General features: G+C 42.8%; 1 protein-coding gene across 1 annotated transcript; it reads left to right on the top strand.

Moving 5' to 3' along the window:
* Positions 1-14,226: 14,226 nt before the first annotated feature.
* EDAR (ectodysplasin A receptor) lies at positions 14,227-53,369 on the top strand. The gene is made up of 11 exons (XM_004604041.3): positions 14,227-14,350; positions 17,197-17,319; positions 18,614-18,795; positions 24,162-24,247; positions 35,688-35,774; positions 37,306-37,431; positions 37,541-37,615; positions 37,858-37,930; positions 41,966-42,122; positions 42,998-43,058; positions 53,047-53,369. Exons 1-11 carry the CDS (start codon positions 14,264-14,266, stop codon positions 53,367-53,369), a joined length of 1,380 nt encoding a protein of 459 aa, XP_004604098.2. The 5' UTR covers positions 14,227-14,263.
* The last annotated feature ends 18,720 nt before the right edge of the window (positions 53,370-72,089 follow it).

Genomic DNA, 72,089 nt, shown 5'->3' with positions numbered 1-72,089 from the left:
GCACGTTACACGCATTGTGACAAGCCACTCTAAAGAGACCATTTATTTCATGTTAACAGGTTCAAAGTGCAAAACATTTGTTCTGATGAATATATTATGGTAATTTCTGACTTCCCAATTGAAACAAGAAAAAAGATTTTATTTTAATCTCTGGTGTTATTATCTAAGATGCAGACCATTCAAGGTGTGGTGTGTGAAAAGGAAAAGGACAAGACAAGGGCAAAGGATGAGAGTTGTGATAAGACGGACACTTGACTCCCCATTGGTACTTGCCGGACCCCGGTGGTCCAGTCTCCCGTCAGCAGCGAGGTACTGATGAGCCAGAATCTGGGGGTGTCCTTGTAAGAACCTCTGAGAGTCGACCCTCTCTGTGCCAGGGTTTCTCTCACAAATGAGAAAATGAGAGACACCATGCAGAGAACAAAGTGAGACCACCAGCACCCGCGAAATGTCCCACAAAGACAGAAACTTTATTCTCCCTTTGAATAAATAAATTTGTTAAATGATTATCTCATGCTAGAAGGCCTAGAATCATTCACTTACCCAGAGGCAGCAGCAAGCAGTGAGAGCAAGTTCTGAAGCCCAACTATAAGCTCAAATCCAGGCTCTGAGCCCCTGCTGGGCTACTCTGGCAAACTGCATGAACTTACCACGCCTTGGCTTCTCTGTGAGTGAACAGAGTCCAAGAGCCCCGACTCACCTACTCACACATCAGTGCTGGGACTCCAGCCAGAGGACCCCAGCCTAAGTGCCTGGGACGTGAATGATGCACTTGCTGACTAGAGGATGCCAGAGGCCCCCAGGTGCCTGTGGGCTTGCGCTGCCTACCTCAGACAGGGCTGAAAGAGAGGCTGCATCTCCCATTTTCTCCAGAAGAGACGTTGGAGAACAGTTACTTTTCAAGAAAGATCGGCAGTATCTCGTGATGGATTGCAGTAAGCACAGCTTAACTGCATGTTGAAATGTGTATTCTTGTTTTCACTTTCTGTCTGGAAGTAGTCCAGATTCATGGAGAAGTACTGGGAATTTATCCTTATTAACTGGATGTCTCTCGCGCAGTGACTTATGGGTGAACCTCTTGTCTGCTTAGAGCCTGTTCTATTCTGGATTCGGGGCTCTCTCCACTGAGCAAAATGTCCAGGGCAGTCTAAGCTGAGCTTTTCCAGAGGGAGGGGAGATGGCCCCTGAGGGGAAGGGCTGTCTTCCCTGCCCACCGCTGCTGAGCCTTGCCTGGGCCATTGCCTGGGCCATTGCAGAGATGCAGATGCAGGTGTGTGTGATATGAAAGTGAGGACATGCTTCTCAACAACTCAAGGGTGCATCCCCGAGGTTGCATTCAATGGAAGACACCCTTCAATCCCCCCCAGATCTTCCCAATTCTCCACACACACACACTTTTTAAACACTGTAGTTTACAAAGTTGTCATGATGATTTTTTGAGGCTTTCAATACCCAACACCAATCCCACCACTGTCCCTTCCTTCCTGCCACCATTGTCTCCATTTTCCTAACTATTCCAAAAGCCTGCCCCCAATAGCAGGCCCACAATCATTTACTTTATATTGTTTATTCCCGTAAATGGCTAACAAAATGACCAAAAAATTTTTGGTAGAACAAAATTCATAAAAACTGTTGTATCTCCAGTGACCAGAATACAAAGACTATCCACAGAATGGGAAAGGATATTTACACAATACCCATCAGATAAAGGGTTGATATCAATGGTATATAAAGCACTGGTTGATCTCTACAAGAAGAAAACATCCAACCCCATCAAAAAATGGGGCGAATAAATGAGCAGAAACTTTACCAAGGAAGAAATACAAATGGCCAAAAGGCACATGAAAAACTGCTCTACATCACTAATCATCAGAGAGATGCAGATCAAAACAACCACGAGATACCACCTCACACCACAGAGACTAGCACACATCCAAAAGAACAAAAGCAACCACTGTTGGAGAGGGTGTGGGGAGAAAGGGACCCTTCTACACTGCTGGTGGGAATGCCGACTGGTTCAGCCCTTTTGGAAAACAATATGGACGATTCTCAAAAAATTAGATATTGAGCTCCCATTTGACCCAGCAATACCACTGCTGAGAATATATCCCAGAGAGAGGCAAAAAAGTATAGTCGAAATGGCATCTGCACTTATATGTTCATTGCAGCACTGTTTACAATAGCCAGAATTTGGAAAAAACCCGAATGCCCTAGAACGGATGACTGGTTGAGGAATCTTTGGTACATCTATACAATGGAATACTATGCAGCTGTTAGAAAAAAGGAGATCATGAATTTTGTATATAAGTGGATCGGCATGGAAAGTTTCATGCTGAGTGAAATGAGTCAGAAAGAGAGAGACAGACATAGAAAGATTGCACTCATCTGTGGTATATAGAATAACAGAGTGGGAGACTAACATCCAAGAATTGTAGAAATAAGTACCAGGAGGTTGACTCCATGGTTTGGAGGCTGGCCTCACATTCTGGGGAAAGGGCAACTCAGAGAAGGGATCACCAACTATAATAATGCAATCAAAGGCCATGCGGGGGAAGGGAGTTGCGGGCTGAATGAGGGCTAGAGACAGACCACAGTGGCCACTCAACACCTTTATTGCAAACCACAACAGCTAATTAGAGAGAGAGAACAGAAGGGACTGCCCTGACACAGTGGCAGGGTGGGGTGGGGGGAGATGGGTTTGGGGAGGGTGGGAGGGATTCTGGGTTTACTGGTGGTGGAGAATGGGCACTCGTGAAGGGATGGGTTCTCGAACTTTGTGTGAGGGAAGCATGAGCACAAAAGTGTATAAATCTGTAACTGTACCCTCACAGTGATTCACTAATTAAAAATTTAAAAAATAAATAAATAAATAAAAATAATTTTAAAAAACCTGTTGTATCTCACCATGGAGACATTCTGTCTGACGGTTCACTAAGCTGCTGTTGCAAGTCAAGCTTTTGTGTTAATGTTTTGTTTCCTAAGACTGAGTGGCTCTGTGTTACATTCCCATCCAATCTGGTGTGCTTCTACTAGGGTGTCAGTGGTGTAGAGTTCGGAGGTGTCCAGAAAATTCAGGATACTTCTCTGGAAAGTCTGACCAGAGGCTTGGCGACTTCTCTGGGGTGTGGGAGCAGCTGCCAGGGCTTTGTCACTCTGGAGGTCTCAGTCAGGAATGGGTGTCTGAGACATTTCTGCACTTACTGATCTCTTTCAATATGTATTAGTCTCTGGAAGAAGGCCTGTAAATGAGCTTCCTTGGCAGCATGGTGGGGCACGGACATGGCTGCCGAGTCTTCTCAAAGTCTGAGGAGCTGGGGAGCTCTCCAACCTCTGCTCAGGGGCAGCTAGCACACCCACCAGGCAGGGAGCAGAGAGCTGGACCAGTCCCACCTGAGGACGCTCTAGCACATGCTGGCCCTCCACCTCCACCGCCCTCTCCCGACAGGTGTGCCGCCCCAGCTTTGCCTCTCCATCTCAGTCAGTATTTCCAAGTGACCTGGAAGTCTGTTTTGTGACCTGCCTTCTTATTTTTTTTATAATTTATTTATTTTTAATTAGTGAATCACCGTGAGGGTACAGTTACAGATTTATACATTTTTGTGCTCATGTTTCCCTCATACAAAGTTCGAGAACCCATCCCTTCACCAGTGCCCATTTTCCACCACAAATAAACCCAGCATCCCTCCCACCCTCCCCAGTCCCATTGCCCCGCCCCCCACCCTGCCACTGTGGCAGGGTATTCCCTTTTGTTCTCTCTCTCTAATTAGCTGTTGTGGTTTGCAATAAAGGTGTTGAGTGGCCATTGTGTTCAGTCTCTAGTCTACATTCTGCACGCATCACCCTTCCCCCGCGTGGCCTCCGACCACATTTTACTTGGTGTTCCCTTCTCTATCTGAGTTTCCCTCTCCCCAGAATGTGAGGCCAGCTTCCAAGCCATGGGGTCAACCTCCTGGTACTTATTTCTACTATTCTTGGGTGTTAGTCTCCTACTCTGTTATTCTATATTCCACAGATGAGTGCAATCTTTCTATGTCTGTCTCTCTCTTTCTGACTCATTTCACTTAGCATGATACTTTCCATGCTGATCCATTTATATGCAAAATTTATGACCTCATTTTTTCTAACAGCTGCATAGTATTCCATTGTATAGATGTACCAGAGTTTCTTCAACCAGTCATCTGTTCTAAGGCACTGGGGTTTATTCCAGATTCTGGCTATTGTAAACAGTGCTGCGATGAACATATAAGTGCAAATGTCATTTCGACTATACTTTTTTGCTTCTCTGGGACATATTCCCAGCAGTGGTATTGCTGGGTCAAATGGGAGCTCAATTTCTAATGTTTTGAGAATCATCCATATTGTTTTCCAAAAGGGCTGAACCAGTCGGCATTCTCACCAGCAGTGTAGAAGGGTCCCTTTCTCCCCACTGGTGTGAGGTGGTATCTCGTGGTTGTTTTGATATGCATCTCTCTGATGATTCGTGATGTAGAGCACTTTTTCATGTGCCTTTTGGTCATTCATATCTCTTCCTTGGGAAAGTTTCTGTTCAGTTCTTCGGCCCATTTTCTGATGGGGTTGGATGTTTTTTTCTTGTAGAGTTCAGCCAGTTCTTAATATACCATTGATATCAACCCCTTATCTGATGGGTATTGTGTAAATATCCTTTCCCATTCCATAGATTGTCTTTGTATTCTGGTCACTGTATCTTTTGTGGTGCAGAAGCTTTTTAGTTTAATGTAGTCCCATTTGTTGATCTCTGTTTCCACTTGGTTGGCCAGTTGCATGTCATCTTTGAAGATACCTTTATCTTCAATATCGTGGAGGGTTTTGCCGACCTTGTCTTCAATGTACCTTATGGTTTATGGTCTGATGTTGAGGTCTTTAATCCATTTTGATCTGACTTTTGTGCATGGTGTCAGGTCGAGGTCTAAACCCATTCTTTTGCATGTGGTTGTCCAGTTGTGCCAGCACCATTTGATAAAGAGGCTTTCCTTGCTCCACTTCACATCTCTTGCTCCCTTATCAAAGATTAGATGATCATACATTTGGGGTTGTGTGTAGGGATATTCCACCCTATTCCATTGATCTGCGGCTCTGCCTTTGTTCCAGTACCACACTGTTTTAATTGTTACCACTTTGTAGTAAAGTTTGAGGTTGGGGAGGGTGATGCCTCCCATCATCTTTTTCCCAAGAATTGTTTTAGCTATCCATGGCTGTTTGTTGTTCCATATGAATTTTAGGATTGCTTGATCCATTTCTTTGAAGAATGTCATGGGTATCCTTATAGGGATCGCATTGAATCTGTATAATGCTTTGGGGAGTATTGCCATTTTGACAATATTGATTCTCCCTATCCATGAGCAGGGGATACATTTCCATTTCCTCATGTCCTCTTTTATTTCATTGAGTAGAGTTTTATAGTTTTCTTTGTAGATGTCTTTTACTTCCTTGATTAAGCTGATTCCGAGATACTTGATTTTCTGGGGCACGATTGTGAATGGGATTGCTTTTTTCATGTCCCTTTCCTCTGTCTCATTGTTTGTATATAGGAAGGCCATGGATTTTTGGGTATTGATTTTGTAGCCTGCAACTTTACTGTACAAGTCTATTATTTCTAAGAGTTTCTTAATAGAGGCTTTAGGTTTCTCTAGATATAGTATCATATCGTCTGCAAATAGTGAGAGTTTGATTTCTTCCTTTCCTATCTGGATGCCCTTAATCTCTTTTTCTTGTCTAATAGCTATCGCAAGTATTTCCAGTACTATAGTGAAGAGAAGGGGTGAGAGTGGACATCCTTGTCTTGTGCCTGATCTTAGAGGAAAGGCCCTTAGTTTTTCCCCATTGAGGATAATGCTTGCCGTAGGCTTGTGGTAGATGGCTTCGACTATCTTGAGGAAAGTTCCTCCAAAACCCATTTTGGTGAGGGTTTTCATCATGAACGGATGTTGGATCTTGTCAAATGCTTTCTCTGCATCTATTGATATGATCATATGGTTTTTATCTTTACTTTTGTTGATATGATGGATTATGTTGATTGATTTCCGAATGTTAATCCATCCTTGCATCCCCGAGATGAATCCCACTTGGTCATGATGTATGATCTTTTTGATGATTTGTTGGATCCTATTTGCTAATGTTTTGTTGAGGATCTTTGCATCGGTGTTCATCAGGGATATTGGTCTATAATTTTCTTTCTTAGTGGTGTCTTTGTTTGCTTTTGGTATTAGGGAGATGTATGCTTCATAGAAACTGTTTGGGAGAGTTCCTATTTTTTCAATTTCCTGGGAAAGCTTGAGGAGAACTGGCAACAGGTCTTCTTTAAATGTTTGGAAGAGTTCGCCAGTGAATCCATCTGGGCCTGGGATTTTGTTTTTGGGGAGATTTTTGATTACAGTTTCAATTTCCTTAATACTAATGGGTCTATTCAGGTATTCCAAGTCTTCTTTGTTCAGTCATGGGAGATTGTAGGAATCAAGGAATTCATCCATTTTTTTAGGTTCTCTTGTTTTGTGGCGTATAGACCTTCAAAGTAGTCTCTAATGATCTTTTGAATCTCACTGGTTTCTGTTATGATGTCCCCCTTTTCATTTCTGATTCGATTTATTAGGTTCTCTTTCTTTCTTTGTGAGTCTTGCTAGTGGTTTATCAATCTTATTTATTTTCTCAAAGAACCAGCTCTTTGTTTCGTTGATCTTTCGGATTGTTTTTTTGGTTTCCATGTCATTAATTTCTGCTCTAACTTTTATCATTTCTTTCCTTCGATCTGGTTTGGTTTCCTTTTCTTGGTACTTTTCTAAGGTCTTGAGCCGTGAAGTCAAGCTATCTATGTGGGCGCTTTCTTCCTTCCTGAGGAATGCTTGGAGAGCTATAAATTTTCCCCTTACCACGGCTTTAGCTGCGTCCCATATGTTTTGGTAGCTCGTGTCTTCATTCTCCTTTGTTTCTAAGTATCTTTTGATTTCTTCCTTGATTTCCTTCCTGACCCACTCATTATTCAACATTGAGTTGTTTAATTTCCAGGTGTTTGATTTTGTTCTCCGTGTTGGTGTGTGGTTAGCTTCTATCTTCAGCGCATCGTGGTCTGAAAAGATGGTTGATACAGTTTCTATTTTTCTGATTCTATTGAGGTATGTTCTGGGGCCCAGTACATGGTCTATTTTGGAAAATGTTCCGTGTGCACTGGAAAAGAATGTGTATTCTTTCTTTTGGGGGTGTAAAGCCCTGTATAGGTCTATTCAACCTCTCTCTTCAATTTCTTCTTTCAGAGTCAGTGTTTCCTTGCTGAGTTTTGTTCTTGTTGATCTATCCAGAGGTGATAAGGCGATATTGAAGTCTCCGACTACTATTGTGCTGTAAGTGATGTCCTCTTTAAAGTCTGTTAGGAGATGTTTTAAATATTTAGCCGGTTGTTCATTAGGTACGTATACATTTAAGGGTGTGATTTCCTCCTGTTGTACATATCCCTTGATAAATAGAAAATGACCTTCGCTTTCCCTTTTAATCCTTTTCAACCTGAAATCTACGTTGTCGGATACTAGGATGGCCACTCCAGCTTTTTTAAGGGAATTGTTTGCTTGCAGGATTGTTTTCCATCCTTTGACTTTGGGTCTTTGTTTACTGTTTGTTCAGGTGTGTTTCTTGCAGGCAGCAGAATGTTGGGTTTAATTTCCAGATCCATTTTGCCACTCTGTGTCTCTTGATAGGTGCATTTAGGCCGTTGACATTGAGAGAGATTATTGTGATGGGGTTTTGTGTCATCTTTCTTTGGGGTTTGTTGTTCCTATGGGGCTCCTCCTTGTCTTACAGTAGCCCTTTAGACCTTCTTTTAAGTTTGGTTTTGAGTCTATGAAGTTCCTGAGCTGTTGTTTATCCGAGAAATAGTATATGGTTCCTTCGAGTTTGAGTGAGAGTTTAGCCGAATAAAGTATTCTTGGTGAGGCATTCATTTCGTTGAGTTTTTTCACTATGTCCCACCATTGTCTTCGGGCTCGGAGGGTGTCCTCTGACAGGTCTGCTGTAAATCTGAGGAGTGCTCCTTTGTATGTGATTTCCTTCTTTGACCTTGCTACTTGCAGAATTGTGTCTCTATCCACAGCATCCGTCATTCTGACTATGCCTTAGAGTTTTTTATTTGGGTCTCTTTTTGCTGGTACTCTTCGGACTCCTTGGATCTGGATGCCTGCCTTCTCCAGCTCTGAGAATTTCTTAGCAATGGTGTCTTTGACTGTGTTTTTTTCACTGGGGTTACTTCCCTGTGCTTCTGGTACTCCAATGATTCTTATGTTGTTCCTCTTGAAGTCATCCCCAAGGACTCTGATTCACTCTACAGCCATTTTGAGGTCTTTCGCCATTTTTTGTTGTTGTCTGTGAGCTTTCTGCAGCTCATCTTCAAAGTCGCTGATTATGTCTTTGGCTGTAGTCATTCTACTGTTGAGGACATCTACTGAGATTTTAAATTCATCTACCGATTCCTTTATTTGTGTGACTTCTGTTTGTAGCTTTGAAATTTCTGCTCTCATTTCTTCCTGCATTTTTTTGGTAGACTGTTCCAGTGCTTCATTCATATCCTCCCTTAATTTATTGGATGTCTGTTCCATGGTTGCTTGGAGTACATCGACTCTCCTCCAGATTTCCTCTCTGAATTGTTTATCTGAGAGGTTGTAGATGTGAGTAGCCCCTGTTGAGGTTTCTGGAATCTTTTCTTCTCCCTCTCTTCATGGAGGGGATTTTCGCTGCTTTTTCATATTATTATGGAAGTGTAGAGTTGGAACTTTGTAGTTGTTTATTCCTGTTCCCTCTTGCTGTGGGAAGGGAGGGGCTCTGGTTGTGCTATTGCTGATGGCAGCCTTGTTCCTATTCTAGAGTTCTTCCTTATACTCAGGAGCTCTTCCTGATTGATGTGGGGCCTCTAAATGAAGGCTCAAGGCTATGTTCTCCTTAGGGAGGTTTTGCTAAGCTTCTCTTATTCACTGATATCTTTTATAAAGTTAAACTAAGCTAATGGGCTATTTTGCATAAGTGATTGATATGGCTAACGTGATTTTCAAAGAAATAGACAGTACCTTGTGTTCCAAGGTAAAAAATAATAATAACTGTTGCCGCAGCTCCAGCAGGAGGCCATGCCTATTTTGAGACCACGACCCCTGAGATACAGGCCACGCCCCCAGTATCTTCATGGCGGGGCACAGGATGCAGGGCAGGGCGGCTGCAGGACGTCCAAAGCCCCGGCGGCCATGGGAACCAGGGACGCGGCGGGGGGGGAGGGGGGCAGCGTAGCCGAGGGGTGTGACCTGCTTTCTTTCTTTTTTTAAATTTTTTTTATCATTATAACCAAGGTAATAAGCATCACAACATATATTTGGTTTTTTTTAAAAAACTGGGTATATATATATATTTTTTCTTTTCTTTTATTATTTTTTAAATTCTTTTATTTATTCACCATGTGGAAAGTTACAAATCGTTCAGGTTAAAGTCTCAGTTATACAATGCTCAAACACTCATCCCTTCACCAGTGCACATATTCCACCACCAAGAATGACGATATACCTCCACCCTTCCCCCCACCTCCCCAGCCCCCCACCCCGCATGTATAACTGGTAAATTTCACTTTACTTTCACTTTACTTTGATTACATTCAATATTTAAACAAAAAAAAATTCACTATTATTGATTTGGAGTTTCTCCCCCCTAAAGTCGATCTGCTGAAAAGAAAGCATTTGGTAATTTGTTTTCCATTGCTGAGAATGAAGAGATATGAAGTCAGGAGGCCGCACTAGCACCAGCATAGTTTTGGATTTCTGTATTTTAGTATCTAGTAATTAAGTCCAGAGAAATGTCTGCCAGGAATCCAACGCTTTCTTTTTTAAATGGATTTTTAATGTAGTAGCCACAGCTTATCTGCTGGGAATATGGTCCAAATACCCAGTGGATGCCTGAAACTGTGAGTGGTATTCAACCTTACATCTACTGTTTTTCCTCACATACCTTTGATAAAGTTTAATTTCTAAAATAGAAATCATAAATATTAATAAAAATGACAATAAAATAGAATTATTTTAACAATGTTTTGTAATAAAGCCTATACAAATGTGTATTCATTCTCATATCACACTCTAGGCACTATTTTCAGATTTCAGTTTCCCTGGAGTAACCAAAAAAAGCACACAAAAGAGTCTCTCATGATGGTGGGCCAGAGTCCTGATGTTGCTCCATGCAGTTGCTGTCTGGATGTGTGGTGGAGTGTGTGTTACATTGTGACAGAGACTTCCTGTAAGGGGACCCCCTTCTAGTGCCACAGAAAGTCGCTCGTGTGCACAGTCTCTCTGCAAGGCCGCTGTCCCCTCTCAGCTCCCTGCCCTGGCCGCGCATCACACACCAGCCCAGCCCGCTTTGCTTCTCTCTTTCCGGAGGACCCCCTGTTCTCCTTCTGGAGACCCTGCACACCTTTTCTCAGAGGGGGCCCTGCTCTAAGTCGCCGTGAGCTGGACTCCCCTAGCGTGCATAGCCCTCATTGAAGTTTTCATTACCACAGTGATCCCAGACAGAGCCACACCTGGATCAGACCTGCCCACTGGCACACCATGGTGTCTGCTCGAATCCTCAGTCCCCAAACGTGGGCGACTCTCTGACCCTCTGACTCTCCAGGCACAGGAGGAGATCTGGGTCTCGGGCTATGAGCCTTTCCTCCAGCTCAGAGCTGCATGAGGCTGGAGATGTTTCATAAATGTTTCTGATTGCTTTTAATAAAAATGGTCCAGAGTTCATATATCTCAACTTTACACCCCACCCCACCCCCCGTTGACAGACATGCCCTTCCTGAGACTGTGTGCTTCCAGTCGTGCCAAGTACTAAACTCACTCCAGTCCAGGCTTTAGTACGTTCTTGGCTGTTGACCTGAGGCTTCAGGAGGGAGGGTTACTGGCTGCATGCCCAGCTTCACACACTGGGTCTTAGTGTTTGAAACTGTTTCCCAGTTGACTCTGGTTCTCTACAGTTTATGAGCAAAGCTTTATGCATTCGGAAGTGGTGCGCTGGCTGGATTCAGAAGACAAATCTCTCTTTTCTTTCTCAGTCCGAGGCTTACAAAGAGCTGTTAGAGGAGCGCCCAGCCCACTCAGTGGAGAATGAGCTGCCCGACCTGCAGTTCAGGTCTGCAGAGCTCAGACTGCCTCAGGTTCAACGGAGATTTGCAGTAAGAGGAGGATGTGACAGGGAACCCTCTTGCCAGAAGTGACCAGCTGGTCAGGAGAAGCTGAGTTTGGGGGATACTTGGGTCTCCCTGACGTCAGGCCTTTTTATGACTCTGTTATAAGAAACCAAACTTGGGCCCTGGGAGGCCAGATAACTTGCCCGGGTGCGCTTCAGCCCTTGCCTCATCATTGCCCTTTCTCTCCCTTTGGTTTGGGAAACAGACTGAAGTCTTGCATGGCACAGGAACAAATTGCCCAAGAATTACTGAAGAATCCCTCGCTCCCTCCAGAGGGGCCAAACCTTTGACTCGGGGTTCCTGAAATCGACACAGGCCTGAGTGTGGGGGGAGCAGTTTTCAGGGGCACAGCTGGTATTCTCATTGTTATGATCTCAGGAAGCAGGGCTGAGAAGTGATGCCAAAAGGCAGAACATTTCCTCTGGCGGGAGGAGAGTGGAGGAAAGGGGGTACCACTTACTGGCCTTGCTTTGGTGCAGGGTCCCTTGGTGTCACGGAACAGCCTAGGCATCAGGTGACAGGCCCAGCTGGGGCTGGCTTCACATGTAGACTGATCTGCAAGCCCTGGACCGCATTCATCAGGCTCAGGGAAGCAGGCGTCTGGGCGATGGGCAGAGGCACTCTGGGCTCACCCAGCCCTGCCAAGGCTAACTCTCTGTGGCGTCTCAGAGACAAAGGGCAGGGAAGGGTGTTGCCCATGTGGTAGGTAGCTCTCCAGCTTCAACCCAACCAGCCAACCTACAGGGTCACAGCCAAGCATAGGGAACACCGCTCCCAGCAGGCTCAAGGCTGGGCTCACCTGGGCCAGTTAGAACGCAGAGTTGGGACCTGGCCCAGCCCCCAGGGCTCCCTGCTCTCCCTCCCCACCCACCTCTCCTTCTCATAGAACTTCAGTCACAGGGGAACATCACCCAAAGCCACAGCCTTCTGGTTTTGCTGTGTCTTTTTTTTTCTTTCCTGTCTCCCTGGGACCCTTTTCTAATGAGCCTTTTCCATACTGGTTGCCAGTAAGCGTGAAGGTGCTAGGTGAGGCGGCCCAGTCCTCCTTGGGTTTGCAGGGATGCCCTCCCAAGGAGCCAGTGAACTTAGAAGGCCCTGGCACTTTTCTGAAGGCCTCCAGTCTGCAGCTCTGCTCGGAGAACCTCTGGGCCAGTGTGCAAGGCCCGTGCTGCCCCCCACTGCTGCCCACCACCGCACAAAGCCAGGGGGGCTCCTCTGCTTTCGCTTGCCAGCTTTGCATTTCCCCTCCCCACCCCTGCCTGCCCCGGCCTGCCTGACTGCTAGAAGGAAAATACCCGGGAGTTCACTGCCGGGTGGCCGGTGCTTTCATCTTGCCTCATCCATTTAATGTTACTCAAATGTAAATCTGTTCCTGAACTGCAAGGCAGTGTGGGGCAAAGGAGGGAAAGGCGCTTGGGGCAGCTTTAGAGATCCTGGAAACCTGGCCTTTGCACCTCAGCTACCTGAGACAACTGACCGGGGAAGAGAGGCTCCTGGGGTAACTGTGTCAAGTGGGAAGGTCCTTATTGCTTGTTTTTCTCATCATAAAGTTCATAAGTAATCTAAAACAGTCATGTAATAGAAACTGTAGGAAAAGGGAGAGTTCCCCCATAACCCATGTAGCAACCTCTACCTTCTTTCATTCCCTGACAAAATGATCTTTGTTGAAAGTTTGGTGGATGTCACATGAGACCCACTCTGTGTATGGAGAAATTCTTCCTAAGCCACAGGGGCCTTCCGAGACCACCGAAAGGCCGTCCTCATACACATCACATACAGTGATGCCTGTGTACATAAACACAACTATAATGAAGTTTCACTCATTAATTATGTGCCATAAGATAGTGATAAGGACAATAATGAAATAAAACATCCATGATAAACTTCCGTAAAAGCCATGTGAATGGGATAGTGCAAGACGATCCTTTCCCATTATGTACTCGGGATGGTACAAAGAGGTATGGCCATTGCACAGGTCGACCCTGGCGCTATCCTAGGCATTGCATAGTGTACCCCAAGCACTACTAGGAGTGACACTGCCAGATATGGCCCTAAGCATTACCAGATATGGCCCCAAAACAAACAAAGAAATGTTGTGTGACTATGGCCTCTCTCTCAAAACGTTTCAGTCTATTATTTGTTCAGACTATGGTTCTCTGAAGGAGGATGAAAGTTGTAGCAAGTAAGAGGGAAACTTCCTGTCTACCAAGCCTCCTGTACAGAAGCAGAGACAAACACAACCCGAGTGTGTGATGCCTTGGCTCAGAGCTGTATTCTGTGCAGCTGATATGCTGTTAGGTTTGACTTTTTCCTCGTAACAATACAAGTAATAGTGATAGTGTCTCTTCAGAGAAGCGTGAGTGCCAGCACCCTGTGCTGGAGTGGGACAGCCACCCTTTCAAGGGCAGCAGGGTGCCCTACAAGAAGGCACACAGGGGCCGCAAGGCAGCAACTCCATGCCCTGCATCCACTGTAGATGGAATGCGTCTCTGGAAGGCCTTCCTCCAAAGCACTCACTTATGAAGGCGCCCGTCTACAGGAAAGACTTGTCTGTGTTCTCCAGGAGCTCCTTCCCCAGCTCTGTGGAAGCACCCTGGCCTCCCACGCAGGCCCAGGTTTTTCCCTCGAGGCCCTTCCTGACTTTTGACTTACATAGCCTCCCTCTTCCTCAAACTTCACTTCTCTCCAATCAATAGTCTTTTGAGTTTCTTCCTAATGCCTGTAGGATATTGTATTGTAGAGTGGATGGGCAAGGAAGGAGGGAAAATGGAAGAAAAGGGAAGATGGGAGGGAGGATGGGAGGGAGGAAGGGAGGGAGGGAGGGAGGGAGGGAGGGAGGGAGGGAGGGAGGGAGGGAGGGAGGGAGGGAGGGAGGGAGGAAGGGAGGGAGAACCGTTGAGCAATGGTGAGCAATGGTTATGCTCACCATTGTCCTTTTCTTTTCAGCATTGCTCTAATTTGGAGACGTGCCTCACATCCAGGAAGACTGAATCAGGCTGTTGGCCCAAAGGGTCTTGGCTGGGGCCAGTGCCACCTGAGGTGGCCTCAGCTGTGCAGATGCCGTGTGTCTTTCCACAGGAACCACAGGAGAGGATGGCCCACCCAGGGGACTGCAAGCACATGCCCTGGCTCCCTGTCCTGGTGGTAAGTGTACAGAGGCCCCGCCCACTACCTTACCTGGAGTCCTCTCAAGGATGCCTCCAAAGTGGGTTCTCCTGGGACCCAGGCAGAGGGGCCTGGACAAGCCTCCTGGACCACCTGAGTCTGTTTCCCCAGCTATGAAGCAAGAATAACTCTATGAGCAGTAGGTACCTCTGAGGGAACAATCACCCAAAGAACTCAGCTGCACTGTGAATGCAAATCAGACTTCTTTGTGTGGTAGCTGCCTTTACAGGGGGTTGTAAATGAAAAGTAAGTTTAAAAAAAGTTCTATTTCAGAATAACTCATCAAATTCATTATCTGTATTGCAAACCATAATGTTCAAAAGCAGAGAGAAAGAGAGAGAGAGAGAGAGAGAGAGAGAGAGAGAGAAGAAAAGTACCTGCCACAGAGTGGGGAGTGGGCGAGGGGCGGGAGGAATACTGGGGACACTGGTGGTGGGTAATGTGCACTGTGAAGGGACAGATGTTGGAACACTGTATGGCTAAAACCCAATCATGAACAACCTTATAACTGTGTATCTCATGGTGATTCAATTAAAAAACATTTTTTAATTCATTATCACATAGGACAGATGATCAATGAGCTATGATTATATAAGTAAGTAGTCTTAAACTTAAAGTTTTAGTTACCTAGTTACACTATCACGTCTTCAACACTTTATTTCCTTCCAGTTGTACTTTAGTAATTTTAATTGTTGCTATTATTGTTGATTGGGGTTCTGTGATTTACAATACTGTTATTGATGGTCTCTTATGCACATAATTCCAGTACCACACCCCTCATTGGTGTACTGATCTCCCTCCCCTAAGGACCACAACACCCTTCCCTTCAACCACCACAAACTCAATTATGTCCATCATTGTGTTGCCTTTGACCCTTTGCTGCTCCCTTGATGTATATCTTTACATCCCACGTATGAAAAAGATCATTCGATATCTGTCCCTTTCCTTCTGACTCCAGTCAGCATAGGATCCTCTAGCCCCAGGTTGTTAAAAATTCTTGAAAACTTATTGCAAAATACCAATGCATTGCCTAGATGATGAGCACCCTATCTGTGGGGCTGAGGCTGAGAAAGACCCAGGCATCCTTCTTGGGGCCCCCTAGGTAGAGTAATGCACAGGTAACTAAAAAAGAGGCTTGGAGAATGGCTGCCTCTTCCACACCACTGACTATAGGGCCAGAAAAAAATGAATGGACTGAGAAAAGCTTGCATCAGGGCTCAGAGAAGGGAGGGAGTTTTTGACAGAAAGATGTGAATGGGAAGGATGAGGCTGCAAAGCTGGAAGCAGGTTTCCACCCAGTTTGTTAGCTCATTGCTGGAGACAGAGTGACATAAGTGAGCAGGGACCCCCCCACCTCCTACAGCCTTGGGGTACAGCCCCTGAGACACTCACTGCATGGCCACGGCGCAGATAAGACCAAAATGACTCCTGCCTGAAATAGGGAGGGAAAGAGGGAGAAAAGAAAGGTGAAAAAAAATCAGATAACATGATGAAAAAACAGGAAAGAACGATTTCAAGAGCTTCACATCTCAGTTGCTCTTTAGCTTCATATGTCTCTGTCCTCCCTTCTGTAACATGCTTTTCTCCACGAGGTGAGTGACCTTCTTATATTACATACCTGCCATATCTGGGAAGTTTTACAGACAAATATACATATATATATTACATTCTTCCTTTCTGTCTTCCTTCCTCCCTTCTTTCCCTTTCCTTCTTTTTTCTCTTTCAAAAAATAGCTTCCATTCCCTTTTCTAACAAACCCTCCATCATTTCTCCTCCTCCACCCTCTTTTTCCTTTAGATTACTTTGTTCTGTTATCAATACTCATTAGCATATTATTCTTGTATATCTTTGTATTGCTCACATGAATAAATCCATTCTTCCTTCTTATTTTGTTTTACATAATAAGTGTGAATTTATTATATTTCATTTTTTGCGTTGAATTCCTTACATTTTGCAGCAAATGACAACTTATTTTTTAGTTTTAATTTTATTTTATTAAATCACTGTGAAAAAAGTTACAAAGCTTTCAGGTTTAAATCTCAGTCATATAATTATCAAACCCCCATCCCTTCACCAGTGCACATGTTCCCCCACCAAGAACCCCAATATACCCCCCTCCCGCCACCCCCCAACTGAGTGGTTAATGATCTTCACTTTACTCTCTATACTTTGAGTACATTCAATATTCCAACAGAGAACTCACTATTATTATTTAGAATTTTCCCCGAACAATCAAGCCTGCTGAAAAAGCATCATTTGATAATTTGTTTTCCATTGCTGAGAGTGAAGAATATACAAGCTCCTGCTGCCGCCATAGCGGCCGCGCGGTTTTGGACTTCTGATATTTTAGTAATTAAGTCCAGAGAGATTTCTGCCAGGAGTTACCTAAAGACACGGCCAAGATAGAAAAACCTTTTCCCTCCCCGGGTGGCCTGGGGTTATAGCTCAGATGCATTTCTGTAAGAAGTTGCTGTGTGCCAAAAGTGATTAGTAACCTTCCAGGATTATAGTCTTTAAGGAGCAGAGGAACCATTTCATGTGTGTGGCCGCTCCGGTTCTCATCTGGGCGGGGAGCACGCCAGTAACACCCCACTTCCTGAGATCTTTTGCGAGCCACGGCAAATGACAAGTTTTTCTCTCGTTTAATTGCTTGAAATTATTTTTATAAAATATAATAGACTACTTTAAATATATTACGTATTCTTTACACAATTTTTAAAAACTCAGGAAAAAGCAACTAATGACTCCATTATCTCGGTGTTTAATTTGTTCATATAGCAACCTCCCATAAATAATTTTATTAAAATGAGTCCTTTCTGTGGCAGGTGTCTCTTATGTGTTCGGCCAGAGCAGAATATTCCAACTGCGGTGAGAATGAGTATTATAACCAGACCACCGGGCTGTGCCATGAGTGTCCCCCTTGTGGGCCTGGGGAAGAGCCCTACCTGGTAAGGCCCCTAAATTGTCCTGGCTTACAGGGGATTTCAACCAAGCTCTATCACCTCAAGATAAGCTAGTCATTAGCTGTCAAGAATAAAAAGTTTGAGCTGTGTAAGTGCAGTATTGCAGCCTTCTCGGGCTGCCGTAGAGGAGATGGCTGCAAATTTGTAAAGGTTTGTCATGAGTTGCTTATAAGATGCTTAGAGCACAATTACAGGCCAACCTCAATGACACTGTAGCTTTGGTTGCCGACTTCTAAAATAATCCAAGCATAATAAAGTGAGTTACATTTTTTTTTGTTTACTGTCACTGTCATCCCATTACTCATCGATTTTCTCCAGCAGGCACCAGTAACGTCTCATTGTGATACTCGTTGTTACTGTTTTTGGCATATCGAATACGCCACAGGTAGCTTGCCAGGCTCTGCCATGCAGGCGGGATACTCTCAGTAGTTTGCCAGGCTCTTTGAGAGGGACGGAGGAATTGAATCTGGGTTGGCCGCATGTAAGGCAAACGCCTTACTAGGATATATTAAAGTTTTCTTGGTATATATAACTGAAAATATGTATATATGTGTATATATATTTCCCTCTATGAAACATTGTGAACTAACTTATAAAATTTAAAATTTTTTTAAAATTAATGTGGAGTTTATGCCCAATTCAATCAGCTTAATCAATGTCTGAATAAATAGCAGTGCTCCTACATTATAAAAAAATTGTTTTCTTTACTACATTGTAATCTATTCAGTTCACAATGACATCTCTTTTTTAAAAATGCACAAACCTTAATATATGTGACACCAAGACACAAAGTTAATTAAGTAAAATGGACATATCTTAATTAGATGTGGACTTGAGACACAAAGTAAATAAAATAAACACCCACACATGGTTGTCACAAACCTTCCATTTGTAAAAATGCACAATAAAGTGAGCTGTGCCTATGCTCTCAAACTTGGTTTTGATTAACTGTATTTCCAGCTCTCTAAACCAGAAAAATGGTTGAAATATTTTCCAGTAATAACATGGTTATTTCCAATACTGTGACTTCTCTTGAGAAAGCTAAGCTTCTATGTGTGTCAGGGCTAAAAGTTATGTACTCAACTTCACTATTTTGGATTCTTATAGAACAGATAGAAGTCACAGGCTCTGGGGGAGAATTTGTCTGGAACTGTTGACCAGCAGGCCCTGTGTGCCCGTGTGTGTACTATGCCTCCCTCCCAGTGCACTCATGTACCGGTGCCACCCACAGCCGTGTGGCCACCTACTCAGCTGTGCTGTCTTCCTCTGCCTTCATTAGTACTGTGGATATGGCACCAAGGATGAAGACTACGGCTGTGTGCCCTGTCCAGCAGAGAAGTTTTCCAAGGGAGGCTACCAGATCTGCAGACGTCACAAAGACTGTGAAGGCTTCTTCCGGGCCACTGTGCTTACGCCAGGGGACATGGAGAATGATGCTGAGTGCGGGCCTTGTCTCCCTGGGTAAGTATGAGGTGCCACGAGGCCAGGGCCCAGGCACTTTCTACAGAGAGCCCTGGGTACCCATTGCTGGAAACCCTCACCAACATGGGAACAAGCACCCACTTGTTCAGTCCTGAAGTCTAGCATCTCTCCTGCCCCATGGACAGCTCAGCAGGGAAGAAGCAATGTGTACGAAATCAGGAAACATGACGGGTACCACCCGGGTTCAGTTCTGTGAGAATATTTTGGGTCATACCTGGCGATGTTCAGGGGTTACTCCTTGCTCTGCACTCAGGAATTACTCCTGGCGGGGCTCGAGGGGCCATAGGGGATGCCAGTGATTTAACCTGGGTTGACCACATACCAGGTAAATGCCCTCCCCACTGGATTATCACTCCAGCCCTAGTTTTATGTTTTTTAAATGGACATTAGTCATGTAATCTGGCCAAAAAATAACTGCTGAATACACATGATGAGATGGCACATGTAGAGTGCCTCATAGTAAAGAAACCATCTCGAAGGAAATACTAGTAAGAATGTTTGAGTTACATGGTGCCTAGTATTGTACATATTCTGTTATGTATCACAAGTTTCCCCAAAAGAGCAAAGTGGAAATGCAATGAATGAAATCCAGGAAAATAAAATCTTCCTTCTTCCAGGCAAAATGCATTATTAGCAAGTTCCCCTAGGGAGGAGAAAAGACCAGCCTTGGCACCCATGACCAAGCCTGCCAGCTGCAGCTTCTGCCACTCCACTCCCTTCTAGGGTTCCTGTCAGATGCCAGGAGAGAGCAGTGGCAAAGACGCTGCTGAGAGGGGAGAGGTGATGTGTGATGGTGTTGGTGGAGGTAGAGTCGTGAGTGCTGCGGATGGAGGTGACGGCATTGAGGTGGGTCCTTGTGGCCCTGATTAGCACTGTGCACTCGCAATCTGCTTGGGCACATGTTATATTCCTTCAAAGACAAGGACGACACCTGTAGAATCAGCAGACAGGCCATGTCTGTGCTCCAACAGGAGTCTTTTCAACGCTGACATCTTTGCAAGGAGAGTCAGTTTATTTCCCGAGCAGTTCTGAGAGCTTATGAGTCACCCACGGTGATAACTTGCAAGGCCTGTGTCCAGGCCAGATGCTGCTTAGGGTGGTGGCCCATGTGGTTTCAGGGATCAAACTCTGGGTGTCACCCAAAGTTTGAGTGGTAAGCGTGGAGCACACCAGGTATGTGCTCCATGCTTCTCTCCACAGCTCCAAGATCTTGATTAATACCCTCAAGATCTATAGTAATATAATAGAACATTCTTAGTATGATATTTTAATGGAGTTATCTTTGTCCTCAATGCCCAGGAAAGGGGCAGCTGCAGAGCATGGAGAGCTGCCTGAGGGGAGACCCAGTAACGCACTCCTATCCACTACAGCTGTGGAAATGGATATTCGGTTTCCATTTGAGCTCTGGGGTATAATCTGACTACTGAAACAAATTGCTCCCACCCCAAGGCCAGTAAAACAGATGGTTCCAATTTGTCTGGTCCCAACCTTCTGGTCCCAGCTCTAATGACCTCAATGCTTGCCCCATCTGGGCCCTGAAGGCCTCCCGCTTTCTATTGCATGCCCTTGGCTTAGAGACCCAAATGCAGCCTCATGCCATGTCAGAGTTTTGGCAAGCTGACTCTACTGAGTTCAAAGAAAGGCTGTTTTCATTCCCTTCTCCTTGTGATTCCCAGGATGTGGATGCAGACGTCTCCTATTTGTCTTCCTAGAGCTTCCCCTCTTGTGGTTTGGCGGCATCTCTCTTCTTATTCTTCACTATCTCTGTGCACAGTATGTGGCTGCAACTCTCGATGAATGTGTACTACCCGGGGCTTTCCTGTGTGGGAGGACGGAGAACAAAAGCACAAGAAAAGGAAGCTAAGAGGGACCAGATTTCATAACTGCCCTGGGGCTGCATCTTACCCTTGAGAAACTCCCACTAGCTGGGGTCCACACCACTTTCACTCCCTTGGAGTAGGAGCTGAGGCTAGTCGGGGCAGGGTGACGGGACAGCACTATGTGCATGCGTGGGGAAGAATGGGGGCAACTGATGCAGCTTTCTGGCATCCATGTTCTCAGAAGCCCTGAGAAAAGTAAATCTTCAGGGGATATTTATAGGCTAATTAGCTTCGAGAATATCGGTCCCTCCATAGAGCACTCCAGAGTCCCTATTTAAACTGAGTGAACCTAGGGACCAGAGCTACAGTGCAGCACATAGGGCATTTGCTTTGCACATGGTTAACCCGGATTGTATCCTAGGCATCCCATATGGTCTCCTGAGCCCAACAGGAGTGATGCCTGAGTGTTGCCGGGTGTGGCCTAAAATAAAAACATAATCTGAATCTAATCCTTTGAAAAAACATTGAAGATGGGGTGGATGGGTGTGAGGCTGTGGCAAAAGTCAAAATATATATCAAGGAAAAGTAAAGTAGACTTTGGAAATAAATGAGCGACCCATTTATTAGAAGCGACCCATTTAGAAGGACCAAATATTCTTAAATGAACATCTAGCTCCAAGCTGATAAATACGTGTAGCCAGCTAAGCAATATTTCTCCCCAGAAAGGGACTATAGATACAAACCACACTTTGAGAAACTAATATTAGTCCTGCGGAGAAAACCCTAAGGTTCATCATTTGTCAGGATTCTAAGGAACCTGTCCTAAAATCTAAGACAGAACTTGGCACCAGCCTGACAAGCAAGGTGGATTTAGCTGTGGGTGTGGGGGAGGCGTAACACCCTGGGGCTTCCAGCATTCTTTGAACTAGAATATCTCTTGAGAAGAACTTGATCTCTTTCACTTATTTTTCCAACCAGAATTTACCTCATATTTTTCCTTCTCAGGACATAACTTGTGGGTACTGAGAGTACAGCGTGAGCAGGACTTTCCCTAAGAATGCCTGTCCGTGGAGACAGTGTCAGGGAGAGGAAGAGAGGAGGTGGTGCCCATGAGAGAGAGGTTGAGGGGGATTCCCAGAGAGGCCCACCTGGCCTTGACATTGGGATGTTGCTGGAGCTGGCCTGGCCCCTCTCGGGGCTGCACCTCCTTGAGCTCAGTGTCGTTTCAAGGACCAGGCACAGAGGCTCTAGTAGGAGACATTGGTGATCAGAGGCTTTTTCCTAAAGGCTTAGCTACAGACTGTCTATGGTACCTTCTCTGAAGATTAACTTACTGAGATAGATTAATATTTAGCAGATACATGAGGAAGGGCAGGCAAGTACAGTCATAACATTCCCAGGAAAGAGAAGTTGCCTCCAAGGACTAGCAGAGTCCAGGCTGCCTGCCCCATGCTGCTACTCACCGCTGCTGGGCCTGGGGCTTGGGTTTGAGTGGTCAGTTAAAACAAGAGATGAAAACAGTCCTGAAAAACTCAACAATGAAGAGGGATATTTTTTAATCAAACCTCTTGATAAAGAAGGGAAACACTGGTATACTCAGTTTTTAAAACAAGCTTCTCATGTGATAAAAGATTCCATAATCACAGTAGAATGTTTGTTTATTTTTTTAAAATGGGGACAGCACCTAGAGTGTCAAACCTTCAACCCAGGAGAAAGTGTAAGAGAAAGAAGGACCTGCCACCCCGAGCCCCGCGGTGAGGGGCCCTGCAGGGAGCTGTTCTGCCAGTCTCCTGCCTGCAGCTGACAGGGGCTTGGCAGAGACCCACTAAGCACTGTTGTAAGGGTAAAGACTTCAGGCATAATTGTGAGGAGAGTGTGAACTCGGCATGAATGCTGGTACTGATGCAGATGTCTCTGGTCAAGTGCTTTCTGAGATGGAAGCATATGAACTCCATGTATGACCTGCTGTGCTTCGTGCTCTCCCTAAGACCCTGGGCAAGGCCCTGCTGGGCATTGCCACTCACTCTCTGTGCACTGCTGCCACACTGGGCCAGCCAGCTCCATTCCATTTCAGTCAGCAAGTGCCTGGGTGTCCCCGGCACTCCAAAGGCTCACATACATGTCTGCCAACAATTTCATCAGGCCACAGGCTCTGAGGCACCAAAGCACTCCACAGGAGCCTGGCTGGCAACACAGCAGAGTCAGATGTGGGGGACACACAGATGTTTCAGCAGAAGCATCAGAAGAACTTGGTGATGCCATACACACTCAGAAAATCCACCGACGTGTTGCAGATGGGAGACATGACTCCCACAAGAAGCAGTAGGGATCCACAGGGGAGGAAAGAGAGGGTAGCCCCCAGAACGCAGCACTGTCTCTCTCTGAACACCTCATCCACCCAGAGAAGTGGCTGGGGAATCTATGGCTGCTGAGAGTCTGTGACGAGCCACTGCATGGGACAGATCTCACCTCTCACAGCCCTGAGGCAGTCATCAGATGCTAGTAAGTTCCCCTTGCTCTTCCTGAAGTGGAAAATGGACCCTGAATCTGATTTCCTGGAGATCTGTGGACCCAGGCTGGAGCGAAGGCTTATTCTTTTCAGGAAAGTCAGTTCTAAATCTTACTCAGACTCTTCAACTCTGTAATTTTTGCTCACAGAAAAGAATTTCAGGAGACAAATAGTGAAGTAAAACAACTTTAATTCCCAAATAAAGGAATGACAAGAGACATGTATGTGCTCAAGAGAGAATACAGGCTTCTAAAGAGTGGAAAAAGTCAAGTACACGTCCCAAGCAGGGTCATGCAGGCCATTTCACCAGAATAAGGAAATGCACCCTGAAGTCAGAAAGTACAGATCTCAGGGGGATATGTTGGGAAATGCATGTATAGGGTAAAGTAAAAACATATGTCCAGGGGATGCAGGCAAATACGGATGTCTCTTCCTCTGTCAAGTTAGTTTATAATATGGCTTTCCAAACTGTTCTCCCGAAGGCCAGTTTTGGGGTTTTTACCAAGAGGGGTTAGCTTGGAGAGCTTGATGATCTTCCCTTAGTACTCTTAGCAAGGACTTCATTGCAGTGGTGGCGCTCTCCGCCAGCGCGGTCTAGCCATGCTCTGAGCCTAGAACTCTGCATCTCAACGGGTTTTCTGGTCCTGCTCTTGAGATGGGGTCTGGGTCTCAAATCCTGTTCAGACTGGTTTAGGTGTCAATGCTTTTCTAAGTATGCATCATCAGCCCTTCCACCCTCATCTCTCTTCCTGTAACAGATGTAATTCATGACCCAAAAAGGAGGTGGGTGATGAATTAAAGAAAAGCCCACTGTTGAGCAAAGAATATTACATTTCAAGACATGCTGATGTGCCTGGGTGCCCAGCAGCAGACTGCATCGCCAACCCTCAGGCTCCATGCCTGACGCCTCTCATGCCCGAGTCTGAGCCGGCTCTTCCCAGTGTTCCCAGCAGTCCCCATGTTGTGCTGACCCCCCACTTACCCAGCTGCTTTATCTTGTCTTTCCCTCCCTTTAGCTACTATATGTTGGAAAACAGACCCAGAAATATTTACGGCATGGTCTGCTACTCCTGCCTCCTGGCACCCCCCAACACCAAGGAATGTGAGTAATTCTTATTCTTCCATCAGAGTCAACTGGTTTGTAATGCAATGTTACAAAGAGCAGCCAAATTAACCTGAGCGAAATACTAAAGGAAAATGGGGGCAACAGGTTCCTGAAGAGAGGTTTGCTGGTGAGACACACACACACACACACACACACACACACACACACACAAGTCCTTCTGCCTTATACACCCTGGACATGTCACACAACCATCTGTAATGAGGGAGCACTAAACATCTATTATGTTTACATCATGCCATAATTGGAAAAACCATTATTGTTCCCAGATGTCAAGTGTTAGACAATAAGATTTGTACAGATTTTCCAACATGATGAGGCCTACGGAAGTATGACGAGTGTTCAGGATTATCTAAATAGAATCCACAAAGTACATGAAAACAATTACTCTCACTTTTAACTTTCAGAATACAGTCAGAGACATTAACTTCCTCACTTTCACTTTCTAAACCTCTGGTTTTGAGGAAGAGTTGGTAATATCTGCTCCAGAGAATGTTTGGGGTCTGTGGTTGAGATGGGGAGGAGGATGTGGGTGGGCATCTGGGAGCAGCCTGGTGCAAGGTGCAGGGGCACCTGCCTTACTCTCTTCTCCTTCCAGCTTCAGTCCCATTCCAGGGGTCCAGTTTGGGGGCTGCATCTCAGGGGCCAACACTGGGACCTTTTTTCTTCCGATTTTCCATGGCCCTGTTCATTCTATTTTCCCATAATAACCTTGTTGAGGAGAATAAAGGTTATATCCTAAGAAATACGGAGGAAGGAAGATAAGCAAGAGGAGAAGGTTCTGGGCATTAGACATGACTCTCAGGGAGGGTTACCCTACTCCAATTTGCTTTTGTCCATGAAATAGGCAATTGGATTTGCGTGAATTTAAAGTTGAACTTTTCTACTAAATTCATTAACTTCCTGTGTTAATTCCTATGTTATGGGCTGGAGCCATGGCACAGCGGTTGGGCATTCACCTTTCACGTGGCCGCTTTCCATTCCTCCGCCCCTCTCGAGAGCCCGGCAAGCTACCGAGAGTATCGAGCCTGTGCGGCAGAGCCTGGCAAGCTATCCTTGGAGTATTCGATATGCCAAAAACAGTAATAATAAGTTTCTCAATGAGAGTCGTTCCTGGTGCCCGCTCGAACAAATCGAGCAACAGGATGACAGTGATGTTAATTCACTCACTAAGCAGAGCTGCCCCATGGGCATTTATAGGCAGGTCTGTTGGTGAAGTCATTTCCAGAACTGAGCAATCTAAGCCACCCCAAAACTTGAGAGGTGCGGGAGAGAGCTGGTCTGAGAAAGCGTTACTGTCTCCCATTCAGAAAGGACAGTTTGCCTTAGAATCTGTACAGTCGGCAGCTCTTCCTGTGGGGCTCTGCTGCTTCAGGCACACAAGCTCAGGGAACCACTAGAGCTGAGTGCTCTCTCTGTCTCCTCTACTAATGAGAAGAAACAGGAAAATGATGGGTGAAAGAGCAATCTTTTGAAACTGAAAGTCAGCTTGCAGGAAGAGCTCATGAGTTTATAGAATGCAGGTGAGGAGATCAGCAAAGAAATCCAAACCTGGGGCCCAGGGTTTACTGACAATGCTCCCAGTTAGTTGGGTGCTTGTGAGCCCACAGATATTTGTATTCCAATATAGGAAATGAGGTCACAGTAAATGAACCCTTCTTGGGTCGGGGTCTCAGTGTGGAGGGGAAAGATTCATCTAACTCCATGCCAAGGATCTAGAAATGCGTGGCAAGTATTAAAACAGAGTGTACCAACTGGTGATAAATACTTTCATTGGTGTTGAGTTCATTCTAATGATAGAAGAACAGAGTCTGGAATAGGAAATGGAGCTCGCGAGTTCCTCCATGGTGCTGGCATGATGTTCTGAGGGAAACTACCCCATAATGGACTTCCAGTTCACATCATTACTCTCTCACCACACCCTGCACCACACCCTTTCGCTCTTAGCCCAGCTCAGAAGAGTCTGGTTTATCTGATCACCTTGGGCATCAATGAACTCCAGTGCACATCCCACCAACACTCACCACCTAGAACACTTCAGTTGACAGTAGCTGGAGTTAAGCTAAGGTAACTGTCTAGTTAATCGGGTTTTGGTCCGACCAGCTCACCACCAAAATGAGGGCAGGTGGGCCCCCACGGCCAGTCTGGCAATGAATGATGCGCACACATTGTTTGGTTCTGTCGTGTTGTACCACCCCTACCACAGTGTAGTTTGAGTGCTTCTAGGTTTCTGGCCTCTCAGCCTGCAGGCCTGGACACACAGGTACTCCCACTCCCACTCCCTGCCCCCCAGCCTCAGTCAGAAACCCAAGCAGAAAGGGATAAAGAGAGACAAAAATGACAATAATCCACAAGTAGGGAATACAGAATTTCTTTCCTGAACTAATAGCTTACGTTTACTTGAGCCCCTTGCCAAACAAATATAATAACTTCACTTTTAATGTTCTATTTGCCTTTAAAGAGGAAATTAGGGAAGGAAGGATAAAACAAAATGGCTAAAAGAGAACAGTTCTATGAGAACTTCTATGACATCACCATAAAGAACACATAAAATGAACAGATTACAGCACCTCAAAAGAGGTCTCACTAAGAAAATTCACTGGAGAAAATAACCATCACCTCAGGGAGATCAGCAGAGGAATGAAGAGCTGTGGAGAGTGCAGAGTTAATGAGCACTTCTCCGGTGGAAAGAGGGGAAACAGAGGCAGAAAGCAGGCGGAAAGCCCAGCAGGTTGGAACCGCAGAGAAAATGACAAGCAATGGTGGGAGTGTGCTAAATGCAAAGGACTAACAGAACCCAAGTTCTGTTGGGGTTTTTTTTGTTAAGTTTATAACGTCTTATTATACTTTAGATAATGGCATGCAATAGTGATTAAATTTGTGCTATTGATGCACAAAGTCACGGCACACCACCAACAGCAAAGTGCCCGTGACTCTGTGCCCCATCCCTGTGTCAGTTCTGGCCCAGCCGTCCTTCTTCCCACAGATGGTTTTGATGCATCCTGTTGCCCTCCACATCCCTCATGTGTCCCAGAATCTTCACCTATGTCCTGTGTTATTCTTATTCAATCTCTTCATTCTCCTCACCTCCAACTTTCCCAAGCTGGCAGTTTTAGGTGTGTAATTAGTATTCAGGGTTTATTATCAATTGATATTTACTTGCCCTTGATTTTTTCTCTATATCTAACAGATGAGTGAGATCATCCTGTATTTATCCTTCTGCCTCTGGCTTATTTTTCTCAGCAATAATAACCTCCAATTTCGTCCAATTTTCTACAAACTGCATAACTATATTTTCTTGTGGATGGTTAGTATTCCAACATATGCATATTTATATAAGGATAGATACACATGAATGAATATGGATATGTATACACATTCATATTCTTTATCCATTCATTTTATTTTTGTACATATATCTTTCTGATTTAATGTGCTTGTGGTTGTGAGGTGGACACCCAGAGATGGGATAGCTAGGTCAAATGGGTGATTTATTCCTACTCTTGAGAAACCTTAATAGTGTGTTTCCACAGATGATCGACCAGGTGACATTCTCACCGGTAGTAAATGAGGGCACCTTTTTCACCACAACCCCCAGTACTTGTTCCCAGATATTTTGATACATGCCATTCTCACCGATGTGAAGAGATACCTCATTTTTGTTTCAATTTGTGTTTCCCTTATACTAAGTGATACTGAACAATTATTGGCCATCCATATGTTCTCTTCATGGAAGTGTCTATTCATCTCTTCTCCCCATTTTTCGATGGGGTTAATCTTTCTTTTATTGCTAAGATTTGTGGTTTATAGATGTTGGATATTAATTCTTTATTTTAAGAATTTGTGTGAGTATGTTCTCCTAATCACAAAGGTGGGGCTTTATTTTAGCCCAGGTTTCTTTTGTCACATAAAAAATTTTGAATTTCACATAATTCAACTTGCTTATTTTGTTTTTGGTACCTTTGTCAGTGGAATAAGGTCCATATTTAAGGTCTAAACCCTGGAGAGTCGCACCTACATTTTCCTTAATGTAATTTTTGGATTCTGGTCTGACTTCTAGGTCTTTGATCCACTTTGAATTTGTATGTGTGCTGTGAGATATATCCAGTTTGGTTATCCAGTTTTCCCGATACCATTTGTTGAAGAGGCCTTCCTTGTTCCATTTCAAGCACTTAACTCCTTTGTCATAGATTAACAGTCCACTTATCTGAGGAGATCTCAGTTCTGATCTATTGGCCTGTCAATGTATTCTTGTGTGTGTGTGTGTGTGTAGGTGTATTATTACTTTAATAGTTTATTTTACTCAACCCATATCCCCAGTATTATTTAGCATGTAACTAATATAAAAGATTGTGGCATTTTGCAATCTTTTCTATGCCATATATTAAAAATCCTTGATATATTTATACTTACAGAATACACTTATGTAGTTTTACTTATAGAACATACATGATATATTTATATTTCAGCATATACTTATATAATATAGTATTACTTACAGCGTACTGTCAAGTGTATTCTTATTCCAGTAACATGCTGTTCAGATCATTTATAGTGTAGTTTAAAATAAAGAAATGCAATACCTCCCATTATTTTTCAGAATAGCTTTAACTCCTGCACATAAATTTTAGTAATGTTCATTCTAATTCTTTTTAAAATGTCATTATAATTTTGATATAAATTATATTAAATATGCATAGTGCTTTGAATAGGATGGACATTTTGACAATATAAATTCTTCCAATCAATGAATATGGAATTTTTTTCATTTCTTGGTGTCCTCTTCTATTTCTCTACCCAAGACTTATAGTTTTCCTGGTATATATCTTTCATGGCCTCTTGAAAGTTGATTCCTAGATATTTGATATTTTGGAGAATGATTTTAAATGAAGTAGAAAATCTTAGACCTTTATCTCTTCTATTTCATTGTTTGCATATAAAAACAAAACACACTTTGTTTCATGTATTGATTTTGTAGCCTGCTATTTTGCTGTACTGGTTTATTTGTTGTTTCTACAAGATTTTTAGTGGATTTTTAGGATTATGTCATCTGTATATTATCATTATATTTAAAAATGGTGATAGTCTGACTTTTTTCCCCAATTTGAATCTCATTGATTGCTCCCCTTTTCTAATTGCTGCAGCAAAGATTTCTAAGACTATATTGAATAGTAGTGCTGAAAGTGAACATCTTTGCCGTGCAACTAATCTCAGTTTTTTTCCAATGAGTATGCTGTTGGCTGTGGATTTGTTGTAAATCACCTTTACTATTTTGAGAAATGTTCCTTCTCTCCCAATTTTTTGGGGAGTTTTTATCAGTAAAGAATGTCGAATTTTTTTCAAAAGCTTTCTCAGCCTCGAACTGGAGCGATAGTACAGAGGGTAGGGCATTTGCCTTGCTTGTGGCCTACCCGGGTTCAATTCCCAGCATCCCATATGGTCCCCCAAGCATCGCCAGGAGTAATTCCTGAGTGCAGAGCCAGGAGTAACCCCTATGCATTGCCGGGTGTGACCCAAAAAGAAAAAAAAGTTTTCTCAGACTCAATTGATATGATAATACGATTTTTATCTTTACTCTTGTTTATACAGTACATTGCATTAATTGATTTTTACATATTTAACTGCATCCCTGGGATTAATTCTACTTGATAATGATATAAAATTCTTTTGATAAATTGTTGAATTCGATTCACCAAGATTTTGTTGAGAATTTTTGCATCAGTGTTAACCAAGTATATTGATTCATAACTTTCTTTTTTTTAGTAATTTCTCTGTGTTCTTTTGGTATTGGTGTGATGTTGGTTTCATAGAAACTTCTGGGAAGGATTCTTCTTTATTTAATATTTTAAAAGAGCTTAAGGAGTATGGATAGTATGTCTTCCTTGAAGTTTTGGTAGAACTCACTAGTAGCCTCATATGGAACAAGGCTTTTGTTTCTGGGAAGACTTTCAATGACTGTTTCAATTTCTGTACTTGAAATTTATCTGTTCACGTTTCTCAGGCTATTAAGGCCATCTACTTTCCCCCCATTCAGTCTTGGATGAACCTGTATAATCATATACAATTTATCAATATTCAGTACACAAAACTCTGCTCATTTGTAAATGCACATAATTCACTGGATGAATAAGAAATAAAAGAGACAACACCATTTATGAGTGTCAAAAACCATCAAATACATAGGAAGCAACTTAGAAGAAGATGTGAAATCACTGTTGAAAGAAATTGTAAAGGACATCAAGAAATAGAAAAATATTCCATGTTCATGAAAATGGAATTATTAACATTTCTTTTTAAAAATCATATAACAAAAAGCATTATATAGGTTCAATGCAACTTCCATCAAAACTCTGATGACATTCTTCAAAGATTAGAACAAATCGGGTGGTGAGGCAGATGAGCCCACCACCCAAACTAAGCCCCTGCAGCCAAGAAACTCCACACTCCACAATTGCCGCCATTTCATGGCTGAGCCTCATCCAGAAATTGATCTGTTAAAAAACTCAAGTAGGCCTTCACAGGTGGGGATGGGCAACCTCCCTCCTCCCCCCTGTTCTTCCAGAAGCCTGGCAGTCACTTACATGAACTGACTCTCGACCAAATAAGCTCATTAACCAGCCATGATCCAGACACTCATAAATAAATTTCAAAAGAGATCAACAAGTTGCAGAGATGCTTTCCAACCCTGTGCTGTTGTTCAGGACACCCAAAGTCACCATCTAGTTAAAACTCTAACTCCAGCTGTATCACCCCCTTCAAAATTTGTGAATTCCTGGAGCATCCAGGAACCGTGAACATCTGAAACTCTACACCACTGATAGACCAGTAGTAGCATATCATACCGGATGGGATGCAAAGTAGAAGGTAGCAAATCTGATTTAGAAAATATAAACACAAAAGGCTTAACCTATAACAACATGTTAGTAATCTCTTCTACAAGGGCTTAATGGGTCCATGGTGAGGTACAACAATATTCACACACCTTCTTCTAAGGAAGTATTTTTTGATAATTTTTAGTGAATTATAACAAGCAATATAAAATAAATTATTCAGGGCCTTCTATATGGGCAGGCTTGAGGGGTGGTTAGGAAAATTGGAAATAATAGTGTTGGGAAGGTGCATTGGTGGTGGGATTGGTGTTGGAATATTGAATGTGATAAATCATGAAAATTTCTATAATAAATAAATATATTTTTTAAAAATAAAAAATCTAAAATTTTTATAGACTCATAATATTGTAATGAAAGCAAGGACTGGAGTGCTAGCACAACGGGTATGGTGTTTGCCTTGCACAAGGCCAACCCGGGTTCAATTTCTCTGTCCTCTCGGAGAGCCCAGCAAGCTACCAAGAGTAGCCCGCCTGCACAGCAGAGCCTTGGCAAGCTACCTGTCACATATTTGATATGCCAAAAACAGTAACAACAAGTCTCACAACGGAGACATTACTGGTGCCCGCTCAAGCAAATAGATAGATGAACAACGGGATGACAGTGCTACAGTGCTACAGTGCAGTGCTATGGTGCTACAAGGCATAATATTCCATGATAAGCAAAAGCCATTTGCATTCCCTGACTTTCTGTTCTAATATGAAGTTCACTTATAACTATCAGTTTTCTGATAAATTTCAGTTCTACTATAATCAAAACTGTGTATTACTGGAACAAATAGAGACTTTCAAATTAATGAAATAGAATTATGAGCCCAAAGATAAATATTCATACTTATGTAAAGCCAACCTATGACAAAAGAACTTGGGTTTGAATTGAAGCAAGGGAATTCTCTTCAACAAATAATGCTGGAGAAAGGAGAGTGAACCTCACACCACAATAGTTAATTCAAAGTTTATCAAAGACCTTGAGATTAGGCCAGAATCCATAAAATACATTGAGGGAAACATTGGAAAAACTCTCCAAGATAAGGACTTCAGAAGTTTCGTCAATGGCTTGACTCCACTGACAAAGACAATAGGCTAAGCAAAATAAATTGAAAATACATCAAATTTAAAGTTTTTACATGGCAAAAGAAACTCAGACTAAAATTTTAAGACACCCTATTTAATTGGGGTATTTAGTGGGGGGGAAATATTTGCACACAGTACTTCAGATAAATCCAAGACCTATAAATTACGAACAAAGTTCAACCTCAAAATTAGCAATCCCATCAAAAATTGAGAGAAGAGATGAATAAATGCTTCCCTAAACAGGACATTCAGCATATAAAAAAGTGCTCATAGTCACTTATTATGAGAGAAATACAACAGTGATATATCCAAACAACAGTGAAATATCCTCTCACACCAATGACAATGGTAAATACCAACAAATTAGAGAAAAATCAGTGTTGAAGGGGATGTGATGAAAAAGAACTCTCATACACTGCAGTAGGAATGCCATTTGGTTCCATTCCTATGGGAAACTGTCTTGGTGGTGGAATATGTGCACTGGTGAAGGGATGGGTGTTCCCATTGTATAACTGAGATTTAAACCTGAAAACTTTGTAACTTTCCACATGGTGACTCAACAAAAATTTTTTTAAAAAATTCGGAACAAAGTTTCTGTATGACTCAGAAATTTCACTTCTTTGTATCTCTCTATCCCTGAAACACTAAAATATTAATTAGAAAGATACAGACAAACCTATATTCATAGAAAAACTGACTTCTATGGCCAGAAAATGAAAACAACCCAAATGTCCAATGACATATGGATGGATAAAGAAGTTGTGACGTATATAATACACACATAATGTGTATTTGTACTGTGCAGCTATAAGAATGATAAAATATTGCATTTTTCTACAACTTGATTGGAATTGGTATCACATTAAGTAAATTAAGTCCAAGAGAGTAAATAAGGATAATCTCACTCATCTGTTTTATATAAAGAAACAGAGCAAGGGAACAGATGGTATTGAACAATGATAAACCCTAGGCCTTATAAAACTAAGATAACTGAGCAGTCAGGAAGAGGGGAGGGCGAGGAAGAGGTGGTCTGGGCAGAAGGCTCGGACAGTCGAGGGTCCTTAGAGACTGGATCTCAAAACCATACATGTTACTAATATCAGAACTAATTTACCTAAAATATAATAAAAAGAAATAATTAAAGAAAAAAATAATAAAAGAAAATAAAATACAAAAGAAAAAGAAAAGAAAACATGCTAGCTTTTCCCAGCCACATTTCTCTGCCAGGAGGACTGCTAAGTGGCCCCCACCAGCAGGACAAACAGAGGGGCAGGTTCCAGAGACACTGACTCAATCGCTTTAGGTTTCTTTGATTTGAAGGTCACCCTATGCTGACAATACTGGGCACCCTGGCATCTGTACCCCAGAGAGAAAGCATAGATGTTTCCCTAACTTAGCAGACTGATGTTCTCAATGGCCTGGAAAACTGCAGAAGCAGCTTGGGAGTCTGTTAGCAAACAAACCCCAAGCACAATCTAGCTCTTAAGGGGGATTTAGGGGAATCTTCTTCAAAATCCCAGAGTTTTGTGGCAGAAGTCTTGTTGCTGAAGAAGTCTGATTTTTGACCCTCAGCCAACAGGCAGCATCACACCCCAACAGTTAATTTCCTATTTTACCCAGGGAATGATGTATGGGCTTGGCCTGAGACATAAGGTATCTGCAGACCATGCAGAATGATGCCAGAATAGAGACAGTCCCAATTTGTACCCATGTCCTCCTAGACCTCCACCCTATTTTATTTATTGAGTTTTCTGCTTTAGAAAGGAGTTTCTAACTGCTCTCCCAGGACCTTCCCTGCTTCCTGGACTTAGGTGTGTGGACGAGCCAGCAGGACTGCGGTTCCCAAGCAGTGTGTGTGGCCAGCTTTAGAAACATCTCATACAGCTCACAGTCATTCTCCTAAAGATCTCTCATGGATGGAAGTGCCCTGTCTCTCTCACAAGACTTGCCGTAGGCTGACCAAGACCCAAGCATCGTACTGTTCTCCAGCTTTGGGGGAGCACTGACTCCTCTTGATTGGAGGACTCAGGGCAAACCCACTCTACCAATTTTGTCAGAAATAGCAGCAACAAGCTCATGACAGAGGAAACTGACTTGAACCAATCATATTTATTCGTTGCAAAAGCAAGCCGGCCCTTAGGAGTGCTGCCAATCAAGAAGTCATCCTTTCCATGGCAGAACATTTTTTTTTTAATAATGTGAGAGTACTGATATTTATTCAGCCATTGAGTAAGCTGATTGAATTGGGCATGAACTCCACTCCATGGCAGAACATTTTTGTGTTGTCTTAGAAAACTTCTTTAGTGAGTAGACTGATCAGAAAATCAGCTTCCTTTCTGCCCTGCTTTCACACTTTCTATACACAAGTAGAGCTTATGCATGCTAGTTCTGAGGGAAGGCAAAGTTTATCTCAGTTTGGCCACATCACAACTATAAAAAATATATAAATCATAGAAAAAATTGTAGAGGAAAAGCTACCAAAATGTTTATTCTAGACAGTGAAGCTGTGGGTGAGTCATTTATTTATTGTTTGACTTGACTGTCCCAAGATTTTTAATAATGAGAATATAATCATTTTACAACAAAAAATTAATTCCTGTTTTATATAATTTATGAAATTACTCAAATGTCATTTTCCCACCAATTATTTTATTATATATATAACCTTCTTATTTTTTTCTTTTTAAAAATTTTTATTGAAACACCATGAGATATACAGTAACAAAGTTGTTCATGATTAAGTTTCTGTCATACAATGTTCCATCATTTGTCTTTTGACCATCTTTTCACCATATTTCTCACCACCAATGTTCCCAGTTTTCCTCCCCATTCCTCTCCAAAGCCTTCCTCTATGGCAAGCACTTTCCTCTCTCTCTCCCTCTCTTTTCCTCTCTCTCTTTCTCTCTCTCTCTTTCTCTCCTCCCCCCTTTGGGGTATTAATAGTTTGTAATACATATACTGAAAGGTTATCACATTTGTCACTTTACCTACTTTCAGCACTCAGCTCTTGCCCAGAGTGATAATTTCCAACTATCTTTGGCATAATGGTCCTTCTCTGTCTTACTTCCCGCCACCACCACTTGTGGCAAGCTTCTAACCATGGACCATTCCTCCCGACCCTTGTTTCCACTGTCCTTGGTACATATTCTTTTTATTTTTACAGATTTCATTTTCTTTCTCAGTCATTAGGAAAACTAAGTAAGACTTGTAAAGCACCCTGCCATCACTGTTCATTTCAGCTGGAGTGTCTAAGAAGTCTCTGGCTGTAGTAAAGACAGAAAGATGTCAGAATGCTTAGAGAGATTGTTCAACACTGCATGAAACAAAACTGTTCCCTCCTTCTGCTCCAGCTCACGCAGAATCTAGCGTTGAGGGAAGTTACTGTGAGGCTCCCATTTGGACCAAGAGGCAGGGCTTTCCCGGGGCCTTGCTGGGGATGTGACTGAGTTATCCCTGCAGGTGTGAGAGCCACCTCCGGAGTCTCTGCCAACCACCCCAGCACGTCTGGAAGTAGCACTCTCTCTCCCTCCCAGCATGCCCACAAAGGTAAGGAGGATGTGGGCATTTGTCTTCCGGAGTTATGAGACTTGAGGGAGACTGGAAGAAGGTAGAAAACAGGGGAAGTATCATCAACAACTTCTGCTCTTCCCCCTCAGATCCTGCCAGGGGCTCACACTTAAGCCAACTGTTAGGGTCAGCAACTAAAGGCTCCTGGACAGCGTCCTGGGCTCTCCTCAGGACTAGACAGGCATTTCTCTGGAGAGGTGGGGGGGCCTCTGGGAGGGGGCAAAGAGGAGAACCCCCCTGCGCTGTTTGGATCAAACAACTGCCAGTTTTTGCCAGGTTTCAAGTAAACCAAATGCCTTCACACTTGATATTAATTTGCAATCACTACACTTTACTCCTAATCCCTGTGAGACAGAGAAGATTGAGGGTCTTGAGACCCAGTTCCTTTCAGAGAAAGAACTGGTGCTGGCCCTTTCTTCCTCGCAAGCTGTTTGGTCCCCTATGTTCCATTATTTGAGACATGGGACACCTCAGACACTCCCAATGCTCTCAGCATAGCTCCCGAACTGACCCTCCTAAGCCTTCATCAGAGCAGGAACAGGTTCACATCTCACTTTCATCAGGACCTGGGGAAAGTAGCGAACAACTCACAGAATATTAAACATGTATTTCATCCACACCTGAACTCACAATTATGTTATTATTATCTCTGAATGCCATTCTGAGGTCATGTCCTCTGAAGATAGTCACCTCAGTTAGGAGGTGTCAACTGTGGAACTGACAACTCTGGACTCATCTTTGGAGCTATTTGTTAAAACTGTGCCACGTGCTTTCTGGGATGGTACTAGAGTATTCTGTTCTAGGTGTTTGTTTTCTTCCCATTTTGGGGTGGTAGTTGAACTAGATTTGCTTCGTGAAAACCATAACCTTACTTAGTTATATAAGATATTTAGAATAATCATTGACATATTTCACACAGAAAAACGAAGCAAGTCTCTAGTATGGGGGTAATTGAACAGAGAATTAGGTGTGTCACCTGTACACCATCCCCTTGCTTTATAGTTTTTACTCTTATACCCAGATGTAAATTGCAAGTGACACAGGTAGATAATCAAGCAACAATAAAATCTCTGACCCTTGGGGTTGACATTTACATCCCAGCTCTTGTTTGAAAGAAATTTTGATTGGGCTGCCCTCAAAACACCTTTTTTCCAAGGTCTCTCTCCCTCTCCATTTCATTTTGCGAGAGTCTCAAAATACTAGAACCAAGAATAATAGCCTTAGAAAACAAACTAACACTAAATTTATGTTCTAAAGAAATATGTTCTAAAATTTATCTAAAAATTATGTTCTAAAGAAATATATAAAGAGCAGTCTTTGTTGGGACCAGCAAAGTGAGCAAACTTGGTTCTCAAACTGAGCACATGTCCTGGCTCCTGAGGACCCCCAAGAAACCCCACCAGCAGTGCCAGTGTTTGCAGGACAGTGGTCTTGGGGAAGGAGGACCTGTCTAGCTTACTGGTCCTTGTAGGGACTTCCAGGTCACCACCTTCTCTCCAAACTCCAGCAGAGTTCTCAGGCCAAGGACACCTGGCCACGGCCCTGATCATTGCCATGTCTACCATCTTCATCATGGCCATCGCCATTGTCCTCATCATCATGTTCTACATCATGAAGACAAAACCTTCTGCCCCAGGTAACTGACCCCCAGTGTCCCTGTGCCTACCCACATCCCTTCCTATGAAACAACTGTAAACTTGCCCTGTCAATATTCTGGCTACTTATATCCTTCCTTCTCCCACCAGCCTGCTGCACCAGCCACCCAGTGAAGAGTGTAGAAGCTCAAGTAAGCAAAGAAGAGGAGAAGAAAGAGAGTCAAGGTCTGCAAAAAGAGCTCCTCAGCATGTGCCTTTCTCTTGTTGCTGCCTTGGGAGACTGGCTTCCTATAACTGCTTACACTTCCATGCCACTTAGGGAGTGTGGGATGTCTCTGCTTTCTCCTTTGGACATAGGGTTTAGTCATGATGCTAAGTGCTAAGAAGAAAGTGAGCAGGAGAAGGTTGTGTTCCGAGCCACGCCTACTCTAACTCTTCACTACCCATTCTCCCCATTGTACCTACAGACAATGTCGTCATTTTCTCTGAAAAGGATGAATTTGAGAAGCTGACAGCAACTCCAGCAAAGACTGCTAAAAGGTAACTCAAACCAGGGCTGCCATTTTTCAGAGTAGTGGAGTCCCCGCTTTAGGGCAAAGTCAGGGATCCTGGTGGGGCCTGAGGATGGAGGGGAGCTGACTTTGATGAGGATTACAGAGAAGCTTGGTGGCAGACCTAAGACCACTCTCCTTTAATGGGTGAAGGGACAGAGTCAATAAGCACAATCCCAGCGGCCTCCACCTGAGCCACCATCCTGAATCAGATACCCCAGCTGTCCTGCCTCCCTCATCAAAATTCCTCTCTAGTTCAGACCCCAGAGCTCTTGTATACCCACCATCATCTCCTGAAGCCCAGTTAATGTTACTGCTGCTGTTGCCACCACGATTGACACCATCGTGTCAAAGTTAAAAGTAACAGTCCTTCCCTGTTGAAGTGAGGCGGTTGGTGATGTTGAATGAAGTTGTCACAGTCTGTTAAGTCTGTGTGCCTTAGCTCAGCCATGAGAACACGGGTTTCCTGTTTGTAGCCGTCACAGGCCTAAGGTCACCCAGTCCAGGAGTCGCAGGGCTGGAGTCCACTCCGGGCTGCCTGAGCCTCAGGACCTTCCACAGGCCCAACTGCTCACACTTGGTGTATGAGAGAGACCTCTTACAGCAGAGGTTCGCCACATTCCCACACACGGGATGTAGAATTAGTCCCAGACCTAAAACTAGAATGTAAGGAAGTATACTTCTAAAAAAAATTATTAAAAAGCCATGATTTTAGAAGACTGTTTATGTTAGAATTTTAGACATACTATGTGCCAATACCAATCACACCACCAGCATCTTCTTCCCTCCCCCAGAGCTCCCCAGGTCCCTCTCATACCAGTCTGCCATTTTTCCAGGCGTATTTTTAATTTTGGTCATTGAAGTTTGGATCGCTTGCTTTCAGTGTTACTGACTCTGTGATTTGGATATACCACTCCTTACACCACCGATAGACTTGGATCCTCTGACCCCTTTGCCCCATCTCTCTTCTTTCCCCTCAGTTTCTTTCCTTTTCTGCCTTTCCCCCCCTTCTCTACTCTTGGGTGAAGGGTGATCTAAATAAGCATCTCTCCCTTCAAACATTTCAGACCTTTATCCAGTTCTTCTACAAACCATATATAAGTGATACCATCCTGTTCGTCCTTCTTTTTTTGGCTTACTTCATTAAGCATATCTTCCAGTTCTATTCATGTTGCAGCAAATTGCACGATTTCATCTTTCCTTACAGCTGTGCAGTATTTCATTGTACATATATGCCAATGGAATCTTCATGATCCACTTATCCTTCATTGAACGTCTAAGTTGAGTCCATGTCTTAGCTATAGTGCTAAGTGCTGCGATGAATAATGGTGTACATGTCTTTTTAATTTTTATGTCCTGGGGAGTGGAATTGGGAGTGGAACACAGAAGTGGAATTGCTGGATCATATGGCAGCTTAATTTCAATTTTTGTCCCCAAGGGCGGTCCTTTGGATCCGACTCTGCTTAGGTCCAAACATCTACATCAAGATATTTGTTTCATGGATATTTTTCCACATATGGCCAAGCCAACTCTCTCTGTACAAACACCCACATTGCAGGTGGGGACACAGAGATCATGAGAGTCACCAGATTTATCACAGAAAGTTCAGAGCTTAGCACCTGCTTCTTCTGACTCCCAGCTTATAATTTTGCAAAGTCTTTTATTTGTAGAAATTTTCACAAACCCAGACATTTGTATAATATCGAAATAGGAAAACTATTCTCAATAGGAAAACTCCTATTTCCTATTCTCAATAGGAAAACTCCAGTCACTCTTAACAGTCATGATGTAAGGGCGGTAAGCAAACATAAATTCTGAAGTCTTGTACAATGTGAAGAAAAAGTCAGTTGTGTCTGCCCTTCCCATAGGTCGCCAAGAGAGCTACTGTTTCCCACAGTGGCCTGTGGTGTAGGTGACTCAGCGAATATCTGGTCACTGGGTGTCAGGTCTGAGCCCCCAGGAGTCTGGGTTCTGGCCATTTTGCGGTTGGCATATGTATTTGTGTCACCCATTCCTCTTCTGTTCTTCTAGCCTTCTTTATTTCCCAAAAGTGTGTGGGGTGAGGGGTAGAGCAATACTCAGATAAGCAGACTTACATTTTATCTAAAGAATTGAGGAAAGATAACTTAAACAACATGGAACTTAAGGGGAATTTGTTAAGCTAAATATGTAAGAAGGAAAATGACTATGAGATAATCTTATTCATATGTAGGTAATAAAGAGAAGCCAAAAATAGGTGAATTTTTTTAAAACCTGGGAATATGTCTGCAAGTTGTGGTGTGTGGGTGTGTGGGTGCATGTGTGCGTGTGTGGGCACGCAGTCGCAGGGGCACTAGGTAGCAGGGAGTGAACTGGTTAGAAGCAGGCTGACATCGTTTTGTGGGCATGGGGAGACGGGAAGATCCATGCTCCCAAAACAAATGCAGTTGTGCAAGCTTCAGTTACCTCAACAAATAATTAAAATAAATGAACAAGGAATAAAAAATATTAGCAATTTGGGAGGTTTCTAGGTAATTAACAAGAAAGCACATTTTTAAATAGCTCACATCTAAATGTAAGGTTTGGAATGGGGTATAGAGGCTTCAAAAATATGTGACATTCTGCACTGCTGCTGTTTATTATCTAACCACTTACAGACATGATCTTATAGATTGTTAGTTTCAGCAAATTTTAAATATACATGGTTATTTTTCCTTTATGACAAAACCAGTATCACATGTTAGAATTGACATTGTTTATTTTCTTGAACATTAGTATGAGACTAAGAAATTAGGAGATACTTGTTTTGGGGAGTAGAAAACTGTTAAAATGTGAGTTCACCCATATATTTGTGGTTAATTGATAATGTATCTGTTTTCTAAAACTTTCAACTCAATGTTGAACTTTTAACTTACCCCAAAACACTATCTTTTGAAAAAATCCTTTTAGTCTATCTGCAAGTCCTTGCAGGTTGAATCCCTCCCTCTCTGATACCATTCCCTAATTGGTTATTTATACTCAAAAAGTTAAAAATCTGGATTTTTGCTATACTAAATCAAAGCTATTTTTGTTAGTCATATGATAAAAATAATAAATACTACTAGAATAAGAATTTATATTGGGATTTAATTATTAAAGAAAAGACTGAGGGAAAATTAGGACACCCCACATGGAAAAATAAGCTCTTTGGTAAACAAATGTCAAATAAAAATTAAAAACCTGTGCATTGTTCTTTAGAAAACAAGATGCTGAATGTGCCTCCGTGCTGCTTAGGAAGAGGATCACTGTGTTTGAAGCAGTGGTGCCTCCACTCACTTGCTCCCTAGTGCCCTGAAAGGACTCACTCCTTGAGATTTTCTGTATAGACCGTGCCGCTAGGATTGTGTTGTATTTTGGGTTTTATCACCATAACCCAGTTAACATTATTATAAAGATATTTCTTTTTAAAAGCAAAATCCCTCAGCCAAACCAGAGGAAGTTAGCAGGGTACCTTTTATAAGAGCCTATTTTTAAAATATATCTGGAATAAATGTGGAGGTTCAGACTACCACACAAGACCAAGGCCGGGGACCTGGGTACGAGCTGTGGTACAAGGGAGCCTGCCTCCTGGTGGGATTTGTTTATTACTCGGCTTTCGAAAGAATTGCACAAGTCCAACGCTGATCACCTACACTTGTCAGCAAAATAAAAATTCAGTGTTGAAGCTGATGCTCTTCTGGATTAAATACCTGAAACTGAAACATTCAAGAAACTGAGCCAGGGCTTGGGGGTTGAGGACCAGAGGGGAAAATGAACAGTACCAGGCCACCTCAGGTGGGGGGCAGCTTTGAGGGCCCGTTCTCGGCCAAAACACGTGTGGTTCCTCTCCCACACCCCTGCAGAGCCCCCCACACAAGTGTCTTGTCGGGAAGGGAACAAGGCCAGGGGTCATTCTTCTCTTCCCCAAGCATGTGGAGAAAGTGTGAGGAGGCAAGTCCTCCACCGCGGGGAGCATGTAGGACACCAAGGCCCCCGCACCCCTGCAGTGACACTCTTGTTTACGCAGCGAGAACGACGCTTCCTCTGAGAATGAGCAGCTGCTTAGCCGGAGCATGGACAGCGACGAGGAGCCCCCCACCGACAAGCAAGGCTCCCCGGAGCGGTGCCTGCTCTCCCTGGTCCACCTGGCCCGCGAGAAGCCAGCCACCACCAAGGCAGCAGGGGTGAGGCTTTTCCCGCGGAGGAGTGCCCCGACTTTCACACAGAGAATCCTGTAGAATAAGTTCCTCTGTGAGACAGGAAACAGACATGGAGTGACGGTGACAGATTTAAAACAAGATATTAAAAATACAGAAACATTACTTATAATTTTTAATTAAGAAAATTAAAAATATATGGTCAAAGGGGGAGTTTAAATTCCCTGTAACTACATTTGAACTGCCATACAATTTTTCATGGGAAAATTGTCTGAGTGGCTTATCGTTTAAAGGAGTGAGATTGTCAAGTGAAGCGAGATCCAGCCCAGCCTACCTGAAAATGTTCTTGGCAGCCAGAGCTTAGCCCTTAGCAGCTCCACCCCAGGTTACACACCTCTAGAGTAAAGCTGTGTGGAATCAGAAGGCTGGATCCGGCTGGACCCAGTTCAGTGACCTGCAGCTGGGACCTGGGCTTGCTGGAAGGTGGCTGGCTCCCAACAGCTCTCTGCATGCTGAGAGCGGTGCACCTTCCCCATCCTGACAGCTGCCCTGATCTGTGGAGAGCATGCCATGCCAGTTTGTGGTGCTGCAGACATCTCCAGCTGCTCTTAGGCACTCCGGAGTCTAACGGTCCTTCCAATGCACTGATGCCGGGACTGGCCTGTGACTCTCTCAAGCTTTAATGCTCAGTGGAATCTGGGAAACCCTCCATTGTGGAGGGAAGAGGCTTGGCAAATAGGTTAAAGGAGATTTTCCTGTGAACTGCAGGCATGATGTGCATGTGAGACCTTGACTCAAAATTTTTGATTTAAAAAGCAGTAAAGAGCAGCTACCTGCCAATTCCAAATCGAAGGTTTTGTCTCTTGTTTCTGAAAATTATTATTATTTTTATTTTTTCATAGATTCAAAGTCGAAGGAAAAAGATATTGGATGTGTATGCCAATGTGTGTAGCGTGGTTGAAGGTAAGCAAGAAAGGACTGTGGGGCGGGGGAAAGTTGGCCCAGGACCTGCCCAAGGACCTTCTCCAACCATGTGCAATAGGCAGGCACACTGGCAGGGTCTTGTGGAGGACTGGGAAAAGCCAATGTCCAAACTTCCCCTGAAGTTCCTTGTTAGAATACCTAGCCTGACTCTGTCAGCTACGGAGGAAGATGAATTTGATTCCCAGCTACTTAGAATAACTCCCCAGCATTCACTTTCCCTTCCCTCACAGAACAAAGAACTCAAACACAGTCCAGATGGAAGGGTACATGGGGCACATCCTCACTCCAGGAAGAGTCCTAAGTGCTTCAGAAGAGAAGTGGGGAGCCTTGTATCTTCATAGTGTCCCCTAGATGCTGTCTCTGTTTGATGTTACACCTTCAAACTCCTTCTTAAGAAGTATTACTTGTCCAGTAGTTATCAGCCCATACCCTCTTTCAGTCACCCATAATTTTGACAGGCTTGAGGAACATTCCATTTCCCTCTGAAAACATATCTCCTGAGTGAGTATCACACCATCTCATGGTAAGGCCAGGGAAAGGCAGCAGGACCAGAAAAAAACACATTCAGTCCGAAACTAGAACCTGTAGGTTCTAGTTCCAGTGTCTTCCATTTCCAGCCCCTAACTGGCCTTCTTATTCATTGGGAAATAAGTAATTTCTCCTCCTCCACTTTTATTGAGGTATCATGATTTAAAATATTAGTGATAATTTCATGCTTACAACAGTACACCCACCAGAGTGCCTGCCTTCCGCTACTACTGTCCTAAGGGACCACCCCAATCATGGTTCTCCCACCACTCCTGAGGGAAACTCAGTTTTTTTTTATAATTTAATTAATTTATTTTTTAATTAGTGAGTCACCGTGAGGGTACAGTTACAGATTTACACATTTTCGTGCTTGTGTTTCCCTCATACAATGTTCGAGAGCCCATCCCTCCACCAGTGTCCATTCTCCACCACCAATGAACCCAGTATCCCTCCCACTTAAATGAAACTGTTTTTATTCGTCCCAGAGGATGGTAAGGAAAATCAGCTAAGAAAATTGACTAGGATTGCTTCTCAGCCTTTTGGCTAAGATCAAGAGTAGAAAACTGACTTGGTGGTGGAAAAGGCACAGAGGCATTGACAGAATAAAGCAAATAATATTACCACTATTGACATTAGGACAAAGGTAAATGATTCATAAGAAATCAATTATATATTTTGTATGTAATAGTTTTTTTAAAGTTTTTATTTTATTGAATCACTGTGAAAAAAAATACAAAGCTTTCAGGTTTAAGTCTCAGTCATATAATGATTGAACCACTATCCCTTCACCAGTGCACATGTCCCACCACCAGAAACCCCAAAATACCCCCTTCCCCCCCAGCCCCCAACTAAGTAGCTGATGACCTTCACTTTATTCTCTCTATACTTTGAATACATTCAATATTTTAAGAGAGAATTCACTATTTTGTTTGGAATTTCCCCCAACAATCAGGCCTGCTGAAAAGGCATCATTTAATAATTTCTTTTCATTGCTGAGAATGAAGACTCTATAAACAGCAGCCACACCATTTTGGATTTCTGATATTTTAGCTCAGTTCACAGTCCCAGTGCATTGCTGTAAGAAGTTGTTCTGGGTGCCAAAATGGGTTAGAAGACCTCTGGAATCAAAGTCTTTAGGAGCAGAGGGTCCGTTTCGCACTCAGCAGCTCCGGATCTTATCTGGGCTGAGGGCGTGCAGGTAACGCCCACTTCCCATGATTGCCTATGAGCCACAGAACTGCAAAAACTGTACCTCTGGGGAAACTCAGTTCTGTGTCCTGACCCTTCATTTGCTTCCTTTGGCCATCTTTACTACATTCTTTCACATCTCATACGTGAGTGAGATCATTCTGTACCTGTCCTTTCACTTCTACCTGACTTCACTCAGCCTGATACCCTCTAGTTCCACCCATATAGTGACAAATTGTGTCATTTCATCTTTTCTTATAACTGCATAGTATTCCAGTGTGTATTTGGATACACACCAGGATACATACACACACACATACACACATTACATATATATTATATATATTACCTTCTCTATCCACTTATCTGTTGTTGTGCATTTCCATTGTTTTCATATCCTGGCTGTTGTACAGTGCTGCAGTAAATGATAAAAAAAAATCTTATAGTCAAGGTTAAGAAATTTTCCCCATTTTCATTGTATCACTTAATTCTCATCTCACAGATCCAAGCAGCAGCAGTGAGGTCTGGTTTCTTCTGTTTTATTCTTTTCTTTTCCTTAATGAGCACATAAAGCAGGATTGTTGGTTAGGCCACATTGGTATGTGAATATCCTTATCGGTATGTTGTATGACATCCAGGGCTAGCCAATAGATTTGCACCCCATCACTACAGAAAATTCTTTGTTTTCCTTCCAGAATTGGAACCAAGGTCTCATGCGTATAAAGCATGCAGTCTACCCTGAAAACTGAAAGCTTTTTCTGTGGCTGTAAGAGCCCATACTGGGGAACAGTGGTTTTCAAACTAATCTTAAGAATCCTTAAGGAAAAGAAACCCCTCTAATGGGTTCATTGTTAGACCCATATGTACTGAGAGAAAATACAGAGGGATGATATCTATTTGTCACCCAACTTCTCCCAATGGGAACAGCCTGCCAAATCATCCCTAAAGGTCACAAGCAGAGCACTGATACTGGTGCAGGGAAGACAGTGCCCATTTGGGTTTGTTGGCTGCCTGTTTGGGGACCCAGGAGCCCTTTCCAGCAGCTCTTGGTGGGCTAACCAGAGGGTTAGTGCAAGGGCCCAAGGATGCAGTGATGTTCAGGCCCTGGTGTGCTAGGGCTTATTTGGGCCCCCCACAGTGCTCAGGGCACCATGGGTATTATCTCTCTGGCTCAGAGTCCATTCCCATCACCATAAAGATTCCTCCGTTGCCCCCCCTTTTTTAATAATGGCACCATGATTTGCCAAGTTGTTCATACTGTTCAACTGTATGGTTTTTTAAGGCATTAGAATTCTCAACACCAATCCCACAACCAGTGTGACTTTCCCTCCACCAATGTCCCTGGTTTTCCTCACACCAACCCATCCTGCCCCCTTCCAGGCACAAACTTACTTCATATCGTTTGTTACAACACAGAGGCAAACAGAATTATCAAAACAGATCAGCAAGAGTCAATTTGTGACAATTGTTCTACCTTACAATGGTGCTCGAAAGTCATTGTCTGAGGATCTGCTGTGCTGGTTTGTGCTGTTGAGGCTTCTGTTACTGAGCTTGGTGGTCTTCCAGTCAGCTTCCCCCAAAGACTGGCTGTGATCCTGCTGGACTGGCAGTGCTATGAAATCTAGAGAGGTCGTGTCTGCACATTCCAGGAGATGGAACAGTTTGGTGCCACGGCAGTTTGATGGGTTCAGTTGTGGAGCTGGCGGGTGTGGTAGGAGGCTAAGTTTTCCAAAGAATAGCCCAGAGATTTTAGCTTATAGACTGTGAAGATTCAGCTTCCTGTCATTCTTTTTGAGATTCGGTTGTGGAGCTTTCAGTTGCCTTTTAAAAACTACTGCTACTTCCTTTGCCATCCTCTTCTTAACCCAGGACATTTTCTTTATTTCTACAATTTGGAGGAGGGCAGTGTTTAGGCCCAGCAGTATTCAGGTCTTACTCCTGGCTCTGGACCCAGGGAGGAATTACGTATTTAGGAACAGATTACAATATATATAAAAACCTATATGAATCTCCAGTACATTATGTTGACTGGAAAAGTCATTTTCCAGAGTTTACACATTTACTTTGCATATTTACTCCTGGTGGTCTCGGGGACCATATGGGATGCTGGGCAGTGTACTGTCACTCCAGCCCTATTTCTATAATGTATGTAAGTTTTTGTTTGTTTGCTTGCTTGCTTGCTTGCTTTTTGGGTCACACCCAGTCATGCTCAGAGGTTACTCCTGGCTCTGCACTCAGGAATTATTCCTGGCAGTGCTTGGGGAACCATATGTGATGCAGGGTCAGACACATGCAAGGAAAATGCCCTCCCCACTGTTGTATCACTCCAGCCTCTCACAATTTTTTAAATTTCAAAACTGTTACAAAGTTCTTTTCTGTTCCTAAATAATTAAGTTATTCCTCCCATGTTATGCAGTACTGAAATTTGTTTAATTATGTATACATTTAAGCACATTCTGGTTGTTTTTAATTTGATCTATTGTAAGTGAAGTATCTATAAATATTCAGGTGCAAGGTTTTTTGTGAATATAACTTATCATTTTTGTGGGATAAATGCCCAGGTGTATAATTGTGGGTTCATGTAATCAGTGGCTATTTAGAGTTTTTTTTTAAACGGCTGGACTTTTCCAAAGTAGCTACACCATTAAATTCCCACCAATAATGTATTAGTTATCCAGTTTCTCCACCTTCTCACCAACTATTCTTCTGAGTCATTCAGATTAGTATACAATATCTTGTAGTTTTAATTTACATTTCCCTAATATTTGCATGCCTTTTTATGTAGATATACTGCCACCTGTATACCATATTTTATGTTTTTTCATGTCTTTTTGTCCATCTTCCGATTGGATTGTGTGATTTTACTTTTTTGCTGTTGAGATTTGAAAAATCTCAATCCTTGCATTCAGTTTTATAAAATATTTTTACAAAATAGTACTAAGACTAGTTTGTTTTTTAATGCATTTTTTACTTAATTAAAGAACTGTGATATAAAAAGTTTAATTATATAATATTTCAACACCAGTCCCACCACTAGTGTCAACTTCCATCTACCAATGTTTCTGGGTTCTCTTCCTTCTCCCACCCCCACCCCCGCCTTGTCAACTTGTCAGGCACATTACAAAGTTCCAGTGGTTGCAACTTAGATCTCATGTTCTCAGTGTTTTGAGTCTGTGTTTTGGATATATGGTTGTACCACTCATTTATATCACTGGTATAACTGAAGCCCTAATGCCTAACCCATTAATTCTAGTTCTCTTCTCCCCCCAACCCTGCCCTGCCTTGATTTCTTTATTTCTCTGTCCTTCTCCTCTCTAAACACTTGGGTCAAGGATGATCTAGGCATCTGCCTTTACTACAATACATTTCTTAATCCAGTATATACTACAGACAAGTGAGATCATCTTGTGTTTGTCTTTCTTCTTCTGGCTTACTTTTCAACATGATGTCTTCCAGTTCCAACCATCAAATTGCATGGTTTCATTGTTCCTTACAACTACATAGTATTCCATTGTGTATATATTCCACACTTTCATAATCAATACATCTGTCATTGGATATTTAATACTAGTACTTTGATATAAAAGTGACTTACAAATATTATTTCTACTTTTGAGCTTGTCTTTTTATTCTCTTAACAGATTGTCTCACAAGAAAGTTTTCAATTTTGATGACTTACAGTTATCATTTTCATTTTATAGGTTTTATTTTGCAATCTAGGATAACATCTGTTTGCCTAGCCCTACATATTAAAATTTTTTTCTCCTGTGATAATTTTTAAAAATTCATAGTTTATAGTTTATGTTTCCACATATTACCAAATGGAGTTAACTATTTAAAAAATGTGGGATTGGGGCTGGAGCGATAGCACAGCAGGTAGGGCGTTTGCCTTGCATACGGCCGACCCGAGTTCGAATCCCAGCATCCCATATGGTCCCCTGAACACCGCCAGGGGCAATTCCTGAGTGCAGAGCCAGGAGTAACCCCTGTGCATCGCCAGGTGTGACCCAAAAAGCTAAAAAAAAAAAAAATAAATAAAAAAAAATAAAAATAAAAAATGTGGGATTTAGTTTGGGGATTTTATGTTTGTTTATGGTTCAATAATGTTAAGTTGTTCCAGTGTCACTTATTGAAAAAAATTTTCTCCCTGGATTGCTTTTGTACCTGTATCAAAAATCAGTTTAAATTAGGCAAGAAATATAAATTAGAAGTCTAAGGAGGAAAACTATTTGCAAATGTCATGCTAATAGAAAGTCCTAAAGACCCTCTGGAAAAATCTGTTAGAAATAAGGCGCCACAAAGTACAAAATGGAGACACTTGCCTTGTACTTCTTGTACTTTGCAAAATTTTGTCTAATCTCCAGTCCCACCCCCAACCTCTTCCGAAAGTGATTCCTGAATATAGAACCTCGAGTGAGCCCTGAGAACTGTCAAATGCAGACCCCAAACAAAAAATATATTGTTTGGGCAGTATATAAAAGTGTGACCATAAAATACCCTGAAGAGAGGCTGGACTGATGGCACAGCGGGTAGGGTGTTTGCTTTGCACATGGCCGACCCAGGTTCGATTCCCAGCATCCCATGTGGTCCCCCAGCACTGCCAGGAGTAATTTCTGAGTGTAGGAGTAACCCCTGTGCATTGCTGGGTGTGACCCGAAAAGCAAAAAATAAATGAAAAATAATAAAATAAAATAAAATACCCTGAAGAAAACACAGGCAAAATGGTGGATTAAAAAACAGGGATGGGGTGCTGAAGAGATGGTGCCAATCCTGGTTCAAATCCCTGGCACTACATATGGTCCCCTGAACTTCATGAGGAATAGTCACTGAGCACAGACCCAGGAGTAAACCTGAATACCAGCAAGTGTGGTTCCAAACCAAATGAACAAAAATACCCAAACAAATTAAAAAGAGGATGGCCATACTAGTATCATACTAATTATAAGTATAAGCAAAAGAAAGTAATAGAATTTAAGGGTGGCTATTACATGCTGATGGAGGGCAGTATAGGCCAAAGGACTTAACTTTATATATATATGTACATATATACATATATACACATATTATATACATACCTAATGGTTTTGAAGAGCTACATTTATGTATTCAACATACTAGTAGTGGGAGACTTTAATACCCCACTGTCATCATTAGACAGACCAATCAGAAGTGCTTCAACAAAGAAGTAAGAATCCTAAATGAGAAATTGTAAATAAAATAAGAACTACAGACATTTACAGGACCCTCTACCTCCTCAAAAGCTAAATACACATTCTCCTACAGTGCACATGAACATTCTTCAGAAACTGAACAAAATATGGTTAAATAGCAATTATATCAAGAAGGGAATCAAAGAATAACAAAGAACCTAAGATTCATTAAAGTAACAAAAATAAAGATGCAAACTATCAAAAGCAATGAGCACAGCAGAAGCAGTTACTGAAGAAGTTCATAACAATGCATGCTTACATCAGGAAAGAAGACAAAGCTCAAATTAATGATCTAAACTAGCAGTTTGTGAAACTTGAAAAAGAACAAATGAATCCCAAAATAAATAGAAAGAAGGAACTCAAGAAAGAAAGAAAAAAGAGAGGTAACAAAACCAGGACCTGGGCTTTTTGTTTGTTTTCATTTAGAAGCACAGGGAAGAGGGGAGACGCTGCACCAACACTTGTTGATGCTCAGCTCTTGTACCTGGCTCTGCGCGCAAGGCTCACTCCTGGCAGGGCTCCAGGGACCGTACGTGGTACCAGTGATCAAACCTGATTCTCCTAAATGTAAAGCAATCATCCTACCCACTGTACTAAGTTCTGACCCCACAACCTATTTTTTGAAAGACTAAACGGGACTGAAAACCCCTTAGTTAGACTCACAAGGAAGAATAAAAAAACAAGTAAACTGGATTATAGATAAAAGGAGATAAATTACAACAAACACCTCAGAAATGTAAAGAGTCCTAAGAGGTTGTGAATCACTCTACACCACAAAGCTGGAGAAATGGATAAATTCTTAAAATCATATGTCCCCCAAGTCTAAATTAGAAAAGAGTAAAAAATATGAGCCATATGGAAACAAGAAATTTAAGAAGCAAATTGAAACACTAATTTTAAAGCTCCCCAAGAAAAAAGACCTTGGTCCAGATGGATTCCCTAGTGAGTTGTACTTTAAAGAAAGCTTACTGCAAGTAACTCTGAAGCTCTACAAACTATATATATATATATATATATATATATATATATATGTATATATATATATATATATATAAAACACTAAAGCACTAAAGTCCCATTGTTCATTGATTTGCTTGAGCAGGCACCAGTAACATCTCCATTGTGAGTGTTGTTACTGTTTTTGGTATATTGAATACACCACGGGTACCTTGCCAGACTCTGCCGTGTGGGTGGGAAAGTCTCAGTAGCTTACTTACTGGGCTCTCCGAGAGAGATGGAGGAATCGAACCCAGGTCGGCCATGTGCAAGGCTGTGCTATTACATATATATATACATATATATATGTATATATATATATATATATATATGTGTGTGTGTGTGTGTGTGTGTAAATTCTTCCTAACAGCTTTGATGAAAGAAACATTATCCCAATGTCAAAATAGAACAAAAATAACATTGAAAAGGTAAGTCACAGACCAACATCCTCAATGATGATTGATGTAAAACTTCACAACAAAATCTAGGTGAACAAAAATCAGTAATATATCAAATGAATCATCAAGTGAGATTTATCACAAGGAAGTATTTATTTTATACTCTATAGTATTGCATTTATTTTCTATTAAAAAGCACAAAACTTCAGAAAAGAAAATAGCAGTGGGTTCCAAGGTTTAAGTGAAGAATAGGTGTTATTTTGTAAGGTGTTTTGATTTCACAAAAGTGGGGTGTTTGGGGTTTGCTTGGGGATTTTGGGTTTTGGGGGGTTGTTTTTTTTTTTATTTTGGTTGTTTTGTATTTTTGGACCACACCCAACGGTGTTCAGGGCTTACTCCTGAGTCTGCACTCCAAGGATCACTTCTGGTAGGCCTCAGAAGGCCTTATGTGGTGCCAGGAATTCAGCCTAGGTTGGCTATGTGCTATGTGTAAGGCAAGTGCCAGCTGTACTATCACTTTGGTACCATATCTTTCTTTTTTTAAAAAAAAAACTTTCCAAGATTTCTAGCTGTTTATAATAGAGTGTCAAGCATACAATGTTCCAACACCATTCCCAACAACAGTGTCAAATTCCTCCTACCAATTGCCCCAATTCCCTCTCACCTCCCAGCCTGCATCCTTAACTGGCACATCTTTTAGTTTGTTTACTGTAGTTAGGTTCTCTTACAATGTGGCTTAGATACATGCATATACTCACCTCTACATAACTGATGTGCATAAGGCCACTAGCCCTTGCCCCTGTTATCTCCCATATGCTTCTTACCCCTCCTTGATTTCTTTCCTTCCTGTCCTTCTATTTCTAAAATAAGGCATCTCCATTTTGATATCATGTATATCCTTATCCTGTTATTCTATACATCACAGATAAGTGAGGTCATTTGATATTTGTCTTTCTTCTTATTTCATTTAACATGATACCTTCCAGTTTCATCCAAGTAGCAGCATATTGCTTAATTCCATAATTCCAAGAAGTTGCATAATATTCATATATATACATATATATAGCTTTATTATCCACTCACCTGACACTGAACACTGGGTTGATTCCACATCCATGCATTATACTAAGTGCTATAGTGAATAATGGTGTACATATGTCCTCTTAAAGAATGTTTTTGTGAAGAAGATACCAAGAAGTGAAATTGCTGTTGTAAGGCAACTGTATTGCTACTTTTCTGAGAAATATCCATACTGTTTTCTACAGTTGTTGAACCAGACACAATGTCACCAGCGGTGGATGAGAGTTTCTTTTCCAACACATTCCCACCAACACAGATCATTCCCAGATTTTTGTTGTTGGTGGTTAAAAAAAGAAAAAAGTGCCATTCTCATTGGTGTGAGATATCTCATTGTTGTCTTTGTTTGCATTTCCCTGATAAGAAGCATTGATGAGTGCTTTTTCATAGTCTATTGGTCAGTCATCTGTCTTCTTCTTCAGAGAAGTATGTATTCATTTCCTATCCCCATTTTTGATTGGGTTTTGGATTTTGTCATTGCTACTGCTGTTGATCTTTGTGAGTACCTTAATGACATCGAATTTCTGCAGAGTTCCATTCACATTTGATTGTAGCCTTTTATTTCTACAGGCCTAAGCCCCACAGAGCTGCCATTCGACTGCTTGGAGAAGACAAGCCGAATGCTCAGTTCCACATACAACTCTGAGAAGGCCATTGTGAAAACATGGCGCCACCTTGCTGAGAGTTTTGGACTTAAGAGGGATGAGATTGGGGGCATGACCGATGGCATGCAGCTCTTTGACCGTATTAGCACAGCTGGCTACAGCATTCCAGAACTGCTCACAAAACTGGTGCAAATTGAGCGGCTGGATGCTGTGGAGTCCTTGTGTGCAGATATATTGGAGTGGGTGGGTGCTGGGCCACCTGCCTCCCCACCACCCACCACTTCCTGAGGAGCATGCCTAGGAACTGGTCTCCCTAGAATGCACTGAGAAGTGAACCTGGAAAGGTTTGGAGCTATGAGTATACCAACAGAACCCTGATCATCGTGGAGAAGCATAGCCAGTTTCGCTATGTCTTGGGGTATGCGTCTTATGACTTCAAGGAACAAAAGGATACAAGGCTAAAGAGAGATAAACTGGAATATTCCCAACTACCCATCTGTTTCTCACCAGGAAGAAGCCAGTCAATCCAACAAGTACTCATTTGAGAGAGACCTTGCTGAACTCTCAAATGAACCAAGCAGTATGTAGATGACAGGTGAAGAGCCTGTCTTCTTGGGTGTTTGAAACCCAGTGAGGGATGGGAGGTGTGTCTATAAGTCACATGTAGAATATATCTAACAATCTGAAAGAGGGAATGGGTAGTAAGAGAATATAAAAAAATTCTAAAAGCGGGGATGCCTTGCCACTGGCACGGGGAAGAAGGGCATCCTCATGAAGAGAGCAGCTTGGACGTTGGTTTTCAAAAAGGCTGCAAAGAGCCCAGAGTGATTATACAGCATGCAGGGTGTTTGCTTTGCATGTAGCCGACCTGGGCTGGATCCCCAGCCTCCCATATGGTCCCCTGAGCACCACCAGGAGTAATTCCTGAGTGCAGAGCCAGGGGTAGACCCTGAGCATCTCCAGGTGTGACCCAAAAATAAATAAATAAACAAACAAACAAATAAATAAATAAATAAATAAATAAAAGGTAAAAAAGGCTACAAACTGTAGATGTCTATGAATTGCTGCAGGGTCAGTACGAATCTGCTAATATCCTCAGTGATTTCACTAGGATGACATTCCTTATTCTTGAGGTCTTTCTTATTCCTAATGCCCTTCCAGTTATTAATGAAGGAGCTGCCTCTGCAGCCTGTTTCGTGTCACTGACACACACTGTGTATCCAGGAGACTGTGGAGAAGTCCTTTCCTGATGTGTGCTAAGGCAGGGAACTCAGTGGGGTTTTGTTACATGTGACTTGCCTTCCATGCTCATCCTTAATCAGATTTGATCCTTTGGGGACAGCAATGCTCAGGAACATAAATCATTTACATTATGAATCAGGCTATGTTTTTGTTCCAAATAAAAATGAGTGGCCAACTCTGCTTATAAAGGTAAATGATGACTAGAAGTCAAGGGTATCTGAGACATGAATGAACCTCGTGATTGGGAGCTTCTGAGCCATCAGAGCATGAGGTCCTGGAGAACTAGGTAGGGACAGCAGAGCAGAGGCCCAGGAGCTTCTTTCTTTTTGTGCCTACTTGAGCCATCTTTTCCTTTTTCCCCAGTCTTCTGAAAATAAGATGTTTATGGTTTTAGAATCAGGAAAAGTAAGGTTGAGGTTCTAGAGGGAAAACCAGGCCTTCAAGTCCCTCCATGAAGTGAAGACAGTGTGAGTCATCAAATAAAGTGGAATAAAACATAAAATGTCATATTTGGGGGTTTCACAGTAACTGCAACTGTTTGGCATATGTTTAGAGATAAAGTTAATAAATGGCGTTGTGCTTGGCAAATTCTCTTACCACACCTGCAATTGCCTTGAGCTGGGGTAGTGATCACAGCAGGGGGTAATTGAGAGTTCATGCTGAGCTTCCTAATGACAGGTCTTACTGTGATGATTGCTAAATTAAAACCAGCCTTTGACTTAAAAAATGATGCTTTCAAAATTACAAGCTGCATGGCAGGGCATATGCTTTGAGGGATAAAATCAGTCATATGTTTAAAGTCAACAAGCAATTTCCCACCAATGAATGTAGAACATACTGTGATAGGATCATAATTAGGTCCTGAATATTTAATTTCATCAACTGCTGCTGTTTTTCAGAGCCTATTTGGTATATCTGGAAAACTAAATCTTCCACAGCAAAGCTTAATTATCCTTTAAATTTCTCTTTGAAATCCTACAGTGCTCCTTTCCCCTGTTTTGTGATAATGATTTTGAGTCCCCCTAAATTAGGCTAGAAATGTCACGTGCAGGGAGCAACTCTGCAGTTTTTTAAAACAACATTTTCAATGAAGGAGTCAGTGTGGCTGCCTTGTGCCCCAGGAGTGCATCTCAGCTCACACTCGTAGAATTCTGAGGCCAGAGTCAAGCCAGCTTCACACCGGGGCTGTCTCCCTGCTATGTATAGAAAGACCTTCCAAGGTGACATGTTCCTTTACCATTTAATTGTTTAGAAGAAAGTCTCAGAAAGGATTTTATCTGATGAACTTTAGCTTTACAGTAAGGAATTCAATAACAACATAATGATTAACACTGACCAAAGCTGGGACTCAACCTTTAACTCTGTATAGAAAGAATCATTGTTTTGCAACACTTAGATGCAATATAAAATTCCCAGGCTATATAGCTGTGATCCTTAATTGATGAAGTCCTAATTTTAAATACTTTAGTTTAATTCTGTATATATAATTTATTACATGTTATATTTTCAATGAATAAAAAATCTATAGACCGCTACAATGTGAACTCTCTGTGTGTGGGTGTGGGAGCAGGAGGCAGAGGGCTGAGAAGGTTCTGACTGCTCCCTTTCTATGTTCACTGTGTTTGATAAGACTATAGGATTGCCTGAAACATAGGGCACCCACCACACTCTCTGCAGCAACAAGGCACAATGAGCTCATGAGGCAATCACTACACTGCTCTCCACGTGGACAAGTTAGCTTACAAGACTTTACTCCACTTAGCTATTTCTACGTAAAAACTTCTGTTTCAAACTTCAAGGACTTGAAGCAACACCAGGTTCTAAATTGCAGCTCAGAGCCAATCAGGGCCCTAGCTGACAGAGGCTAGTTTGGCGGTCTCAGCTGGGGGCTCTGTCTGCTTTGACAGGCAGGGCAGCTCTGCTCCTTGTCTCTTCAATCATCTTGTATAGGAACATGTTTATCATGGCAACAACTGAAGAGGAAAAGAAGACACAAACCATTTAGGCCTAGACTCCAGGCATCATTGCTTCTTTGACCAGTGCATTCTACTGGTCAAAGTAAGCCACATGACCAAGTTTTATAGCCCCCAGATCGTGGGGACCATGTTGTGGGTCTGTGGGTTCTGCCCTTCATTCGCCACTTATAGAACACCTTCCTGGGAGTCTCTGGGACCTGGAGTTGAGACAGGCTACGATAGGTCAGCCCAAGTAGATTCCACATACTTTATAGGCTCTTCCGCCTTTTCCTCCGCCCTCAGACTGTCAGGATCTCCCTCAGCAGGCATCCCTTAGCTAGCAGTGGCCTCTGCAGCTCCCTGTACAGTTCTACTTCCTTGCTCCCAGCCTATGTCCCCAGGGCTCCCTCAGCTCTGAGTCTGGGGGGAGGGGCAGCCTATGACCCCAGGGCTCCCTCAGCTCTGAGTCTGGGGGGAGGGGCAGCCTATGACCCCAGGGCTCCCTCAGCTCTGAGTCTGGGGGGAGGGGCAGCCTATGTCCCTCAGGGCCCTCAGCTCTGAGTCTGGGGGGAGGGGCAGCCTATGTCCCTCAGGGCCCTCAGCTCTGAGTCTGGGGGAGGGGCAGCCTATGTCCCTCAGGGCCCTCAGCTCTGAGTCTGGGGGGAGGGGCAGCCTATGTCCCTCAGGGCCCTCAGCTCTGAGTCTGGGGGGAGGGGCAGCCTATGTCCCCAGGGCTCCCTCAGCTCTGAGTCTGGGGGGAGGGGCAGCCTATGTCCCCAGGGCTCCCTCAGCTCTGAGTCTGGGGGGAGGGGCAGCCTATGTCCCCAGGGCTCCCTCAGCTCTGAGTCTGGGGGGAGGGGCAGCCTATGTCCCTCAGGGCCCTCAGCTCTGAGTCTGGGGGGAGGGGCAGCCTATGTCCCTCAGGGCCCTCAGCTCTGAGTCTGGGGGGAGGGGCAGCCTATGTCCCTCAGGGCCCTCAGCTCTGAGTCTGGGGGGAGGGGCAGCCTATGTCCCCAGGGCTCCCTCAGCTCTGAGTCTGGGGGGAGGGGCAGCCTATGTCCCCAGGGCTCCCTCAGCTCTGAGTCTGGGGGAGGGGAAGCCTATGTCCCTCAGGACCCTCAGCTCTGAGTCTGGGGGGAGGGGCAGCCTATGTCCCCAGGGCTCCCTCAGCTCTGAGTCTGGGGGAGGGGAAGCCTATGTCCCTCAGGACCCTCAGCTCTGAGTCTGGGGGGAGGGGCAGCCTATGTCCCCAGGGCTCCCTCAGCTCTGAGTCTGGGAGAGGGGCAGCCTATGTCCCTCAGGGCCCTCAACTCTGAGTCTGGGGGGAGGGGCAGCCTATGTCCCCAGGGCTCCCTCAACTCTGAGTCTGGGGGGAGGGGAAGCCTATGTCCCCAGGGCTCTCTAAACTCTAATCTGGGGAGGAGAGGCAGCCTGTGTCCCTCAGGGCTGCCTCAACTCTGTGCTCTCTCAGATTTGGGCCAGGAGCAACCTCTGACACCCTGCTGGGTTCTAAGGGCTCGGCTCTGTGACTCTGACCAGGGGCAGCTTCTAGCAGGGCAGCACCTCTTAGCTAACTGTACTTCTGCATTTCCTATTCTCTCAAGTACCAACCCAAGGAAGATTGTTTTATTGTTTGTGGTTTGATGACCACACCCAAGGGTGCTCAGGGATTACTCTTGACAAGGCTGTTGGGGATCAAACCTCGGCGGGCACATGCAAGGTAAGCACCTACACCCTGTGCTATGTCTCCAGCCTGAGAAGAGTTCTCTCCTGGGGAAACCAGGCAACGCCAGCTCTGTGCACAAGTACTCAAGGTCTTGCTGTTTCCTGAGTCCCATTCTCAAGATCCCTCTGTTATGCCTAAACCAAGGACTCAGTTTGCCCAGATGCATGCACCCCTTCCATTCAAAGTGCTTAACTCTGCTTCGTGTGGGAGAAAAGCTTAATACTTTATCATAAGCCCCACACACCAACCCGGAGTCAAAAACGGAAACAGAGCCCAATCTAACAGGAGGAAGGGCTGCAGAATTCAATAGTGAAAGGCAGAACAATTGATACCAGGGGACCATTTGCTTCTGGTGACAACTGGAAAAATAATGACCCCAAACCTATGACTTAAGGAAACACAACTTAAGAACTTAATAATTCTAGGGACTGGAGCGATAGCACAGCGAGTAGTGTGTTTGCCTTGCATGCAGCCAACCCAGGTTTGATTCCCAGCATCCCATATGGTTCCCCCGAGCACTGCCAACAGTAATTCCTGAGTGCAGAGCCAGGAGTAACCCCTGTACATCGCTGGGTGTGACCCAAAAAGCAAAAAAAACAACAATAATTCTAGAGGTCAGATGTTCCAAAATCAAGTCCAGCTGGATTGTGGAAGAGAGCCTGTTCTGACTTGTTGGGCTTTTGTGTGTGTCTTGGTCCTTTCACCTCCGGCTGGAAATTCCAGGCTTCACCTCTTTCTCCACTGTCACTGCCTCTACTCTCACTCCTAATCTGCTTCACTCTTCCTCTTGGATAGACCCTCAAAGATAATCCAAGATAATAATTTTAGAATTCTTAATTTACCAATCTCCTCCAAGAGTGGGTACCATGTAAAGCCATTCAGGAGCCATTGTTCTATTGACCATAATAGTGTGTAAATGATTGTGGAATGCAGCAATTTACACTGGCAAATGAATAATCAGCATACTCTTCAACAGTCAAGTTTTTTACATGATAAAATCTAAAACTAAAAATAGGCTGGACAGATAGCTCTACCTACGGGTCACAGTGCATTCAGGAGACCCAGATTTAATCCTCAGCATAGCACAGTCTCCCAACTATCACTAGGAGCACTGAGCTGGAAGTAGCCCCTGAGTACTTATCAGTGTGACCAAAAAAAAAAAAGTTTAAATGTTAGGGGGAAAAAAATCACTGGTAAATTCTCCACTGAAGACCATAAACCAAAGGACAACAATGCAGGTCTGGAGATGTCCAGCAATAAGACCCTCCTGCCCCGGCCTCTGAGACACACCAGCCGGGCCTCCTCCATGCAGCAGCCCAGCAGACTCTGTCTGAGCCAACCCTCCAAAACCACATTAGCCACCAGCTTAGATTGGAGAGTATTTCTAGTCAGGGCTTGGCTCAGACACTAGGTTTTCTGGGGAGGGGACATCTCTTTTTGTTAATTTGGTTTTTTCTTTGTGGCCACACTGAGCCATGTTCAGAGCTTACAACTTACTGTGCTCAGATATCATTCTCGGTGGTGCTCAGGCAGCCATATATGGTGCTGGAGATTGAACAGGGTCATTCATGTACAAAGCAAGTGCCTTATGCCCTGCCCTTCCTAGCAATCCAGTCTTTTTTTTGGTTTTTTGAATTTCTATTTAACTTTGTTAAGAAGGATAGGGTTTTATTTTTTAATTTTATTTTATTTTTATATCGTTGCCCACAATAGTTCATTAGAGATAATATTCAAACACCAACCCCACCACCATGCACCTTCCCACCACCATAAGAGGAAAGTGGGTGATGATTGTTGTATTTCCTCCTGGAGCCATTTAAGCCCTTGTAGAAGAGATTACAAGCATGCATGCTAAACCCAAACAAATGTGTGTTACTCTTGGTATATCAGTGGGCTAGAGTATGAGGTCGCTCCAGGATGTTCTGTGTCACTCTCTTGCAGGAGCTTTAGTTTATAGTCTCTGGATCTTGGCTGTTGATGAGATTACATGATGCCGGGGGCAGTTTGTGGCTGTGACTTCCAAGCTACTGGAAAACTGATGAGCTGGGAGGGAGGAGACCCAGTCCCCTATCAAGCAAGCTTGGAGATCTCAGTCACAGGTCCTGCATACCTGGGTTTTTCTGCAGGTTCCCTCATAGGTGAGGCTCGTCAGAGCCTGTGGAGAGCAGCCTTGAGCATGGCTGTGCGATTGGGTTCTAACGTAGGGCTTGTTTGTTTGTTTGTTTGGGGGCTACATCTACCGGTGCTCAGGGAGTATTGATTCTATGCTCAGAGATTACTCCTGGCAGTGCCAGGAATCAAACCAAAGTCTTCCACATTAAGGAAAGTGCTCTAACCCCTGTGCTATCTCTCTGGCCCATGAAGGATAGCTTTAGAAGTTTTGAGTAGCGCCAACGTCTAAGCTAGATCTTGTTGCACTGGGGTCCTTCAAATACATTTTTTTCATTTTGCAATACAAAGGTAAAAGACCTACTACTTCTCATATGTATTGGAGTGGTTTTTGTTGTTATTATTAATTTTTTATTGTTTAATCACTGTGAGATATACCGTTACAAAGCTTTCGTGATCTGGTTTCAGTCATACAATGTTCCAACACCCATCTCTCCACCAGTATACATTTCCCATCACCGGTATTCCCCGTATCATCCCTCCTGACACCCTCTGCCCCCAACCCTAACCCCCCTCCTCTCTGTCTGTCTGTCTGTCTGTCTGTCTGTCTGTCTGTCTCTCTCTCTCTCTCTCTCTCTCTCTCTCTCTCTCTCTCTCTCTCTCTCTCTCCCTCCCTCTTCCTTTGGGCATTATGGTTTGCAATACAGATACCGAGAGTCCATCATGTTTGGTTCTTTGCCCACTGTCAGCACACATCTCCCATTCGGAGCATCCCTCCAACCATCATTGTCAGAATGGTCCCTTCTCTATCCCAACTGTCCGCTCCCCCAGCCCTTGGGGACAGTTTCCAATAATGAACCATTTTTATGAGCCAGGAAAACCTAGCAACCATCACATCATTTACATTGAAAGTCCCTTTATTTTATAGGGTCCAAACCAGCAGTGCTGGGAAGTCCCAGGATTATGCTTAGTCAGTGTTCCAGAGGTCATGTGGTGTCAGGGATCAGATTCAGAGTTTTACACATGATGGACATGTGCACCTGACTTGAACAAAGATTTTCCTTAAACATGTCTGAGAGCAAAACAAACATCTTCCAATTATTTTTCAATTCAAGCTTTAGTATGTAATACAGATAAAACAGAATGCCTTCAAATTTAGTTTAGTGAGCAAATGAACAACTAAAAGACTGTATTACAACTTCTAGATTCAAGGTAAAGATGACTGAAGGACTTTATTCAGAAAAAGCTCAATAAACACACTTACAGTCTTTGCTTTTGCCTCTCTTGTTTTGCTTTTCTTTGAACCAGAGTTTATTTTCAGCAGTGTGACTCAGGTCTGTGACTCAGTGTGACGGGTCTCAGGACTAAAAGCCAAACTTAACTCCTTGCACAGGTTTTAACTTAATCCATCCTGTTCCAACATTTGCCATGGGAACAGGCTGGATGGGGGAGGGAGGTGGCAGGAGAGAAGCTGGGGACACTGGTATTGGTTGTGGAAATGTACACTTGTGGAGGGATGGGTGTTGGAACACTGTATGACTGAAACCCAATAATAAACACTCTGTAACTGTGTACCTCATGGTATTCAAGATGAAAGGGGAAAAAAGTAAACGAAATGTAACCACTGTCAAGTTCTTAAGTGAATATTCTGACCCTCACAGAGGCATTTCTCTAAGGGAATTGACTGTGTGGCCAATTCTTTATTTAATGTCAAATTAAAAAGGCAGAAGAATAATTGTACAATTATACTTCCATGTGTTACTGGTAACAGCAACTCACAGGAAAGAGATGATTCCAATAAAAATAAAGCTTATGGTACATACATATATATATCCACTTTGCTATATATGTGTGTGTATATATATGTATATATAAATATACATGCGCAAAGTGCTGGGGTGGCAGGGACATTCCGACAGTGCTCCGCTGGCCTTCTATGACAGTTCAGACTGGTGGTGCTCAAGCACTTTGAGGTGCTAAGAATCAAATTCAGAACCTCACATATGCTAGGTCAGAGTTCTACTAATTAAGCTGTCTCCTCAGCTCCAGTGTAATTCCTTCTTCAGATGTGGCGTGAAAGAGACCCAACGGAGTTAACTCAAAGGGCTGGAGCATATGCTTTGCATGAGGAAGACTCTGATTTAATTCTCAATACTGCATGGTTTTGTACAAGAGCACTGCCAGGTCCCTGAGAACCTCTAGGTATACCTCCTCAAAACAAATTAAGCAGATATAGATGTGGTATGAAATCATTCTTGACAGGAAAGAGAAGATCACACAATGAGAGAAGAGAAAACCTGGACATCCCTTTCTATGCCCTGACTCACCAGCCATCCTGTCACCTCAATTTTACTTGAGACACTGACCTATGGATCCAGCTATCTCTTTTTGTAAAGATAAATCAAAGGCTGGAGAGTAGTTCAACTGTCCATCTGAGTTTGATACATTCACCACTTTTACTCATTAAATTTCTTTTTGAATAACATAAATTCTTTGTGTTCTAAGAAGTTCTTGATCATGATCCCAAACCTTTGTAATTCTACTTAATTTTAAATCTCTAACCTTTTCTATTGGAGTATTGTAGGTCTTATCCTCAGAAAATAGGTAAGAAAGAAAAATTTGGATAGAGTAAACCTTTTAGAACATGCAGATCTATTATTGAACCACATGGAAGGAAAGTGCCTTAACTTAACTTATTTAATTTCCACTCCTTGGCCTGCGCCCCAGCCCGCCACTTGGACCCAAACCCTCCCAGCATCCTGGCACCTACATCCTGCCCTCAGTGCTGACCCTCGAGTGCCTCCGGCTCACTCTCTCTCTCAGGTGTGTGATCCAAGGCCAGTGCCCCACCCCCATGCCTGTGCCCTAGCACACCACTCAGACCTGAAAACCTCCCAGCATTCCTGGACCTACATCCTGTCCCCGGCATCACCCCTCCAGCACCACTGGCTTGCTCTCTCTCAGCAAGAGGGGAATACTGATAGTGAACTGGAAGGTCCTACCCCCATACTACCACAACAACATGAAGAAACAGTGCAAATCCCCACCACAAGGAGAGGATGAAGAAAAGAGTCCAGAAGCCTCAACGGGGGTTACCCACAAATACGATCTCTCTGATAAAGAGTTTAGAAATGAAATGTTGAAGATGTTCAATGAACTCAAAGAAACGGTGGAACAGGAATCCAGTAAATTAAAGAAGGACATGAAAGAAACAGTGTAATGGAAAGTCAACAAAACACAGGAATAAATGAGAGCAGAAATAAGAAAGCTACAAACAGAAGTGTCAATAATAAAAGATTCGGTAGATGGAATAAAAAACTCAGTGGGTGCCCTTAACAGTATAATGCCTACAGCTGAAGATAGAATCAGTGAACTTGGAGATGAGCTGCAGAAAGCTTACAGGCAACAACAAACAATGGGGAAAGACTTCAAAATAGCTATAAGGCGAATCAGAGACAAGGGGATGAATCCAGAGGAACAACATAAGGATCATTGGAGTACCAGAAGGACAGGGAGGCAACCCCAGTGAAAAAGCCACAGTTAAGGATATCGTTGCTGAGAAGTTCCCAGAGCTGGATAATGCAGGCATCCAGATCCAAGGAGCCTGAAGGGTGCCAGCTAAGAGAGACCCTAATGAAAAGACTCCAAGACATATCATAATCAGAATGATGGATGCCACGGATGACACAATACTGCAAGCAACAAGGTCAAAGAAGGAAATCACACACAAAGATTTACAGGAGGCTTATGAGAGGAAACCCTTCAAGCCTGAAGACAATGGTGGGATAGAGTGAAAAAAATTCAATGAAATGAATGAATACCTCACCAAGAATGCTTTATCCAGATAAACTCCCACACAAACTCGAAGGAACGATACACTATTTCATGGATAAACAACAGCTCAGTAACTTCATAGACCCAAAACTAAACTTAAAAGAAGGACTAAAGGGGCTACTGTAAGACAAGAAAAAACCCTACAAGCAAAACAAACCTCTACATAAAGATGGCACAAAACCCCATGACAATAATCTCTCTCAATGTCAAAGTCCTAAATGCACCGATTACGAGACACAGAGTAGCAAAATGGATTTGGACACTAAACCCAACATTCTGCTGCCTAGACGAAACATATCTGAACAGTCAGAGCAAACACTGATTCAAAGTCAAAGGATGGAAACAATCCTGCAAGAAAACAACTCCCTCAAAAAAGCTGGAGTGGCCATACTAGTATCTGACAACATTGATTTCAGGTTGGGAAAGATTAGAAGGAACAGCGAAGGCCATTTTTTAATAATCAAGGGATATGTACAGCAGGAAGAAATCACACTCCTCAACATATACACACTCAATTAGGGACCAGCTAAATACTTAAAACAACTGCAAACAGATTCTAACAAGGGCCTTGCTAACAAGGCAATAGTAGTTGGAGACTTCAACACCACCTTATCACCTCGGGATAGATTAACAAGATTAAAACTCAGAAAGGGAACACTAGCTTTGAAGGAAGAGATAAGAGAGGGCTAACAGATCTATACAGGGCTTTACATCCCCCAAAAAGAGAATGCACATTTTTTCCAGTGTACACAAAACATTTTCCAAAATAGACCGTGTGCTCGGTCACAAAACATACCTCAATAGAATCAGGAAGATAGAAATTATTTCAACTATCTTTTCAGACCACAATGTACTGAAGATAAAAGTTAATCACACACAGACTCGGAGAACCGAATCAAACACCTGGAAATTAAACAGCGGTTGGGCGGTCGCCTTTCATGCGGCCGACCCGAGTTCAATTCCTCTGCCCCTCTCGGATAGCCCGGCAAACTACTGAGAGTATCAAGCCCGCACGGCAGAGCCTAGCAAGTTACCCGTGCATATTGGATATGCCAAAAACAGTAACAATAAGTCTCTCAATGAGAGACGTTACTGGTGCCCACTCGAACAAATCAATGAGCAATGGGATGACAGTGACAGTGAATGTTGAACAACGAGTGGATCAGAAAGGAAATCAAGGAAGAAAGCAAAAGATACCTGGAAACAAATGAGAATGAAGACACAAGCTACCAGAACCTGTGGGACGCAATTAAAGCCATGTTAAGGGGAAAGTTTATAGCTCTGCAAGCATTTCTCAGGAAGGAAGAGCAAGCCCACAGACGTAACCTTACCTGACAGCTTAAGATCTTGGAAAATGATCAACAAAAGGAGCCCAACCTAAGCAGAAGGGAAGTAATAATAAAACTTAGAGCAGAAATTAACAACATGAAAACCCAAAAAATAATTCGAAGATCAGTGAAGCCAATTCTCTGATAAAATAACTAGATTGATAAACCACTAGCAAAACCTACAGAGAGAGAGAGAGAACCCTAATAAATCAAATCAGAAATGAAAGGGGGGGACATCACAACATAAACCAAAGAGATTCAAAAGATCATCAGAGACTGCTTTGAAAGTCTGTTTGCCATGGAACAGGAGAACCTAGAAGAAATGGATAAATTCCTGGATTCCTATAATTTCCCAAGGCTGAACCAAGAAGATTTGGAATACCTGAATAGACCTGTTACTATCAAGGAAATTGAAACTGCAATCAAAAGTCTTCCCCAAAATAAAAGCCCAAGTCCAGATGGAGATTCACTAGCAAATTCTTCTATACATTTAAAGAGGACTTATTTCCAGTTCTTCTCAAGTTTTTCCAGGGAATTGAAGAAATAGAGACTCTCCCAAACAGTTCCTAGGAGGCACATATCTCCCTAATAACAAAAGCAAACAGAGACACCACACACACACACAAAAAAAACCTCCAGGCCGATATCCCTGATGAACACGGGTGCGAGGACTCTCAAAAAAAAAATATTAGCAAACAGAATCCAACAACTTAGTGGGATTTATCTCAGGGATGCAAGGATGGTTTAACATTCAAAAATAAATCAACATAATCCATCATATCAACAAAAAAAGATAAATAGATGCTCATATCAATAGATGCAGACAAATCATTTAACAAGATCAGCACCCATTTATGATGAAAACTCTCACCAAAATGGGTATCGAAGGAACTTTCCTCAATATAGTCAAAGCCATCTACCACAAGCCTATGTCAAGCATTATCCTCAATGGGGAAAAAATAAGACCTTCCCACTTGGATCAGGGACAAGACAAGGATGCCCACTCTCACCATTTCTGTTCAATTTAGTACTGAAAGTACTTGCAATAGCGATTTGACAAGGAAAAGATATTAAGGGCACCCAGATAGAAAAGGAAGAAATGAAGCTCTCACTATTTGCAGATGATCACTGTATCACTGTCATCCCGTTGCTCATTGATTTGTTCGAGCGGGCACCAGTAACATGTCATTGTGAGACTTATTGTTACTGTTTTTGGCATATCAAATACTCCACGGGTAGCTTGCCAGGCTCTGCTGTGCGGGCGTGATACTTTCAGTAGCTTGCCGGGCTCTCCGAGAGGGGCAGAAGAATCGAACATGGGTCACCCGCGTGAAAGGTGAACGCCCTACCGCTGTGCTATTGCTCAAGCCCTTGCAGATGATACTATACTATATTTAGAGAACCCAAAAGCCTCTACCAAGAAGTTCCTAGAAACAATAGACTTGGATAATTAAGTCGCAGGCTATAAAATCAATACCCAAAAGTCCATGGCTTACCTATACGCAAATAATGAGAGAAGAAAGTGACATGAAAAAAGCAATCCCGTTCACAATCATGCCTCAGAAAATCAAGTACCTCAGAATCAACCTAACTAGGGAGGTACAAAGAAAACTACAAAACGCTTCTTCACAAAATAAAAGTGAACATGAGGAAATGGAGGGATATCTCCTGCTCATAGATTGGGAGAATTAACATTGTCAAAATGGCAATACTCTCCAAAGCATTTTACAGATTCAATGTGATCCTTATAAGGATCACATTGAATCCTTATGAAGGATTCAATGTGATCAACTTTGGTCACATCATTCAATGTGATCCTTATAAGGATCACATTGAATCCTTATGAAGGATTCAACTCACTATGAAGTTACTGAGCTGTTGTTTATAAGCCTGAAAGCTTATAAGGATACCCATGAAATTCTTCAAAAACTCCTGAAAATCATACGTACCAACAACTGCCCACGAATAGCTAAAGCAATTCTTGGGGGAAAGATGGGAGGCATCACCTTCCCCAACCTCAAACTTTACTATAAAGCGATAATAATTAAAACAGCATGGTATTGGAACAAAGGCAGAGCCTCAGACCAATGGAACAGGGTTACACACCCCCTCAGACCAATGGAACAGGTTACACACACCCTCAAATATATAATGATCTAATCTTTGATAAGGGAGCAAGAAAAGTGAAGTGGAGCAAAGAAAGCCTCTTTAACAAATGGTGCTGGCAAAATTGGACAGCTACATGCAAAAGTATGGGCTCAGATCTCTAACTAACATCATGCACAAAAGTCACATTAAAATGGATTAAAGACCTCAACAGAATCCATAAGGTTCATTAAAGAAAATGTCATCAAAACCCTCCACAATATTGAAGCTAAAGGTATCTTCAAAGACAAATCACCACTGACCAAGCAAGTAGAAACAGAGATAAACAAATGGGACTATCTTAAAATAAGAAGCTCTGTACCTCAAAAGAAACAGTGATCAGAATACAAAGATAATCTGCAGAATGGGAAAGGTTATTCATCCAGTGCCCACCTGATAAGAGGTTGATATCAAGGATATACAAGGCTCTGGTTGAACTCTACAAGAAGAAAACATCCAACCCCATTAGAAAATGTGGCGATGAAATGAACAGAAACTTCCTCAAAGAAGAAATCTGAATGACATGGGGGGATGGGGGGTGGGGGGGCGGTATACTGTGATTCTTGGTGGTGAAATATGTGCACTGGTGAAGGGATGGGTGTTCGAGCATTGTATAACTGAGACTTAAGCCTGAAAGCTTTGTAACTTTCCACATGGTGATTCAATTAAAATTTTTTTAGTTAAATAAAAAAGAAATCTGAATGACCAAAAGGCACATGAAAAAATGCTCTTCATCACTTTCCACTGCTGAACGAGCGTGATCCCAGAGGCCAACTGAACTACTTTGGACACCAGCAGCTCCCAGAAATGCCTCTAGACTGTGAACTGAGCCACTGCCCCATGCAGTGCCAGGGAAGTAGGGTCTCTCTCTCTCCAGGCTTTTCCATCTTATGAGCACCACAAAAGAAAAGTAAAAGCTTGCACTGATGCAATTTCTGGCAGAATTTTTCCTGAACTTTATACAGAAATCCAAAACCTAATATCTCTTAATTGTCAGCAATGTGAAACGGTTCCTTTTTAGCAGGTCTGACTTTGGGGAAAACTCCAAATAATAATGGTGAGTTTTTTGTTGAAATATTGAAGGTAATCAAAGTAGCAGCCATGTCTCTAGACTGTGAACTAAGCCATAGCCCCACACAAGCCAAGGAGAGGAAATATCCTTCTATCTCGGTTTTTTTTCCCTTTTCGGGGAGAAGCGGCGTGGTGTCCACCACATTATGAGGTCTATTAAGCAGGTACAAACTTGGTGGCATGTGAAGGAGGAAAAAAAAAAGAAAGAAAAAAATTATGTACGGGACGCTTGGGCAGTCTCGGGCCAGGGCCGATACCGGCGCACGCTACGCTGAGATTCGACCTGTGTGGCCACACTTTTGTGCCGCCGTTTTGCTGCTGATCGACCAGGATCCGGAGGCCAACTTGACTACTTTTGGTCCCAGAAACTGCTTTCAGCCATGTCTCTAGACTGTGAACTGAGCCATAGCCCCACACTGGCCGAAGAGGGGAAATATCCTTCTTTCTCGTTTTTTTTTTCCCTTTTCGGAGAGAAGCAGCATGGCATCCGCCATATTATGAGGACTATTTAGCATGCACGAACTTGGTGGCATGGGAAGCAGGGAAAAAAAGAGTTATGTACTTGGAACAGCGGGACTTCATATCTTTTCATTCTCAGCAATGGAAAACTAATTATCAAATGCTTCCTTGGCAGTAGGGCTGTCTTTTTTTGGGGAGAAAACTCCAACAACATTAGTGAGTTTTATGTTGAAATATGAAATATAATCAAGGTAAAGAGAAAATGAAGTGAAATTTATCGGTTACGCAAGCGGGGGTGAGGGAGCGGGGGGTGGGAGGTATACTGGGGTTTTTGGTGGTGTAATATGGACACTGGTGAAGGCATGGGTGTTTGAATATTGTATAACTGAGACATAAGCCTGAGAACTTTGTAACTTTCCACATGGTGATTCAATAAAATAAATAACTTTAAAAAATGCTCTTCATCACTAATCATCAGGGAGATGCAGATCAAAACAATAATGAGATATCATCTCACACCACAGTAAGTGGCACACATTTAAAAGGACAAAAAAGCAACTGGTGTTGGTGTGAATGTGGGGAGAAAGGGACGAGACTTCACGGCTGGTGGGAATGCTGACTGGTTCAACCCTTTTGGAAAACAGTATGGACATCGTTCAAAAAATTTGAAATTGAGCTCCCATTTGACCCAGCAATACCACTCCTGGGAATATATCACGGAGATGCAAAAAACTGTAGTAGAAATGACATCTGCACATATATGTCCAATGCAGCACTGTTTACGATAGCCAGAATCTGGAAAAAACCTGAGTGCCCGAGAACAGATTTCTGATTAAAGAAATTTGGTACATTTACACAATAAAATGCTATGCAACTGTTAGAAAAGATGAAGGCTAGACCTTCACATGTAAGTGGATCTACATAGAGAGTATCATGTAAAGTGAAATAAGTCAGAAAGAAAGGGACAGACATAGAAGGACTGCACTCATTTGTGAAATATAAAGTAACAGAATGGAAGACTAACACCCAAGGATAGTAGAGATAAGGACCAGGAGGATTGCTCCACAGCTTGGAAGCCGGCCTCACTGCTGGGGTAAAGGCAGCTCAGATAGAGAAGGAACCACCAAGCAAAGGATGGTTGGAAAGCCTGCTCAGACTGGGGGATGCGTGATGAAAGTAGACTATTGACCAAAACTGATGGTCACTTAATACCTGCATTGCAAACCACAACACCCAAAAGCACAGAGAGAGCAAAAGGGAAAGCACTTGCCACAGAGGCTGGGGTTGGGGGTGGGGGGATAGGGTGAGTGATACTGGGATCTTTGGTGGTGGAGAATGGGGACTGGTATAGGGATGGGTATTTGATCATTGTATGACTGAAATGTAAGCACGCAATTTTGTATGTCTGTAACTGTACCTCACGATAATACATTAAAAAAAATTTTCCACTCCTCTTTTCTCATTAATACAAACTTCCAGATACATAATACACACTTGATCAGTTTTGAACATTCTTCTTCTGGAGACTCCAAATGCCTGTCTTCTAAGGATTGACCTTGAAAAAATATTCAAGTGCTGTTCACTTTTGTGAGAGGTGATTATTAATCAAAATACTATATCAATTGCTTTATGCACATGTCCTTTCTTAAAGTAATATTTATATGGAGCTGAATTCATGATAAATATAAAATACCATGAATTTTTTACAAAGCACAATTTTATTTAACTTCTTTCATCAATAGTGCATAATTAGTGGTTGCATAATACTTCCTGAAGTAGAGTATCAAAAAGAATAAATTATTTTGGGTCGTTACATGTAGATTGTTCTTGGAGCATTTGCAATTACAAATCATATCGTTGTAAACTCTTTTAACAGTGTTACTATTAAAATTTACTTAGAAAAAGTCTCTAAGTCAAGAGGACTCTCTCAAAGGAGTTCATTTTATTAACATATTTCAAGAATAAAATAAAATTGGGAACTTTCTAAAAAATAATTACTATATATATTTAAATTTATTCTTTACTGAATCACCATGTGGAAAGTTACAAAGATTTCAGATTTAAGTTTCTGTTATACAATGCTCGAACACCCATCCCTTCACCAGTGCACATATTCCACCAACAAGAATCACAGTATACCTCCCCCCTCCCCCCTACCTCCCCAGGCCTCCACCCGCATGTGTAACTAGTAAATTTCACTGTACTTTCACTTTACTTTGATTACATTCAATATCTCAACAAAAAACTCACTATTATTGATTTGGAGGTTCTCCCACCTAAAGTGGACCTGCTGAAAAGAAAGCATTTGATAATTTGTTTTCCATTGCTGAGAATGAAGAGATATGAGGTCGAGAGGCCACACTAGCAGCTGCACGGGTTTGGATTTCTGTATTTTAGTACTTTAGTAACTAAGTCCAGAGAAATATCTGCCAGAAATTGCATCATTGTAAACTTGTACCTCTTAGCTACTTTATATTCCACATATGAGTGCAATCTTTCTATGTCTGTCTCTTTCTTTCTGACTCATTTCACTCAGCATACTTTCCATGTTCATCCACTTATATGCAAATTTCATGACTTCATGTTTTCTGACAGCTACGTAGTATTCCGTTGTGTAGATATACCAGAGTTTCTTTAACCAGTCATCTGTTTTTGGGCACTCTATTTTTTCCCATATTGTTGCTATTGCAAACAGTGCGGCAATGAACATAGAAATGCAGATGTCATCTCTACTATACCTTTTTGCCTGTCCGGGATATATTTCCAGGAGTGGTATTGCTGGGTCAAATGGAAGCTCAATTTCTAACTTTTTGAGAATCGTCCATATTGTTTTCCAAAAGGGCTGAACCAGTCGGCATTCCCACCAGCAGTGAAGGAGGGTCCCTTTCTCCCCACATTCACGCCAACACCGGTTGCTTTTGTATTTTGGAATGTGGGCCAGTCTCTTTGGTGTGAGATGATATCTCATTGTTGTTTTGATCTGCATCTCTCTGATGATTAGTGATGTTGAACATTTTCTCATGTGCCTCTCAGCCATTCGGATTTCTTCTTTGGGAAAGTTTATGTTCATTTCATCACCCGATTTTTTGATCGGGTTGACAGTTTTCTTCTTGTGGAGTTCAACTAGTGCATTGTATAT

This window comes from Sorex araneus, chromosome 1, assembly GCF_027595985.1.
Source record: "Sorex araneus isolate mSorAra2 chromosome 1, mSorAra2.pri, whole genome shotgun sequence".
NCBI classification, from domain to species: Eukaryota; Metazoa; Chordata; class Mammalia; order Eulipotyphla; family Soricidae; genus Sorex; species Sorex araneus.
Note: the sequence above shows the minus strand (reverse complement) of the source record. Positions and strands in the feature narration are given on the sequence as shown.

Excerpts from the sequence above, each read along its gene's own strand:
- EDAR (XM_004604041.3), top strand. The coding sequence starts at position 14,264 with ATGCCGTGTGTCTTTCCACAGGAACCACAGGAGAGGATGGCCCACCCA. Across the intron at positions 35,775-37,305 it reads CTCCCAGCATGCCCACAAAG|AGTTCTCAGGCCAAGGACAC; the intron begins GTAAGGAGGATG and ends AAACTCCAGCAG. Across the intron at positions 43,059-53,046 it reads TGTGTGTAGCGTGGTTGAAG|GCCTAAGCCCCACAGAGCTG; the intron begins GTAAGCAAGAAA and ends TTATTTCTACAG.